Here is a 72,089-nt window from a genome sequence, read left to right as displayed (position 1 = left end):
TTTCAATGAGATCTCAAGAGTTAAAAATTAGGAGCTACCTGAAGAAACCTTGAATGCTGAGTGAAAGAAGCCCGTCTGAAAAGGCTGCATACTGCATGTTTCCGACTCTGTGACATGCTGGGAAAGAAGAGAGAGGGTGGAAAGATCAGTGGGGCCAGGAGAGCACAGGAGTGTGCGGCCAAACCCACCCCAGGATTAGGTACGAGCTGAAACCCGAGCCGAGTCCTGCAGAGCAAGTGGGTGCCTGACTGCAGTTGGACATCCAGGCCCAGGGCTCAGGTGTGAAAGTACAGGGAGTGTTGGGGGCGGGGAGGGGCTCAGGAGGGCTGGTCCACTGCCAGGCCCAGACAGAGAGTCATTTTCCAGCTGAGAAAGAGCGAGCTTCTACAGCTGCAGAGTCTGCAGGCGTGAGGGAGGCTGAGGGAAGCTGAAACCTAATCCGCTTATCCGCTCTGCGTCCTGGGTTCCTGCTTCCACCCCTGGCCCCTCTGTCCTTCTGGAGTTTGTCGGCAGGTCACCATCCGGGGCGTGTGAACCACACCTGCCGTTTGTTCCGTGCTGGTGTAGGCTGGTGGGAGCGAGGTCACATGGGTGCAGACGTCTGCTGACCGCCTGTTCCTGCTCCACGATTTATTAGGGGAGGCGGTCCAGCCCGTGCTCCCGCACACGTCCGCCTGGTCATCCCTGCCAGGCTCGGAGCTGCAGGGCTTTCACTCTTCATCCGGGGCCAGCGCACGGGGGGACTTACCAACACCTCGCCATCACAGGCAACGTTTTGCCGGGAAAGTTTCCCAAGGTTTGCTCAGGGCCTGAAAGGTTCTCAGGCCCTTGCATTGGCTGACGTCCAACCAAAGCTCCCCAGGGGCACGGGCTCTTTTCACCAAGAGCAGGGACACACTGAGGGGCAGCCTGGGACCAGCGCTGAAGTCAGACCGTGGGGGTAGCTGATCCTGGGGTCGCTCGAGTGATGACTCACTCAACTATTCAGTGTATCCACTGTCTTCTCGGTTGTAAATGGCTTTTTCTTACGCATTTGTGTGCCTTCATGCTTTGCTCCCTTTTCACCTACCAGTGGCTTTTCTCTGACACACCAACCTGTAAATGAAACCCCAGGAAGTCACCAGACCCGAGGGAGTGGGGTTTTGCGTGTTTCTTCGTTATAAAATAAACCATTCCCTTGAGAGGCCTCCGGTGGAGATTAAATGCATAGGATGAGCTTACCCTTGATTCCAACAGGTTAACTCGGGGTTTTTTCACTGCTTCCAGGATTATGCAAAATAAAACACAAGTCGGGATTCATGAGATGTCAAAACAACAACAAAAATAATGTCGGCTGTTACTGAGTGCCACTGTCGGCCCCTCACTGACACAGGGACCGCATGGCGATTTCAGGAGGCAGGCGGGACGCGGGCTTCAAGGAGGTGAGCAGGCAGGTCCTAGCTGTGCCCGGGTCTCAGAGGACCCTCCAAGCAGGCTGGACAGGCTCCCAACTTGCACTGTGAAGTGAGAGACATTGGAAGTGAAGTCCATTAGCTGGGTGATGGGTGAAGCGCACAGCCAGGTCCCCGGTTATTAAAATGGTAGTGCCCTAAGCAGGGAGCGGAGAAGGGATGGAGGCTGAGAAGGAATTCAGCGACCACACCACCTGCTGCGGCGGCCTTGCTTGTTTACTCTTCTCACGCTGGCAGGTTCTTTCCTGGTGGGCAGCTGCCCGCTGACCCCCATGACCACTGGCCATGCACGAGCAGGCCTGTGGGACTGTGAACACACAGCTCAGGTAGACGCGGTGGCCCTGCTGCCTCCTGGAATCGAGTGATCACTGGAGAAGGGCTGGGCTCCAGCGTGGCCAGTTCTGTCCTCGCTGGCCACTGTAGGAGGCTCCCTGCGAGATTTCATTTGAAGAAAAGGTACTGCTGCTGGAAGATTTTTTTAAATGTTCACTTACAGTTCTATTGTACTTTCCAGAACTGTTGTTTTATGGAAATAAGTGCAGGGGGCAATGACGGCTACGGCATGAGTAATAAGCTGGGGAGAAGCACTGGATGAGTTTGTTAGAGTTCTCCAGACATGAAGTCGGGGCTCTGTGTGTTCGATCAGAGTTAAACAAAAAGCTGTGTACAGGTTAGGGGATAAAGCCCCCTTTCGAACATTGGATTTTTAGGATCTATCTTTACGGTTCTAGTATCACATGTGGGAGCTGGGACTGCCCAGCTCCGTCAGGGGTTAAGCTGAGGGGAACGGTGAGGAGCTGAGGCTGAAGGGCTCATTAAACTTCGAGTCAAATCAAGTCAAGGACAGGGCAGGCGATGCGCCCAGAGTGGCGGGCGGTGGATATAAGGAGGGTCTGACTCTGCCACTCCTCGAACCCCTGTCTCTTAACTCCTGTCCTCGCCATTGTCTTCAGGATTGGGGGCTTCCAATCAAATATTCGAGCAAAGGACCGAATTTCCTCAAGATAGAGACAGGGCTTACTTGAGTGCCAGGAGGTCGCTGTGTGTGTGGTTCCACCCCGTTCTCGTCGTGGTTATTGTGAGCACGTGGGCCCCACTTCACTCACTCACAGGGCACCCGGACGGTGAGAACACCCTCTTATCGTTATCTCCACCCCGAGTCTGACGTGGCTTCTGCCTTGGTTTCCCATCAACGTGGAAAAGGAAGTCATTTTATGAGCACAAAGAAAACAAGCGTTGGATGACCCCACCCCACCCAGCCTCCTGCCCCCAAGTCCCTGAGCTCAGGTGGCACTCTGACATAGTATGGCAGTCCTGCCCCCGAGGGCTGACCCAGCTTGCTTGGCCAGGGGGCTGGATGCACAGAGACCACGCCCTGAGGCTACAGCTGGGCCAGTGGTCCAGTGAGAAGAGGGGAGAGCTAAGTAGGGGAGGTGGCTTTGAACCTTCCTACTTTCTCCATGACTGATAATGACACGGAATCACGACTTTCTTTTGCCTGATTTGGTTAGTAAAAGTGCCATATATGCCTCGACTTTATGTAAGCATCCAACACAGGCAGATGTAATTTCTAGGCAAAGGAGATTTTATCAGAGGATGAAAAGCGGAAGTTTCCTCCCTTGCTTCCTTGAAGGCTGATCTAAGACCCCACAGAAGGAATTCCCTCAGGGGTTGCCAATAATAGTATCGCTTTGTTCAATCACCAAAAAAGAAAACCTGGTGGGAATATTATATTACCATTATTATCCCTGTTTTATAAATAAGGTACTGGAAGCCCAGAGAGGTTAGGTAACTTGCTGAAAGCCACAGAGCTCTGAGGTCTAGAGAGCGGGATTGGTTGCACGTCTGGCTCCAAAGCCTTGGCTGGTGACCGTGCGTGAACCGTGGTGTTCCCTTCCCGCCGCAGCCGCTTTCCCTGTGAACTTGTTGTCTGGAGTTCCGTTGCCTACTACTTTACATGAAGCCCTGTCAGGTTTCGTTGCCCTGACTGTGCAAATCCTTGAATCTGAAATCTACCATTCTGCGAAGTTAATCTTAATTCTACCCTTTGCAGCACACTGGACAAGCAACCAAGCAGCCAGTCAGAGAAAGGAAATCCTCCTTCTGATAGCCACTCTGATGTTCCAGACCGCTCTCGTGTTCCCTCTAAGTCTAAACCCTCCCAGATCTGCTCACTCGGCTTGATTTCCAGACCATTCAAAACCCCACTGCCCCTCTGGTTAATCCTTGCTGTACACGTCCCTCTCATGACGGGACACCCCAAAGTGATGAGCATTCCCGCTAAGCCCGGCACGTCTAGAGCACGTGAGACCGTCATCCCCTTGGTATGGGCACTGCACTTGCACCGATGCACCCTCGAGTCCGCTCGCTTTGTAAACAGCCGCGCCGCATCATTGGCTCGTATTTCGATGGCACTTGGCTGAACTTGGTGTCTCTTTCAATTATACTGACGTCACACTAGACCCTCTCAGTCCTGCACGAGTGTAGCTGAACTCTGATGAACCAGCTCTTTTGCATCTTGTTTCAGCCTCTTTTGGAACTTGCTCAGACCCTCTTGTGTGTGAGTCTGCAAGGCAACGGAGAAGCCTTTCTCCCAGTTCTGGGCCATCCGTGCATTTGCTAAGGAGGTACTCCACCTCTTCATTCGGGTATCAGTAAGGAGTTTCAACAGACAGGGAAGAACCAGGTTCTTTGAGGTTGGCAACATAATTTCTTTAACACGACAGTGTTTTTTTTTTTAATCCTCACCCGAGGATATGTTTATTGATTAGAGAGAGAGAGGAAGGGAGAGGGAGAGAGAAACATCAATGTGAGAGAGAAATATCAATCAGTTGCCTCCTATATGTACCTTGACTGGGGACTGAACCCACAACTTGGGTATATACCCTGACCAGGGATTGAACCCGCAAACTGTTGGTGTATGAGAGGGTGCTCTGACTAACTGAGCCACCTGGCCAGGGCGTACCCTGACAGTTCTAGAAGAATTATCAATGTCTTGATCGAATGAGCACCCAGGCCTGGTGAAAACTGAGACAGGGTTTGTCTGCGATATTCTTCTTACCCGAGAACCTGGTAATTCTCTTAAAAATGGAAATGAGATTAATGAGAAATAATCTTCCCTTGGAAAAACCATGCCGATCTTAGTCATTACTAATAATCACTAACCATCTGCCAAAAATGATGGCCTCCTGCTTTCTGAGGATTGATGCTGTTATAATTTATTCCTGGAATAGACCGTCTTCCTTTTCTAGAATCTTTAGAGTGTTTGGAAACCTGTTTAAGCATACTTTCTGAAATCTCATTTATATAAATAATTGACTTATATGAATATTTTTCCTACTACATTTTCTAAAAAATTCAACACCTCTTCAACGCACGAAATCAGCAAGGTTCTTGCAGTGTGTCTAACCACTGCTATTTATAATTCACATACTTGGAAGAGACAGCTAAATATACCAAGCTTGTGAAATACAGTTATGGGACTTGTAACTGTGAAGACCAAATTCAGGTAAGTCTCGACCTTGAGATCTACAGGAATCTAGCCCACTTGTTTTTCTGGGTTCTTATGTTGAGATAATCTTTGCCTCAACTTTGACTGAGGCCCTGGAATTTTGTGTTTCTAATTTCCCCTTCTTATCACACGAAGTCATTGTCTTTTATTCAGGTCTGATTAGACCGAAGGGGATGGAAATGAACCTGAAGCATCTCTGGTCCCTGGTGCCGTTTGAAAGCAGCCTGGGGTTTGTTCCTGAGGAAGTCCAGAATAAGTGAAACGTGGCTAAGAAGCACCAAAGCCCACTCCCCACACTAAACACACAGAGCAGGTTGGCTGGTTACATCTGTGCGTATCACTGTAATATCAGATATCCATGGCAGCTCAGAAACATCAGGGGACTTGGGCTGTTTTTTCCAAAGCATTTTTTAACTTAAAATATAGTAAGTAGACAAGCGCGTTAAACACATATGCGCAGTCTGTTTAACAGATGGCTGCGAAGAGAGCACCCACACAACCCCCCACCCCACCCCCCGGGGCCCAAGAGACAGCAAGCAGCCCCTCAAAGCCCCTCCGTGTTCTTTATCAGCACCAACCCCTGCTCTCTGGGGATGACCACTGTCCTTCTATGGGAATAATTTGCTTGTTTGCCTTCGTAGATGCATCCCCACACCACACACATTAGTTCTGCCTGTTTCTGAACTGCTGAAAAATGGAGCTGCAGTGTATTATTCTTTGCGACTTGCTTTTTTGGCTCAACATGGCAAGATGCATTGCATTGTGGGCATACATCTAAAACATCTATTTTCTTGCTGCAGAGCAGTGTGTTGTATGAAATATACCATATGCATCGCCCCATCCTACCTGTATTTCCCTACAAGGCCACACACAGGGTCTTTAGAAAGCCTCCTCCCACCAGTGACCACTGTCCTGCCTGTCTCTTCCTCCGCACAGACCATCATTCTGCAAGGACAGCAGACAGCCACGCTCTCCCTTCCCCAACCTTCCCGCACCTCGTGACCTGCTGAGAAAGGTGTCTTGCCTGTTCACTGAAAGGGCCCTCACCGTAAGCAAAACCAGACTAAACTTGGGGCGCACAGCACCCATCAAATCCTCCCCACTTAGCCACGCCCCACCCCGCCGGGCCCTGGTTCCCGGCTCCCGTGCTTGGCTCGTATACTTGTTATTTCCAGCTGCCCTTTCCCACCGAATCTTCTGAGTGTGAGGCCAACAGAGCTCTCTTGCAGTGATGTGTAGAGTTTCGAGATAATTTTGGATTCTTCATACAAAGTTTCGGAAGTTCCTTCTCCCTCCCCACCTCACTTAGCCCTCAAATTAAAAAAAAAAAAAGCCACAGAAGTCACGCTGCTCGTCTGCTCTGCTTTCCTGGGTCGGAATCTATGGCAGATGAACTTGATGGAGAATCGATGTAGGTAGTAGGGCCTGGGGAGGGCAGCACAGGAGGCCTCTACGTCGCCGTGGCCATGGTGAGAGAGGTTCCCCAGGTTACAAGATCAAGTGGGAAGTGACGGCAGGAAGTTCACTGAGACGCAGGGTTCTGAGCGCGGTGCAAGTCTGACTCCCACAGAGGCACCAGGGCGCAAGGAAGAGACAGATGGCCCTGCCGCCACCAACGGCGTATCGCTGACGAGTTTCTTGTATCCCGTATGCCTCCGTCCCCATGGCTATAAAATCTAAATAGCACTCCTTCGCCCAGGAGGTTTTTGGGGGAATCCACACGAAAACAGGCCGGCAGTGGCAGAGAGGTGGTGGTACGAGGGGTCCCAGCTGCTGCTCTAAGGAGGGTCCACCTGTGGTCCCGGGGTCCCAGCCTCTGCACTGGGCTGGGCCAGGAGAGCAGCAGAAGTGCAGGACGCTACACTGGCTCATGTCTCGGGCTGGGGCTTGTTGCCAGGGAAAAAGGGACTGAAGCAGCAGGTGAAGTGAGCGGGGAAGAAAGACAAAGCTGAAAGACAAAGCTGACTGAACGTGTTTGAGGGGGAAGTTTGGGGAGTTTGTCCAGCCTAGTCCTCCCGCCACACTGTGGTCGGAACGCACTTGAACCTGTTAATCTGACCTCGTCGCTCCTCTGCTGAAACTTCCCACATAGCAGCCTGTCTTGGCCAGACGCCAAGCTCCTGGGCCTGGCAGGCAAGTCCCGTCACGCTCTGGCCCCCTTCCGTCCCAGGTCCTCTCATTGAGTTACTTCCCTCACACACCACCCCTTCCCTCACCCTTAAGCCTTCTTGAACCATGTGCAGGTCCCCAGACGTCCCGGTTGAGCTTCATTTCCATAAAATGGGTATGTTTGGTGGGCTGTCATGACCAGTGAATACAGTAAGATGTGGAAATAGAATCAATTCTAAACCATGTATTTAGATATCAATTTAATCCTCTGTGAGCATTACAAATGTTGAGATTGATGGGCCCTGAGTGTGTCATCTGCCTGGGCCGCCATGAAAAACACCATAACCGGGCAGCTTAAACATTGGACCTGTGTTCCTCACAGTTCTGGAGGCTGGGAGTCCAAGATCAAGGTGCCAGCCACTTGGCTTCCTGACTCGCAGATGGCTACCTGCTTGCCATGTCCTCAAGGGCAGAGAGACAGGCAAAGCTCTCTGCTCTCTTCTCCTAAGGACGCTAGCCCTGTCGGTAGGACCCCACCATCATGGCCTCACTGAAGTCACCCCCTCCCACAGGGTCCACGTCCAGGTCCCTGCACCCTGGGGGCTAGGGTTTCAACATGTGAATTGGGCGGGGGGCACAGTTCAACCCACAGCACAAGAGTAAAGAGGGGAGTGGTTGACCATGGCCATGGGAGGGGCTGTATTCACCAAGAAGCAGAGTTTACAAGGAGCTTGAGAAAACAGATTCTAGGATGCATTCACACGTGGTTGGTGATTAGCTTGAAGAGCTATAAAAATGCTCATCCTAATAACCCCACTTTGGGGAATTAATCCTAAGAAAGTAATCCGAAAGATCAAGAGAGGTGTGTGCACAACGATATTTATTACATTATTTACAGTAATGAAAACGGAGAAACTCACAGAGGAATGCTTAAGTAGTTATCAAATAAATGTTTGCTGCACAAACTAGCAAATGCTCGCTGAATATAAAGTGGCAGCTAAAACAGTGAAGTCCATGAAAAAAAACCTAAGAAGTAAAATAAACAAAATATAAAATTGCAAGGAGACAGTACTACCGCGGTATAAACGCAGCGACAGCCCAGAGACAAAACAACAAGTAAATACCGATAAAAATGACCGTGGACCATTTGTGAGGTCGCTGCAGTCACTGCCACCAACGTACATTTACAAAAGACACTGCGCTTTTCCCACCACAAAGCCCCTGGCCCAGGGACAGGTCGTCTGGCCTGTCAGTTGGCAGTGGGGGCCCTGGGCAGTCATCCTTGTTTGTAGCCGGCCCGAGTACACGCCTGGCCTTCAGGACCACTGGTGAAATGTCTGGGGTCAGTACAGCGGGAAGAGGCATGTGGTTTATAGTGAAGCACTGAACAGTGGTGCCGGGACATGCAGGGTTAAGGAGGAAGAAGACTTGAACTACTGAAGGAACCACCCGCTCAGGCCAGAGCGTCCATGGTCTCCCGTGGGTGGGAGGAGAAACAGGGCCCCTGTGCACCCCTGAGCTGCAGGGGAGCTAAACGGCGTGATGAAGGCTGAGCAGAACTGCTCTTGTCCTCACTTGCCACAGATACTAGAAAGAGAGAGAACCAGACACTTGGCAGTACTTACGCCATGGCTGGGCTTTGCGTATGGATCTTCTGGTAATGTTTCCTCAAGGTAGAGCTGTGGATGGCCACAGCTCAATGAAGGGCTAAGGTTAAAAGGGAGTAGGTGACTCGGCCAAGGCCACGCAGTTGGTCTATAGTATCGGAATAGAAACACGAGCTTCAGAGTCAGACAGACTGAGTTTCCAACTCTAGAACTGCTACTTTCTAACTAGGTCTCCCCGCTGTGCCTTCCCTCCAACAACCAGCAAGAGAGTGTGTGTCCCCGGGCAGGCCGGCCTCGCCAGCACCGATTCCCCCGCCTGTGCAAAGGACTGAAGGCCCCTGAGGTGGTCCTCCACTTGGTCCCCCACGACAGCAGCCCACGTAACTGCACCCCCCTGTGGAACTCTGCTCCCCGGTTCTCAGGCCTTGTGCTCTGGATGTGGGTGGTGGGTAGGCGAGCATGTGTGCTCAAGGCCAGGCGTGGACAGTGAGACAAGGGTGAGACAGGTCCTCGTCCCCAGTGGCTCTGACGCTGGCCAGGAAAGGCCGGCGCTGCTGCCACCTCGGTGGACACGGAGGCCCCGAGGGCCCTGCCGGTGCGGTGGGAGGCAGAGCTGGGAGAGTGAAGACGGAAACCGCACCCTGGGGACACCACTGAAGTCCAGGCATGGAGTTGTTCTCGAAGCCGGCCCTTCCCGCGGCCCGTAGAGCCCACACATGTCTTCTGTTTCTGTTTGCTTTGCTGATTGACTAGCTTGAGTTCGGTTTTACTCAGGGTAGTTTGACTTGGATTTTCTTTCACTTGCAACCCGAAGTCTCCAAACAGAACAGCCGCTCTTGCAGAGAGAGAATATAGGCTTGAAGCCAAGCGTAGCACCGGCTCTGGGCACTGGTTTAACAAACGCTGGCTTCTCTCCTCTTTTTCCCTCGTGACATTCCACCTTCCTTTCTTCTCCTCCTCTCCTTTCTTCACTGAGTGTCTCCCTTCTTGTGGGCCCTGTCTCTACAAGCCCTTGTTTGCCGGGAGCACAGGGTCAGGCGCGCTGCCCCCTCCTTGTAAAGCTCAGCCACTTAAAACTCTGGCATAACCTCAGTCAGCTCCGCCCGAGAGCTCGCCGGCCCTGCTGCGCGCTCCTTTGAAGTCAGACCACATTCACAACGACCCCTTGCGCTTGTGCGGCATTTCCGTCCCCAGCCACATGCAGATTCCCGTGCAACATCAGCGGTGCGCAGTGGTGGGGCGAGGGGGGTCCTAGGTCACATCCACCTCTCACATGAGGAATCAGACGTTCAGCCACGTGGTGGCTAAGTACAGGAACCAGAGGTGCACAGACAGACCCCAGTTCCAGACCCCCATCCCTCCCACTCCCCAAGGAAAATGGCCACGCGTGTGGATCCTGTGTGGCTCCACCCAGAGCTCCTCAGGGCCTGCACACCACGCCTTTGGACGCTGGCTCCTTGGCTGCAGATTTGCATGGCCATGTCCCTCGCTGGGAACTGTTCTCAGCAGCAGGGACTGCCGCTGCCACTCAAGGCCACTGACCAGCCTCCTTGCTTCAGTGGGCAACAAGTGAAAGGCCACCACACCCCCAGAGCTCCCCGCGGGATCCTGGAAAGCTGCAGGCTTGAGAGGGACAGAGTGAGGCCTCCGCTCCAATCCTACTTATTTATTTGTATTATGACTGTAAACCTACTTTTGCCAACTCCTGCATTTAGCCACTTGACTATAAATTTACTGGAAGGCAGGCTCTACAGGTGTAGGGATTTAGAAACACTCACTACGATACGCCTGAGCCTACCACAGTGCCTGGCACGCAGAAGATGCCTCTGTAAATTATCTGTTGAGTACAGGAAGAGATGTGTGAATTAATTATCTTTGCAGCAGCTAGAAGTCATGGGAACCACCTTTTGTGACTGAAGAAATGGAAGCCCAGCATGTCCTGCCGCAGGGCCAAGCTTTACAGCTAGAGAACGACCCCGTGGCCTTCTAAAGGGTGCCTCGTCCGTCCCATTCTATTAAACCGCACCTGGCCTAAGAGTTACTTAGAAAGCCGGGCTCTCTGTCCTGGCTATGTGGGCAATCCTGTGACCCTGGGCGAACTAGAAAACTTGACTTTTCTCAGCCATGTGGTTCTAATCATGTACATAGAGGCAAGGGCTCTTCTAAAGTCTCCGAGGCCCCTACCAGCTTTAAATGCACACTTGTGATTAATCATCGCCGTGGTCTTTTTTCCTGCCCTAGAACCCAGCACACAGGGGACCTTGCATCGCCTCAAGATGCAGACGTGTACCTTGGGGGCCTCACCCCCCCCAAAGTCCAGGTGGCCCTTCCTTTTCCCTGGCAGGGTGCCAGGTAACTCTTGGGTTTGCTGGGCGGCCTCTGCCCTTGTCCTTGCTAGTTCTCTTGCCTTGGACAAAACAGCTGACTTCTCTAAGCTTCAAATCCCTTTTGTGGAGATGAAGTGGGACAATATACTTAAGACCGAGTTGAAACTGTGGTTGCTCTGGAACTGTAGCGGATACTGCCGACGCAGACCAACTGGCTGGGAAGGTTCACAGACAGTGGTTTGAAGATCGCCACAGGTAGCTCCTATATTGAAAATACTGCTGAACTATGGGACAGAGTGAATGCATTTTTTTCTGGGAAATAAGTAATTTAAACGTGCAGTCTTGCACAAATCATTAAAGGCAGTAAGAATACAACCTTGAATGTGGCTCATAAAATCAGCATGGCTTTCGCTGGCCAGAGGTGAGGGAGAAGACCATGTGGCGAGAACCACGTTAGAAACTTACAGACACGCCATCCTATGTAGGGCTGGCCATGCCATGTCGGCACAGGGAACCCCACCCTCCGGGGCAGCCATCCACATCTATCTGGTGTGCATTTTCTTATTTTTATGTTCTTGAAAAGAATCTATTGTTTTGTATACATTTAAATGAAAATACTGTGCTCTATAGCTCCCTCTGCTTTTACTTGTAGTCACTAAGCACGGTGTGGGTGAGACCCCCCGTCCACGTGCCCTGGTAGGTGCCCAGCACAGCACCTCAGTGCCTGTGTTCCAGTCCTCCCCGGGTGACGCCCCGTCCGGGGGCACTGCTGGTGGGAGGGCAGGCCCGCACGGCCACTCTGGAGAGAAGCCTGGCTGAACACCTGGCCTTGGTCACATTCCACTCATACCTGTGATGCTGCGGCTGTGCACCAGGGGAAATCCGTTACAGAGGTGTTTGCGAAATCCGGGAGCTGGGGCCAGGCGGCTGAGTCTCGGAAATGGGTGTGTAGAGTGTGTGAAGGGCAATTGTTAAAATGTCAGGCTTTTGATGAGCTGGTTTCTGTATTTGTCCATCACGGACAATTGGATTGTCTATGTTAGTGTATCGTATATATTATATACAAATATTACATTAAGGGTAAAAGTAATACGTACTTTGAGCCCACTGCTTCCTAACCCTCTCACTGTGCTGTCCTGTGGTCCAGGCCCTGGAGGTCCCCACTCTACTGCCCGGTGGAAATAGTACCTACGGTTGTTCTACTGCGCAGGGTCTGGGCCCCATCTGTGTCCGGGACATCACGCTGCGAGCCCGAAATGTGCCCGGATGGGAAGAATTACATCATGGAAGTCAGCAAGCCCTACAGAACCAGGTGGGATTTTTTTGTTTTCCCCGAGAACCAACTGTGAAGCATTTACCAGTTGCTGGAGACCGAGAGTAATCCTCCTTCATAAATGAGGAAAATGAGGCTCAGTTATGAAACTTACCCCAAACCCTACCACTTTCAAGAAAAAAAACTGGACTCAGGCCCAGGTTTATCTCGACCTGTACTTTGATGAAATTCAGGGGCTGTGCCATTTAGACTATAAAGTGCTGCTTACCTTACCACCACCGATGTACTTTTTTTTTTTTTTTAAAGAAAATTCATTGGCTGCCAGCACCAGGGGACGGTGTGGAGCCCAGCAAAGCAGCTTTTTGCAAACAGCCACTTCCCATCTGAGCTTCACTAACTCCTCTGGGCAGCTCCGTCCGCAGTGTGACAAAGGAACGGGCCCCACTCTCCGGGCGGGGGGGGGGGGCGCTCGCGACACAAACCAGCCATCAGCACGCGGGCTCCGTGTTCCCACCACTCTCTGCCTCACGGCATTTGTTAACGAACGATGCTGTCCACACGCTGGGGGTCTGGACAAGGTCTCTGCCATGTCGCTGGCCTGGTGTTCATTCACACAGAAGCACTTCCTGCATTTTCCTTGGAGGGCGACTTAGAATTTAGCCATATTTTCTTCGTATTTTTGCATGTGTGTTTTCTCACTCATTCAGTAACTCAGTCATCACAGAACACAGACAAAGCCCCTGTTATGTACATGACACGGGGGAATGAGAATAAAGTATCTCCCTGAACTTCAGGAGTTAATAGTCCAGTATGAGAAACACATTTAAAATTTTTTATTGACTGATTTGAGAGAGAGACAGACAGACATAGATTTGTTATTCCACTTATGGATGAATTCATTGGTTGCTTCTTGTATGTGCCCTGACTGGGGATTGAACCCGCAGCCTTGGCGTATCAGGGCGACGCTCCCATTGAGCTACTTGTCCAGGGCTCAGAAACATACATTCCAAACGTGCAGTTCTGGCCAAGGCCCACAGTGAAGGCAGAGGCCGTGGGGTTGTCTTAGTCCATTCGGTCTATCGTAACGAATCACCAGCGACTGCACATCAACAACAGAGGTGCGCTTCTCAGTTCTGGAGGCTGCAAGTCCGAAAGCACGGTTGGTTGGGTGCCGGTGCAGGCCCTCCTCGGGGCCGCGGCCGGCCGGCTTCTCGCCGTGCCCCTTCCTGGTGCAGGGGGCAAGCCACCTTCCTGGGCCTTTTTTATCCAGGCACTAGTCCCATTCACGAGGACCCTGCCCACACGATCTCATCATCCGACAAAGGCACTACCATCTAATACGATCGCCGTGGAGGTTTGGATTTCAACCTAAAAATTTCAGTGGGGATTGCGGGGAACACAAACATTCAGACCGAAGCACGGGATAACTGATTTCATAGCTTAACCCGAACTTCAGGACAGTGATAATAAGTCCCTTTGGCCAAAGAAATGGTAACTTGGGCCCTTTATCAAAAGAAACAAGTGTAGAAAGATCAAGCCCAAATGAGATCACTCTGGCACAGACCACACTGTTTATCAACTACGCGAGGGGAGGAATACAACGTAATGGACACCAAAAAACACTGGTAGAGTTCTGTGTTGCTTACCTTAGCGGGAAGTAATTTCCCCAACCTGGAATGTACTGGTTAGAGTAAGGGCTTGGCTGCCATAACAAAGAAACACCAAAAGCTTTCCTACCAGAAGGCAGGCTCGAGAAAATGGAAGTTGATTTCTCTCTCCAACAGTAGCCTAACTGACCTAGTTAGGGGAGTAAGTCTGCTCCAGGAGGTCGTTCAGGGACACAGATCCTTCTGCCTTGCTGTTCTGACATTCCCTGGGGTGTTGCCTTGTTGGCCTGGTTGAAGCTGGGCCGCAGCACGCCCAGGCTCAGGCCACGGAAGAGGCACGGTCCCTTCTGCTCACATTCGATGGATTACATGGCCGTCCCTGGTGGCAAGGGAACTAGTCTTCCCTGGGGTGTTCCAGGCCTAAGAAGAAGGGAAGAAAGGACTTGGACGGGAGAACCAACATCCAGCCACAGCTTGAGACCAGTGAGTTGGGCAAAAGTACTAGTTCGATGACTTAGCTCAAATATTTTATAAATCCGTGCTCTCTAAAAACGTGAAGAGGAGGTGAACATTGCTGTGTGTAATTACATCAGTTCTCGACCTTCCAGACCGTTACATGGTCAAGTACAGAGGTGAACTAAAGTGACGGCATGTAGGCATGAAAGTACTGGATTTCCCAGTCTGACATTTGAGAAGAGCATTTTAATTAGGAAAATTTGAATGCACACAGAAGGGGGAACAGTGTAACAAATCTCCCTGTACCCACTACTAAGCTTCCACCCTTCTCAACGCCCAGCCGCTGTTTCACACGTCCCCCCAGACGCCAGGGCATCTCAGGTACTCAGTTTACATCCAGACCCCATGTGCTGCACACGCAATTCCACAGGGCAAGCAGGAGCTCTGGTGTGAGGTGACCGCTGTGTGATGTCCGCCACGATGCTTCTTCGATGTTAAGACATTAATAATTGCTGCAGAATCTGAAGCACCAAGCTTGAGTAACTTGTCCAACACCACCCAGGCAAAGGAACACCAGGCTGGAATTCGCACCCAGACCCTCCGGGTGCAGAGGCTACGTACGTCTTCGGTCACCATGTCACTTACGGTGCAGCCACCCAGGAGTTCACATCGCCGGGCTCAACGCTGACCCGCTTCTGTGTGGGGACTGGTCGCTGACGACTGCTTCCGAAGCCTGGTGAATACTTCCCTTAAACGACAACTCAGGGGGTCCGCCCTCTCCCAGACAAAAGAATGACTGTTCAAAGCCACATTCTAATGTGTTTGTAATTCAGAACGTCAGGCTCCTTTCCTCCTTCTGGCCTTTTAACTATTACACGTCACTATGTCACAGGTCTTCGAACTGAGTTTTCCTAGGGCACGCTACTAAAATAATCTTAAATGTTCTAAACTAGACTGTACCTTTTAGAAGTTTACACTTATCCAGTTTGATCCTAATTCCTTTAGGTCAAGTGTCCACTACAGAGCCTCACGGTGAGCTCACTAGGAATATTAATTTCCTTTACTCCAATAACCACAGGAAGTGGGGTGGGAGGCACTGTCCATCAGTCCTGTGCCTTCCACAGAGGACCAAACAAGCGGAGGTCGCATTTCCTCAGCTGTCCTTCACGTCCACCCCCATGTGGGTCTCCTGGTTCAGTTCAGTGCAGATCAGCCAAATCCTGCAATTCTTTGGATGTATACAGTATTTCTTCCTGGTGAAGGGCTTTGATTGGCCAGTGTGGGCTGGGTTTGACCTGACTCTTCTGGTCTGGAGGAAATAAGGGAGGTTGAGGCAGATCTTAGGACCAGTGTCATTCTGTGGGGCTCCTGCTTCTGGTGGTGTCTGGGGTCAAAGATGGCTCTCCTCTGGCAGGGGGGTGGGGGTAGGGTATTGCTCCTCCAGGTGTTCAGAGCAATCTGGGGTCCAAGGTTCGCAGGTTCACCTGGTCAAATATCCCTCTCCCGTGTCTCAAGGTCTCCTCATTCCTTTTCCGAGCCCTGCCAATGACATCCAAGGCAGTCGAGATGGTACTTGCTCTCCATGAAAACTGCTCCACTCCCAGTTGGCCCTGGGACAGAATCTCAGCTGCCCTCCCACAGCAGTGGAAGTGGGGGGGTCTCTGTGTTACTGGGGGAGCATTCTGACTACCACAGCACTGCTCGAGGTTGGTGGTTGGCTCGCCGAACCTGCCATCTTCTTTTCCTCTTCGGAGGCTTCTGAAGACCAGGAACCGATGTCAACGAGTCCGACATTCCTGTATTGGCACTGACCCCACCACGTTTTTGATGCTACCCGGAGCACACGGCCCAGTGCCACCCCTCCCACCTCCCTCATTCCCACTCACCACTGGTGGAAACCTCAGGGGGGCAATGCTGCCCCATCCCTTCCCAACATCAGTGGGGGCCTGCTCACTCCTGATTGGTTCAACAGTATTTGTGACACCAAATGTCTCAGCCTGGGTTCCAGAGTAGTAGGCTGAGGAAAATAGCATACACGTTTATTTGGGGATCTTAGCTCAAGGAAAAGCGATGGGGCCCAGAGAGAACAAAGCCGGGAAGAGACATAATCCGTCCAAGGGTGCTTCACTGAGCCGGTCACTGCTGAAAGGACCCAGGGCATCATTTTGCTGGGGGGAGTCACTTCTATAAAGTGATCACTTGGGGGTGGGCGAGTATTTCTCGACTGGCTTTCATCCCCTGGTGAGTAAGGTTGCCCATGGGACTGTAGCCTCTCATTGTAATTGTGGATTTATACAGTTCTCCTGGTAGATGTCAGTTTGTGCTTCATGAGTCTTGAAGTTATATTATGAGCAGATAAAAACCTAGGATTAGTTCACTCTGCTGGTGGTTTGTTATCGTTACAAAGTGATCTTTATTCTTAGTGACACTTCGTGCCTTAACTTCTATTTTATGTGATAATACTATACTGTAACTTAACTCCATTACTTTCAAATTACTGGTGTTCAGATGCTTTAGGTGAGTTTTATAAATAGCATACAATTGGACTTTAAAAAAAAATCAGTTTCACAATCCTCATCTTCTAACTGGAGTATTTATTCCATTTACATTTGACATTAATGATATATTTAGATTTAACTCTAATTTTTAGATGTTTTTTATTTGTCCCACTTTGTCACGCTTTTATCCTTTTGGTAGACACATGAGTTAAACCGCACATCACTGACTTGTCAGAGTCTGCTGTGAAATTGGTACCTTTACATTCTTCCCACACACTGTGAGGACCTTAGAACTTCAACGGCACTTTCCTGCTTCCTGGTTTATGTCCGAGTGTCGTGTGTTTTAGTTGTAAATACTTTTACTTCCCCAGATACTATCACGTTCTTGGTTCATCATTCACGTTGGCGTTGCGAACCTCCTGTCAGCTTGAAGATTGCCGTCAGAATTCCCCTCGTGCCCGTCTGTTGGTGCTGAAGTCCCTGACTTGGTCATCCGGAAATAGCTTTCTCCTTTTAGGATATTTGAAGTATTTGGTTCTAGTTTGACAATTTCTTTTACTCATTTCATTACTGTCTTTTGACTTCTCTTAATGCTACTGAGTTTGTGTCTCACTTTTCCCCCTATTTTATATGTTATTAAGATTTTCTAATTATCTTTAGTTTTCTATAATTTCACTATGTTGTGGATTCCTTTTTCTCTTCCTTGACATTTGTAGTCTCTTGAATCTGTGGACCGATGCCTCTCGCCATTTCTAGAAAACACAAACTGGACTCCAGTTCTTGCCTCCTTGGGACTTCAAACGTCTAGACCTTCACACTGAATTCTTTAAAACCCCCACTCTTCTGTTCATTCCTCACCTCCCGTATTTTCCTTTGCAGTCTTCATTCTGTATAATCTCTTCTAAGCTTCTTGTTCATCCTCTTTGTGCCTAACCGGCTGCTAAGTAATTACCACAGATTCTAGAAGTCTGCTTCAATCACAATTTGGCTGTTTTTCCGTGCGTGGTACTACGAACATATCAGATTGAGCACCTATACTTTCTCTATGCTCTGAGTGAGGACCGCCCTCTCATCCCTGGGAACACAAAGGGTTAACTGTCTGCCTGCATCCCCTGCATCTGTTTGGGGAACGTTTGTTCTTCAGTGCAGAGTGGTGCCTGCGCCTCTAGGAGAGGCTTGTGGAAGAGTAAACTTCATGCCTTGGAGGGATAAGCTTTTTATTTTTAAGATAAGAGAAGAAACATTTGAAGCCCTGGAGAGTAAAATCCTCATCATCTGTAGAGAAACATCACACATTCTCACTTGAGAATGTAGTGGAGAGTATCTGAAATCAGGAATTCCGGATTTAGTTCAAATTCCCCCGCTATTAATTAGCTGTGTGACTCTCTGGAGTAAGTCACAAAGCTATCTGGCTTTTAATTTTTCTTCTTTGTAAATGAGGATGAAACAGGGTGTCACAAACCATTCAATTACTATTCAAATGTAAATTACCATCTTTTCATAACATCATTCTGGGTACGGAATAGGACAGTGAAAGGGGGAGCGGGGCACCAGGTCGTTCTTCTCCAAAGGGGAAAGGATGAAGGAGCTTGGAAACCCACACCTTGGGGACATTCCTCCTTGCCGCCTACATTTACCTCTGACAACGAGGTTTCCTACTGCACAGTCATGGGACCACAGAGTGGGAAACACAGACCTCAGTCAGGTGGACCTGGTATAACCCCACCCGAGACATGCTGCCCGAGTGGGAAAACTGTCTAGCCTCTCCAAGGCTTTAGATCTTTACCTATAAGGTAGGAATTGCCTTTTTGTAGGAAGTCCAGACCAAGGGTAATTGTGAAGATTTCTTGAGCCACCTCATGAAAAAGCGCCTAATAGTGTTCCGGGCTTGTAGGTGCTCAATAACTGTGAGTTCTGTTTTCTCTTTCATAGAGAGGAACTGCCGCATTTATGAATTTAACTTTGTTAACCATTTATTAACAGCTCATTGAAACCCATTAATGGAATTACATATGGAAAAGAAAAATGCAAGTTAACACTTCCGCAGAACTTTCTGCTGTGTGATAACCGTCTGGGAAAAGTAGTATGGCAAGTAGAGCACAGAATAAAAGAAGGTAAAACACTATCGAAGAATGAGTTTGAAAACTGCTGTACAATAAAATGTGTATTAAGTCATACAGCCTCTGATTCACTCCGCTCCATGTTTTATTGACTCTCACTAACTTGTAGCTCTTAAATGTAAAGAAAAAAAAAATCTTCCTTTCATGGACATGGTTTGCTAAGAAAGAAAATACAAGCAAATACAGTATCACTGGTCTTCTTCCATCCAGTTTTTAAATTACCCCCATTGAACTCCAGTCCAACCCAAAGAGCAGCGTCCTTTAGCTGAAATCTCAGCGTAAATGTTTCTATAGCTTCTCAGCTGAACTGTCATTTGTAAGCTTTTTAAAAATTAATTATTAAAACCACTTCCATTAGTCTTTTGTTTGGCCGTCATACAACCACCTTCCTTGTGCTGTTTAACGAGCGAAATGCCACCAGCATCAGCTATAAATACCGGGCACCAGCTACGCGGAGAAGGCATATGACTCACGCTGGCCGGCTCCCCAGGGCTGGCTCAGAGATGACTGCATCCTGGGGGAGGGGACTGGGCCCACTCCCGGCCCACGGCACGTTCCAGACTCCAGACCAGCCCGTCACAGGAAGAGCGTCCCTTCGTCAGTCCCTTGGTTCAAAGTATCGGGACACTTCATTCACACAGTCCATTGGTTGGTACCTTCTTTCTGCCCCTTGTTCTGCTGTCTGTCCATCCAGCCATCAAACGTTATTTGTATTGCCCTGACCGGTGTGGCTCAGTGGGGTGGGCACCATTCTGCAAGGCAAAGGGTCACTGGCTCAGTCCCTGGGCAGGGCACACCCCTGGGTTGCAGGTTTGGTCCTGTTCGGGGCGCATGTGAGACCATTGATCGATGTTGCTCCCTCACATCAACGTTTCTGCTCCCTTCTTCTCACTCCCTTCCCCTAAAAAAATATATTTTACAACACATTTTATTACCAACTATGTGCCTCAAACTGGAGGAAAATTATTAACTGTGTTCGCGGTTTGGAAGGGCTGGACAAATACTTATTATAATGTAGCAACTTCCACATCAAAGGAATGAAACGAAAGCCCTGGAAGTCCAGCGCAGGGGTGGCGGGAAGATTTCTAGGAAAAGCCCACATGGAGGGAAACGCGATGCCCCTGAAATAAAGGATCAGGATGGGAGAACATTCCCAAGGGGAGGCCGGCCAAGGCACAGGATCACAAACACAACTTTCTGGAGAACTAAACGCAGTTAGGAATGACCAGATTGGAGGCTTCTTTGAGGCCAGTGGTCCAAGAGGACCGTCCAGAAGGCAGGCTCGCGTCGCTGGCCTCACGTGCTACCAGGGGAGACTGGGGACGCAGCTCAGAGGGTGGGCTCCCGTGGGCCTTCAACACTGGGCTTTAGTGGACGACTCCTCTTTAAAGAGTGAGTTCCACTATAAATAATATGCTAAAACCACCGATCTAGATAACGAAGTGTCTGGGCTACGAGGAGGAATCTGAGCCTTATCCTCAGATGGAGTTTGAACAGCACTAACTGTAAGATACGGAATCTGACGAAGGCGGCTGGTGCGACGTGGGTTATGATGTTGCCCAGTGCCCTGCGGCTCCACGCACGTGCGTGGGACACACTGAGGGTGCGGGGACACGCTCACCTGGTGGCTCACGCGCCCTCCGGGCTCCGGAAGCCGGCACAGAACGCGCCAGGAGGGGAGTTCACCGTCAGTACTTTCTATCTGGTTATTAAACACGTGGACATTAAACAGTTACAATGCTCACAATGACTCAGGTCCGAGGCCAGGCCACCCTTGGCTCTGGTTACCACCTCCATCAGGGAAGTCTGGCTACAGTGACGTGATTTAGTCCTCTTTAAAAATCATTGCCAATAGAAATAAAAACACGTGTAAATACCTACTTTATAAGCCTTTTAAAGTTGGGGAAAGCCTTTAAAACCATATTAGAGCATGTAAGGACGAAATCCCTACCACAATCATTTCTGTAGTAAGTGTCACCACTGCTTTCGAATGACACTTGTCATTGACACCGATCCCGATCTTTTCCAAAGTACTTTTGTATCGATTACTTTGTACTCACGGCCCCTGAGGTAGGACGGCTGTGGTGACTGAGGCCTGACACATTTACATCAGTGCAGACAATCAGTGAATCGGGCAAAGGACAAGGCAGAACCCGGGTGTACTGAACCCCATCCCAGGGTTTCCAGCCACCAGCCCCTGCCGCTCCACCTTAATGCCTACTTTAAAAAGGTTCCTAAAAAATCAGTCGCCATCCACAAAACATTTAAATAGTCCTCTGGTATGGTGTGTTTACAAAAAAGTACGGATATGATGTCACAGCCTTCATCCCAACCTTGGGGTTGGCCTTGTTCCCGAGTTCTGAAATGCGCCGACTTTCTCATCACCCCCAGGTGTCTCTGACGCCCACACGATCTCAGGACCACCCCCACGCACCCACCTGGCCCCGGGACCCAAGGACTGCCGGAGGCGGCTCCGTCAGTGGGGGTGTTCTCCTCCCCAAGCTGCAGGCTCGGTGCCACGAGGCAGCGAAGCCAGGAGAGGGGAGCCACAGGTGCTGCTTCCTCTTGCCAATGATGCTCGTCTCCACCTGCCGAGTGCTAGCTCTCCCCGGAGTCCTCCCTGTTTCAGGAAGCCTCTCCCAGCTGGATCTTCCCACACCAGTGTCTTCTTTCACTTGCCTCAGATCTATTATTTCTCTTTGCCAGTCCTTTTAACACTCGGACCCTAGCTTTCCTGTATTGTCAGTTGTTTTGTGAAGTGTATGTTTTGAAGTGAGAAATAGTAGGTTCAAATGCTAGCGCTGCGTCTATCAGATTTTAAGTTACTTGACTTATCTGAGCCTCATTTTCCATAGAGAAACAAGGATAATATCTTGTCAGGCAAACGTGAGCACGATTCACAAAGCATTTAGCTTCCCACCACCTAACACATAGTAGGTGCTCAATAAGTGTTTCATATAACCCGATATAGACTACAAAGAAAAAACTAGATGAACGGTGGTTACTTCTCTTTATTTATAGCTGACACAACTCACCACCGGCCTCAGGAAACCAGAGAGTGTGTGATTTCCCCTCCTGTTACCTTTAGCCACGTGAACGTCATCACGGGCAGGTGACAGTGATACTTTGAATAACTCATTTACATGGTACTTTAACATTTATAAAGAGCGTTTGGGGGTTAAGTTTATTGTTTCATTTGATTGTTCCAGTGACTCCTGGAATGTAGGTGGGCAACTTGTCATTAAGTTTTGTATCCTAGGAATCTTATTCAGTGTGGTTAATACTAATAGTAGCACTTTCATCCTAATTAGCAGTTTACAAATCATTAGAAAATTCCTCAAATTCCTACTAGTAGGGTTTCAATGTGTAAGACCACACAGGTGGCTGACTCACTACCTTCCTGCACTAGCTGACAAATGTCTTCTGTACGGGTCAGAGAGCAATTTGGGCTCTGCAGGACCCTCAATGGACCCCATTGCATGCTGAAAAATAATCCTCTACACGAGTTGTGTGGGGTCCCCAAGACCGCCCTGTAGTTCAGGGACCCACGGAACTCAGAAAAATGGCTATGCCAAGTCACAATTTATTGTAGCAAAAACAAACACAGTGTAAACTCCACAGATGTGAAAGGCACACAGGAAGGACAGACAGAGTCTGGGAGAGCAGAGAGAAGTTTCCGGCCGTCCTCTCCACGAGGACGTGTCATTTAACTCTTCCCCAGACCACGTGTGGGGACACGCACGGAGTGCTGCCAGCCGGGGAGGCTCACCTGAGACTGCACGCCCGAGAGTTTTACTGGGGCCGCGGGCCCGGGCACCCAGAGGGCCCACCTCACTCGGTGCTCGGCTCTTCCAGGACCAGCTGGCCCCGCGCGGCACCACACCCCACAGTCAGCACACCTGTCCGGTGTTGCTCAAGGCCCCAGGTGAGCGAGCATTTGGTCGAGGGCCAGACCGCTCTTTGGAATGCACAGGATGCGGAGAGCTGGCCTACTGAGTCGGTCCTTCACTGCACGTGCACCGAGGCCGTTCTCGGTTCCAGGCCAGGGACGGATCGGTGCCGGAGACTCCAGTGCCAGGGGTGTGGAGGTCGCGCCGCCCTCTGCGAGCTCAGACACGTCCCGTGCAGATGCTCACACTGCATCGTGGGGACGACGACACGCGTCCGCCCTTCAGGAATGAGAATGTGAAATCAGACGTGTATAAAACGTGTCACTCTTTCTACAAGAAAATCAATCTCTAATGCGAATCACTGGGACTTACACATGATTTAAATATAAGAATATAAAATGTCCGCCTTTCTTAATAAGGAAACTGCATTTACAAACTAGTGAACTAAATATAAAACCTGTTAGACACTAGATTAAAGCAGAGGTCTCAAGACACACTAAAGCTCTGTGTTACATACATTTTATCACAAGCAACACACAGCTCTGCTGTTTCTCTGCTAGGACACACGCAGAGAAGGGAACGTTCAGTCAGACTGCTTCATTACACATACTTTCTCCTAATATGGCCCGTGACCTTTGTGTGCGTGAATGTCAAGGTTATGAAATAAGCCTCAGATAACTGCGGAAAGTCAAACTATGACCAGTGTAGGAGCCAGCATCGCTCACAAACATGTTTTACTGTCTTCAGAGGCCGCTGAATTTAAAACGAGCACTGACCTATTTTGTATCTAGAGTTAAGACTGTTTCTAGCTTATTCCTAAACAGTCTTCGGGTGTGTCTGAAACGTGTGAGTAAAGCTGCCCCGAACGGGGCTGAAGGGCAGCAACCTCCGAGCTGCTCCCAGCTCCCTGAGGGCATCCGGTGCCAGCACAGTCAGGCGGTGTCACAGCAACGTCCACGGTGGGCACGGACATTGTGAGGGACCGCAGTGTCCCCTCGGCTCTTTCTCAGGGGCTGCGTCTTGTGCTGGCACATGAGGGGGTGCTCGCGATAATTTTTTTAACTCCTTACCCAAGGATATGTTTATTGATTTCAGAAAGGAAGGGGGAGAAACGTCGATGTGAAAGAGAAACACTGATCGCTGGCCTCCTGCGCACAACCCGACCTGGATCAAACCCGAGACTTTCTGTGTGCGGGACAGCACCCAGGCAGCCAAGCCCCGGGCCAGGGCAGCTCGCGGTGGTGTTAGCACAGCACAGACGCCGCGGTGAGAAAGGCTGCAGGGTGCACTCTGCTCCTTCTCGCGGGGGCCCGGCCCCTCCCTCCTGGCACCGAGCTCTGCTGCCCTCCTCCCGGAGGCCAAGTGGCCAGCCAGGGCCTCGAGTCACTGGTGCAGAGGTCTCAGCAGGGCTTCCCCGTGCTCCATCAGCCACAGCTCTTACTCTTGAAGTCCCACTGTCCCCAGTGAGGCTCTGCACCGAGAACACCATCCCCCGCTCTGAGTGGCCTACAGCTCACACCCACAGAGCACTGGAACTGAGCTCTGAAGAATGGGGCATTTCTGGAGTGCTCAGTATGTGCCAGGCAGCGTGCTAAGTGCCATCTGGACTATCTAATTACAGTGGAGGAGCTAGGAAGCCCATTTTACAGATGAGTCCAGGTAGTTTAGCCCGAACTCGCGTCGCTAAATATCGTGCTCTACTGCTGCACACAAACAAGCACAAGCACACAAAAAACTACCAGGTCACTGGAGGGAGTCACAGAGGTACAGGGACTTTTAAGACTACAATGTTCTCATTTACAGACAAGAAATGTGAGGTCAGCAGGCTTCAGGAATGAGCCAAAGGTCACCTACAAAGACAGAGCTGTCCTTTCTTCTCTCCAGGGCCTGTCTGCGGTGCGCCCGCCTTCTCCCCAAACGCGACTCTCTCCCTGCTTTCCCCCTCCGCCCCTCCCGGCACGCCGCTAGCCCTGAGAGAACCTCGGGTCGCGTGCCAACTCGCCGGTGCCAACTCACCGGACGGGAGTCACTGGCGGAGGGCAGTGCAAGGACACTGGACTCCACAGGGCCAGCCTGTGTTTAAAACAAGGTGTTTACTGTAAACGTCAGTGTTTTGTAAACAACGATCTGCAAGACCGAGAAACAAGTAACACAGATTGGCCAGCATCTGGGGACACTGCCGCTCACATGCCGAACCAACTGCACAGATGTATGTTCAGGGCATGTGCCCCGGCCCCAGGCCCTCCGACACGACTGCAGGGGAGGCCTGTGCCCCCCCCCCCCCGAGCCTACACGGAGCACCCACTCTAGCCCTTCGTTACACTCCCTGAATGGCATGGCCACATTCCCTTTCCGAACGCTCTGATTCGCCGTTCTGAAGTCAGCCTCTGGTCGTCCTCCGTCTGCCCTGCCTGGCATACAGCCAGTCATTTTTTACACATGAGCAAAGAGTGCAAACTGTTTATCTCGTTTGCTCAGTTTGAAGCTAAATGTTTCAATGTTTATGTGAAAATCAGTTTGACTTCCTTAGGGCCACACTAAAAAGCTAATCATTCTCATGGTGCGTGCAGTTTTCCAGACTCTGAAGGTTCAAGGCAGGCAACTACTCACGCAGACTAGGGTTCTACCGTCGATGACTGTGCTCAAGGCTGGTGTGGTGCAACTATAGCCTCTCCTTCTGGTTCAGGTTTAACACACAGATGGGGAGAGTGATATGCACTTTCTTTGGAATCACTATTTATTTCCCACCTTATGGTGAAGACCCATTAAAAATCTTACTGATTCTAAAGCTCTCAATATGAAAGTTGACAGGAGATAAAAAATATCAAACTTAGAAGTAAACATTTAATTGGAAGCAAAGCATATGCTGGTTCTGAGAAGATATGAAAACCAGAACCGCACGTTTAATCACACACTTTTAGAAAGTTATAGGTGGTCCATTCCAGAATGACTACACAAGGGCAGACTTCCTGCATGTATTAACTCTTTTAACCTCCATGCATGACCCAGACCCAGACCCTGGTCCTGAACCATGGGCGGTGCCTGGGCACGGCCTCTGGAGTCAGGGGTCTCCGACACTTGAAGTGCTCCGTGATTACGAGCAGCCTCACTTCTCTGAGGCGCAGACCCCTCAACTGTAAAATGTACGAACAGCGTCACCCGGGGGCTGCTGCAAGGGCTGCACGAGGACGTGCGTGAAGGTGCCCAGGTGATACCTGCACCGTAACAGGTGCTGCACATACACCGTAGCACTCGCGAGTGTTCAGAGCCTAATAACGAAAGATGTGCTCAGATGAGTGACAAATTCAGAGGAATACCCAGAGAGCAAGGATTATGAATGCAAAGATTTGGATGTGATGAAATGCTTTTCCTTGTATATGTTTTATGATTTAAAAAACTGGTCTGAATAAATGTCTAATACATTTCTTGAAGTAAATAAAATCTGAAATGGTTAGAAAGCACTGTTTCTCAAGTTTATGCTTTCTTCTTAAGTGTATAAAATACTGGCGTATAATTAGTGGCATTTCTGAGCACTGAACTACTGTTTTTAAAACATTGAAAGATAATGTATTTAGGATCATGTATTTATAATATTGAGGGTAGAAAAGGCATTCCTACAAAAGATTACAGAAGTCACAAAAGATTACATAACAGTTTTAAATCAAGTTAAAAAACACGTAACAGATTAGGAGGAAATATTGGTAACACATATAAGAAAAGAAATATCCAAAATACGTAGAGTTATTAGAAAGCAGTAAGAGCAAACTGACAAGCTTAGAGAAATATGGGCGAAGGGTATGCATGTGCAATAAAAAAAATGAGAGGAAGAAGCCAATAAATACATGGAAATGTATTTATTTCTCCACAAGGGAATGCAATAAACAAGATACACCACTTAAAAGCTTCGGTGAGCAAACGTGAACAGGCTGAGCGCACCCTGGCAGGGATGTGAGGACATGGACTCTCCTGTACTGCCAATTGGAGTACGAACTGGCGCTGACCCTCCGAGATTAGTTTAGCAGTATCTACCCATGTTTTAAATAGACGTGTTCCTTGACACAGCAGTCATGCCTTTATAAACTGTGCTGTAAAAATAGTCATGCCTATAACAGTGAAAGACTGGAGCCACCTCCAAACCTACCAATAGGGAAGGAAATAGGTCATGGTCCATTTAAACAAAGATTTTTTAAAATCTGATACACAAATATGGAAAGTTCTCCAAAATGCATGAAAGAGGACAAGATACACAGAGTATGCCTTTGTGACGATATTAAAACCACCACCCGTCAGCCAGGTGGGGACCTGTGTGCAAACACACGGGTGTGGAAGGTGTATCGCTATCGATTCCCTGTAACAGAGGGAGGGCTGTGGGACGCGAATGTGAAAAGGGGCACCTGCATGTTTTACTCTAAACAGACAGAACAAGTGCCCAAACTTCTAGAACGCTACCTGAAAACGAAGGGCTTGCCGGTCCCCAGCCCCCAAACTCTAGTTCTCATTCACACTCATACCTTTACTGAAAAGTAACTCCGTGCCCTGATGATGGACACGTCTGTCTGTGCTGCTGACCATACACAGAAGAGTTTTAAGCAAGTGATCGTCCAATATACACAGGACACCCACACAAGTGTTTCCACAGACAACCCACAGAATAAGGAAAACTTACAAGGTCAACCTTAAGGCAGCTGCGTACCTTTAGGGCCTCTGACACTTTTTCCAATCAAAGAAACCCTGCGAAAGTCTTTTCTTCTGGGGAACTTGAGCTCTTATAAACTGGCGTGGAGAACAAGCAGCAAAGGAACCTTCTCAAACCAACAGTCCAAATCCTGTTTTTAAATCTCTTTAGGCAGAAGGACAAACAGTGAACACATAGCTGGAGTCTTTAAAGAGCCACCCTGAGTAGGTGAGGAAGGGTCAGCATGTTTGATACACCAGCTCTGGCCGCACCCGGTCAGTCCCGGGACAGCTGAGTGGCAGAGCAGGTTCTGCTGCTGAGAACTGGACTCGTGAGAGCGTTTGACTCAGCCCCAGAGGAACGACGTGTATTAAATCATAAAACTGCCTGGGGGACTGCTCCTTTTCCATAAAATTACAGGAAGTTCAGGCTAATAAGAAAAGTAACCCCAGTCCACACACAAAAAGTGCTAAATGGGAAACTGCTATTGGTTTCATAACGTGCTGCCTGGCGGCTAGACGAAGAGGGAAAGTGAGGAAAAGTCCCTTTTCATTTTAGTTATGAAACCACCCCTTCGTTTTCATCCAGAATCGGATACCAGCATATTTCTACTTTTTAAACATCTTCACATCAGGCAGTTGACGATAGAAGAAGATCACGTAGTTGCTCATGGCGACTGCCCCGAATACCACTGTGACTTCGTGAAGCAGCAGAATCCCCGACATGAACAGAACCACAAGGCGAGTTCTTGTGGACCACACACCCCCCGTTTTAACCGACACTTTTAATTACTGACGTCCGTAGGAAGCATGCATTTGGAATCATAAAATTCTACTACTGGGAATGAATGAGGTGAGCGACATAATCAAACTGGGACAAGTTAAATAACGTACGCCGAGTGCCGACAAAATTATGATGAGAAAACACAGTAAACCTTCAAATGACAGAAAATAGTTTAATTTCAGCACATACCCAAATACTAAAGAAATCCAACTCGATATTGGTCTCTATCAATCAAATAACGAATGGCAATTGGGAGAAATAGGAACATTTTAACATTTACCCAAATTTTGTAACATTTATTCTGGGAGAAGGTTAGTGTAGCTTCTACTTACTCCTCCACTATCTTAGTAAAATTCTGTAACATTTAAAACTGATAAGCACATATTCATCAGAAAATAAGTTTCCTTTATATTTCTAATAAATGTACAGTTTTTAAAGATATCAAGATATGTATTTTCCTATAAAGATGGAAAAAGCTCAGTATACCTTAGAATGTTTCACTGTATTAATTAAAACAAGATAAACGCTTCAATTTTTCACTTAACTACAACTCGACTTTAATGTAGAGCTTTTTCTAAGTGACAAAGGGGGACAAGGCTGATGACCCACATTATCAAAGCCCCCACTATGTCATCAGGAAAGTATGAAGTATAAAGACATAAACACCAGACCGTTAAACAAAACAGTGATGAAGTAAAAAGCACTAGAATTAGGCCTATAGGACATTTGATAGCCTAAACCACACAATATGCAAATATTTTTCATACTGGAGAATATTAAAGAAAATTTGTTGTCTTATTCACTGAGGTTCTAAGGTAAGATGATAGGAACTCCCAAATATGCTTAATTTGAAAAGTACATTTCATAAGACCACCTTTTGATTTTATGATGCTTCCCTAATGCATTGATACTTTTCTTGAAGTATTATAAATTATAATTTAAATTCTTAACAAGTTTCAGATGAACATGTGGAACTCACTGAAATATATGTTTTGCATCCAAGAACATAACAGAACAGCTCCCGTTTAATGACAAAGAAAATAATGAAAAATTAGTTCACTGAACAAAATAATTAGAGAGACAGCACTCACCTTTCCCAGAACAAGTCTCCAGGCCTTCATTTCACGTGGTTATTTATGTGAATTTCTCATACCGCGTATGCATCTTCCATAGGGGAAGCATCAAATGTAAGTTCCAGTTCTGGATTTGGCACAAATAAGCATTGAGAGTCCCCTTCCAAGCTGCTAGAATAATGTGTGCTTAAGTGATTTTGGTTTTGTGGTAGTTGTTTTGTTTTTTAACCTACCCAGAATATGGTTATGTTACTAAAAAATGAAAAGCTGATTTCATGGAGTCGAAAAACAAAGCTAAAGAAAATTTTAAGTATCTTCAGTAAGAGCACAAAATATGAAAATGTCATTTAAACCAACCAATACATATCTAGAACTAATTATCAGATATTATCTTTAAATTATTTAGAAATATAATACAACTTTACTCTGGGAAAACATAACAGATGACAAACGTGTTGAAATAATAGTAACAACAGCCACCATTTATCAAGACCTTAGTATGTACAGGAATTATTCCAACACACTACTGTTATTAACTAACTTCATTTCATAATAATCCTATTAGGCAGGTGGTGTTACCATCCCAATTTAGCAGACTGCGGAAACCGACACATGGAGAGGTTGATAACATCCCCAAAGAAACACAGCTAGTAAGTGGCAGAACTGGAATATGAGTTGAAGAAGCTGGGCTTCAAAACTCTTTGTCACTAAGTGAATCCCTGGTATCCAGGATTCAGAACATTTCCATTGAATCAGAAAGTTGACATCCTCTTTATTGCTACGATGAAAACAGCTACGTCTCCTGGAGACGTACCAGTGACGACTGTGCACCTGAACTTCGTTCTGCACTGGGCTGGGCCCCGCAGCGAGCGCCAGCCCCAGCTAGGTCTTCCTGAGCCCTCAGCGGGCCACGCTGCCTAATGAGCCACTTTCCCGTCGTCACGTAGGCTCGTCCTCACAGCTGAAGTAGGCACTATACCTGTTTTGTAAGTGAGAACAGCACCGAAGTGTGAAACAGCAGCCCTGTTTCCTCCTCCAAATCATGCAGCAATCTCACTGAGCATGCCCAGATGGCCGTGACTTCAAAGCCAGGCTTGCTGAAGCGCACCGGGACACCCACAAATCTGACACTCAAATGACACTGTCCTCTCAGGACGCGCAATCGGGTCACGTTAGGGAGAGGAAAACACAATGAAAAGACAGGACGGCAGTTTAAAGTTAGAGTAATCACATTAAAAAACCCGGCCTCTGCACACTCGCCTTGCCGCATGCAGCTCTGGTGTTAAGGGCTGATATTCCAAGACAGCTGAAGTAAACATCCGCCTCCCAGCCAGTCGTGCACCACAGCTGAGTGTAGGATGTTTACATGAACTGGGCTTGGGTTGCAGCACGGCTGCCGGAACGCTTTGCTACACTGGTCTTCCACCTGAGACACACATGCACATTGAGGTACACACGACGGATTATTCTATTTTAAAAAGATAACTTTTCTGAATCTGTTGAAAAAAAAAAAAAAAAAAAGGCAGTTACCGTGACTCACTTCGATGAGGCACAAGTCAAGGTGAAAGACAAACTGGGAATCCGAGGAAAAGGCAGAAGTGACATTCCTTCCACTGCAGTCATTTATGGCAACACACGCAGACATTCTGTAAATGTTCTGGTCTGAATGCGGCTGCCTTCACAGCCTTCCATCTGCCGACACCCCTCTCTTCAAAACCTCTGAACTTAAAGGAACTTGTCTGATGGCGAGTATGGGGCCCCGATCAGCCATTCTTCCTCATTAAGAAGCTTCTTGTTTCGGGTGAAAGACAAAGTTAATAAAACACCATAGAGGAGCTCCAGGCTTAGCTGTGGCCTTTTCCTTATTTCTCTTCTCCTCCAGCTGCCTCTCCGCACATCCTCCCCCACACGCTTAATTCGGATAATTGCACCTCAGGAACAACCTCCTCGCATGGGCCCCCCCCCAATGCCCTCAGCTGCCAGCAGCAACCCCACTCCCCCGATTCAAACACAGTGACACAGCACCGCTGCTAAGCATCGAAGGTGGCCCTATCCAGACGCTTGCATGAAGAAGGACATCCTCAAACTTGGAGGTAAGATTAAATGTAGGCGCCACTGCCAGAAAACTCTAAAAACCTTTGGAATGTCATGGGCATCCTGCCCCTCGGGAAACTGGCCTCTCACCCCCCTCTGGCTTCTCTTCCTGGAGCATCAGCTCTCAGGGCCTCCTCCACCCTCAACGAGGATATTGTTTTTCTGTTTCCACTACTGCTATCACAGCAGTATTTTTCTTCTGCTTTTCTTTGCAAATTTATTCAAAAAGGTTTTTAGGTACTAAACAAAGCGATACTTTCCCTGGGAGAAAAACAGGTTTCAGGCTTCCAACAAATCTTTTTAAAAATCAATCTTTTAAAAAAAAATATTCAAATACAGTTGTCTCCATTTTCCCGCCGCCACCCCCCCTTCGGCTTCCTCCATGGGTCCTTTATACGCGATCCTTGACAACCCTTTCCCTTCTTTCCTGTTCTTTCTCTCTCCCCTTCCCTCTGGTTACTGTCAGTTTGTTCTTTATTTCAATGTCTCTGGTTCTATTTTGGTCACTTGTTTGTTTTGTTGATAAAGTTCCACTTTTAGGTGAGATCATATTGTATTTACCTTTCACTGCCTGGCTTATTTTCACTTAGCATAATACTCTCCAGTTCCATCCATGCTGTTGCAAAGGGTAGGAGCTCCTTCTTTCTCTCTGCTGTGCAGTATCCCATTGTGTAAATGTACCAGTTTTTTTGGATCCACCCATTTCATTTACTGCCGGGCACCTAGCTTGCTTCCAGCACTTGGCTATTGTAAACTGTGGTACTATGAACACTGGGGTGCATAGATTCTTTTGGATTGGTGTTTCAGAATTCTTATGGTATAATCCCAGCAGTGGAATTGCCAGATTAAAAAGCAGTCCCATCTTTAGTTTTGAGGAAATTCCATACTGTTTTCCACAGTGGCTGCACTAGTCTGCATTCCCACCAACAGTGCACTAGGGTTCCCTTTTCTCCACAACCTCACTAGCACTTGTTGTTTCTTGCTTTATAATGGCCATTCTGACGGGGCTGAAGTGGTATCTCATTGTGGTTTTAATTTGCATCTCTCTGATGGCTAGTGATGCTGAGCCTCCTTTCAAAATGTCTCTGGGCCCCCTGAATGTCCTCCTTGGAGAAGTGTCTGTTCAGGTCCTTTACCTGTTTTTTAAAAATTGGATTGCTTGACTTCCTGGAGTGGAGTCATGTGAGTTTTTATGTATTTTGGAGATCAAATCTTTGTTCGAGATATGATTGGCACATCACCATAAAACTCCAACTTCTGCATTCCTATGTTCTTGAAGTTGGGGTTTTGTGTATTTTTCTTTAGTCGCTGACTGGACATAATATGGGACAGGGGGAAACTCTGAGACGAGTTCCGGGGTCTGGACGGCACCGGTTCAGAACGGCCACCCGCGGGGCATGGGAACTGGGTGGGGGGGGGGGGGGGAACATGCCCATTCTCAAGCCTGGCCCCAGACCTATGGCAGAGTCAGACACTCCCTCGAGGCCCAGCCACCTGTGTTTGGATGAAGAAGCCCTCCGACGAACTGTGACACACACTAACATTTGAAAACCAGTGCGCTGTTTCACCAAATGCGTTGAAAGCCAAAGCAAAGGTAGCAACAAACCTCCAGTTGCCGGGAGCCTGCCGTGCACTGCAGGTTTTCTGAAAGGGCGACGTCGGAACATGCACCGCGCGCCCACCTCCAGGTGCCGGGCTGGGGAAGCCGCGGCAGCGGCGGTCCGAAACAGCAAAACCGTAAAAAGTAAGCAAGCTCCGACTGGTATTTACACTTCAAACTTTTTTTCCCCTGAATATGCACAGAAAATAAAGACACAGTCACTCTCTCAGTGAAGAAAGTTTTAACCAGAGGAGTAGAAGGGAGTCAGGATGTGCCACACGCGATGAGCACGGCAGGCACCCAGAGGCCTCACTGTGCGGAAACGCCGCCGCAGGAGTGAGGCCAGTGCGGACCAACAAGGCGGCTTTAACCCAGAACATCTGCACACAGCATTTCTAACTGGAAAGGAACTCGAAGACACAATTTTATAGTGGTTTTCTCAAAAAGTTATCCCTAAGTAATCTCAAAGCCAATACTAAGAAAAATAGTCATTTTCAGAATGGTGTTCAGTAACTAAAAATAATTTAACATTAGATTTAAAATATCTCCTTAAATAGTAAAGAATTTCTAGGCTTTCTGTGACCTGTCAATAAAGACCACACGCTTCTCCCTAAATACCAACAGAGGACGGGAAACAAGTTGTCACAGGTCACCGGTGAGTACTGGTGACCTGAGATTTTGAGGGATCAGTTCTCAACAGTCAACTGCTAAATCTCCAAGCCAACGGGAAGTCTGTGATGCTTCAAAATTAAAACACATAGAAGTCATCTGCAAATGACTAAAAAGCTGTACTCCAGTGCAGCAAAGCAAAGGCGCCACCGGGGTTAAAGCTGACGTGGTCCCCGACCTACCTTATTGGGGCAGAAGGACACGGTACAAATGTTACATGACACAGATGGCCCCAGAATCCCGCAGCGCCCAGGGACAACTGGACTAGCTGCCTAGCAGCTTTACACAGAATGCTACCCCAGTTTTAGCTTAGATTTGGGCTACCTTTTTAATTTAGCTGTGTAAATTATTGTAGTAGGTGGTTTTTATCCATCTTACTGAACTTTAAAGCTATATAACCAACTTTTTCATAGGAAATAAAAAATGTCACCCAGTCTAACAAAACAATCCTATAACCAGAAAACCCTTTTTTCCTTCGCCAGGATGCATTTCTTGGGCTCTCAGAAACGGCTCTATCCACTCGCCGTCCTGCCTCCAAGGCTTCACAGAACGTACGATAAATCTGCTTCATTGCGAGTTCAGTAGGAAGGGACACCTGGTGCTGCCCGTCAGCAAGCACAGAGACCACACTCCCAGGTCACAAAGTGACCTGTGCCTGGAGCAACTACCCCTCCTTCCGTCGACTCGGCCGAGTCTGTCTTCAAGCTGCCACTTGAGCAAGGCAACACTTAAAAGTCAATGCTGTAGCCCAGATACATTTAGAGTGGCTACATTATGGCTCAAACTGCCATTTGCTCATCCGGATAAAAAACAGAAGGATGCCCTGGGTGGTGTAGCTCAGTGGATTGAGCACGCGGGCCTGTGAACCAGACAATCATGGTTCGATTCCCAGTCAGGGCACATGCCTGGGTTGCAGGCCAGTTCCCAGCAGGGGACGCACGAAGGCAACCATACATTGATGTTTCTCTCCCTCTCTCCTTCCCTTCCCCTCTAAAGATAAACAGATAAAATCTTAAAAAAAAAAATAGAAGGAAACAGCAGACACTGCTACAATAAAATTAAATTGTTACTTGAGCCTTTGCCATGCAAGGTGCTTTATTTACGTCCATGCCCTTAAAAAAGCTTGTGATCTAATCAAAGTAGTGTTTAAAATTAAATTAGCAAAAACTTTACCTTTTCCTTTAATTATGCACTGAACCTAACACAGAATGCTTAGCAATTTAATAATAAGTTATGAAAGCATCAATGCTTTACTCAAGAAAAATTAGAGTAGAATAGAAACGTTTCACAGTGTCCAAAACACAAACAGAAATAAAGCACTGTTAAAACTCAGGAAAGAAAGCTGTTGTAAAATCATATACTGCCCGCTGGCCCGCACTGCACGTCACCGCGGAGAAGCCCCGCGTCACTCGGTCTGAGCAGAAGCACGAGAAGCAGACACAGCGCAGCTGCTTGCCAGGTGCGCACACTCTGCTGAGGAAGGGAAAAGGCAAGGGGCACCCTGAGAACACTTGGGAAAGTACACTGAGTAAACACCGTCAAATGGAACCAGTGACAAATGTCGTGAGCAGGCTCGGTGGTCTGCAGTCATGCAGTTGGTGGGCAGAGCTCTGATGAGGAGCTGTGACCTCCGCCAGGGCGCTGAGAGGAGGGAGACGGGGCCGCGCGCGCCTCTTCTCTCCGGAGGCGACTGGAACCCTCGGCTGCGCGCTGCCGGGCGGCGGTGGGGAGCGGACCCTCCACGACGTCCACGCATCCCCAAGGAAGAGGCGGTCTCCAGAACTGCCGGGAGTTAAGACTGCAGCTACTAGGAAAGGCAATGGCATTAAAATTCCACTGATACGGCAAAAACAGAAATGAGAACCCACGGTGGGGGAAAAAGTAAAATCTCTAAGTCCCAGAGCAGCACCTGAAGTCTGGGCAGCTGGAGGGCATCCGCGACAGGATGTCCTGTGGCCGGACGGCTCCCGCACTCGGCCCACTCAGGGAGGTCAGGGAAGGGCTCTAAAGGCCTCTAGGGGCCCCACGCACTGCGCGCCTCCCGACCCCCACTTCCAGACAGGAGTGTGCCCCAGTGAGGTCTGTGAAGAGCCGGGAGCAGCAAACATCTGACTGAAAGCTCGGCTGTGTCTTACAGCTTCCAGTCGGGGATGTTTACAGCCACAGACTTTCTGAACGGTACTCGGGAGGCGAAGGCCGGACGCTGCCAGTCCCCGCCTCTGTCTGGTGATGCACAGGCTCTTCGTGCCGAACGACTCCTGCGACATCTTGGAACAAAAACAGTGAGTCAACGCTGTTCTCGATAGTAAGTGGTTCATCAACCGTAATTTTTCCTCTATGTTTTAATTTAAAAACTTGCATTATAAATTCATTAAAGTATTACACCCCGTTGTCCTACATGAAGATACATTTTTCTATTTGCTACATGCAACAATGAGTCCTTTTCTCCCTAAATCTTGAGATTCAAATTAATAAACACACTAGAATGATGACCGTAATGATCGGTGACCACACGTCTGCTCCCGAAGTCCGGCTTTATTCACGTTGTTCTACTATTATTAACAGCAACTCTTTCCATTAAACAGTGTCCCGGCCCAGCCCCCCCTACAGGGGCTGTGCTGACGGTGGAGCTGGACTGAGCAGGAGCCGAAGGTTCCCCCCTCGGTCTCAGCCGAGTTCGGTTAGGGATACAGAGTGCACGGAAAAGAACAAAGCAAAGTAAATAATGAAAGGAATAAGCTCGTGACCTTGGGTTTGTTTATAAAGTGATACACCGAAACCATTTTGTTTCTCACACCATTTTCCTGAGAGAGAGGACTAGGCAACACAGTAAATCTGCTTTCGATCAAAACCAACATTTGCTTTAATCTAAAACATGTAAAAGTGTTGTTTCTTAAACGAATCAGACACTTCCTAGAAATGAACATACAGACATACATTCATAAGCATGCGCACTATGTACACATGCCTTACCAGATAACTACCAAAACCACCAATATGCACAATTTTGAAAGGCTCCTAATTTTCTATTATCAATTTTTTTTTTTTTTTAGAAACTACAAAGTAAGGAATTTCAGTCACTGCCCTTTACCCTGTGATAATATTTCAGGGATACTTTCTAAAAAATTTTTTTGTTTAAATGTTGTACTTAACTTTACCCATTATAGAAATACTGCTGGAAATAACCAAAAAAGTGCATGCGGTCTCTATGGACACACAATGGCCTTCATTGTTTCTGAAGACAAACACTTTAAAAGTCCAGTGGCTGTTTACAGCAAAGGCTATTCAAGCTGTTCTACAACTGAAAATTTCTGATTTAAATTAGAAAAAAAATAGCTATTTCATGCCTAGGTGGGTACATGATGCTTAACTAATTAGGATGTGGAATATTAAGTTGCAATGAACCAGTAATTACAATTCTCTCCTTCAATTTCCCTCTGTTCTCAGTTTAATTTTTTAAAGGGTTGATGAAAAATGAAATTTTTATCAGTTACTATGGTTACTGACACATACAATATGTAGACTCTTTTCAAGGTTATTAGGGAATTTTATCAAATGCTGTATGTTTGTATATAATGTATTCTTAAAGATAGTTGAAAATGTACAGAAGCTGAATAATTATGTTACAAAAATCAATGATAAAATACCTATGATTACACATATCTTTTAAACATAATTTTAATTATAACATATTCTATTTTTCATAAATGTTTTTTAATTTTGTTCATCATAATCAAATGCACAGTGAAACAGGTCACATCTAATGAGGTTGTAGCTGAGGCTAAAGATGCTCCATTTTTGGCACAGTTGATGATTCTATCTTTGTCACAATGTAACATATTTGAGTTACCCTTCTTACTACTAGATTGGTACCTTTGTGTTTAGATTTTTGTAAAAATGGACAAACTATACATGACATACACGTAATCTTCTGTCCAGACAGAACTGGACTATGACCGAGCTGGGGCTGCACCAGCGCTACTGTGCGGAACTGCACCTGTCTGTCCACTGCACCCGGCAGGCAACAAACTCACTTGGTGTGAGACACCTGGAACATGGCGGATGCTTGTAATGATGGCCATGCCGCCTGTTCTTTGAGGCTCATTTACTCCCTACCACTGGCTGCTCTCTGTCACAGAGGCTTCCCCGTGCTCTCACATGGCCTCCCGCCTCAGCTTTACAGTGCATGTCGAGAGCCACAGCAGAGGAGGGTGCGTTCCACTGCACCAGTGAGGAGGGAGGCACACCCTGAGCAGTGATCTGGCCAAGCTCGGGCTGTGGCCTCAGACTCCCCGGGTCAGGAACGAGGGGACAGACCCAGCCACGTGCCTAACAAGCCTTGCAGGTGATTCTGACGCACAGGAGAGTCTCCTAACCACTGATCTATCTAGGCTTTAGCCTCAGTTCCAGTAATGTGCCCTTAGAGTTAAAAAAAAGTGTGAAGTAGTGAGAAAATGGAAGGAATAAACAGTCACAGGACTGAGAACGTTCTAATCACGCACCACAGAAAGCTCACAGACCACACCAGATGCCCAGGGTCGGCAGGCGGAGGTACAGCCCCCCGGCCCCCACCCCAGGGAGGGGCTGAGAAGGCGCACCGGGAGTGGTCAGCCCTAGGCCGCCAAGGTGTGAGGGCAGCTGGCGGCCACACCAGTCAGCCAGGATGCTGCTGGGGAGAAGTGTGCAATTTCCACTAAAAAATAATAAAAACTTCAACCACCGAAACGCTGTCCTTCTCCGCTGAGAGCAGCCCACACGGCCAGGACGGCAGGGGCGATGGCACCGACACACTCAGCGGCACGCGCCTGTCTCTCGACAGCCTCCAAAATGACCGTGCGGTGTCCAGGGCCCCGCATGCGCTCTCCGCACCGTGATGCTGCCAGCGTGCAGGACTCTACCCGCGGGGCGGTCGCCCTTTGCAGGACTTCTGGGAATCAGCGTCCGAGAGTCAGCTGTATTATTGCTGAAGACGCTGAGCTTTACGGTGAGACAGAAGGAGGCCAACATGCGTGCAACTCCATGACTTTGGGAAAGTGATTTACGTTGCTGTGGCTCCTTCTGTAACAAGAGAAGACGCTCATCTTGTCGGGTTACTGTGAGGTGTGAGCAAGAATGTAATGCTCACCAATCGCTGAGCTCGGCGGCAGGCACCCCGACAGTGTGATGAATGACAGGAGAAAGGAGGGAAGATGGTTCTTCGCTTCCTCTTTCCAAGTGTTCACATAGCTTTTCCTATTTTCTTTTTTTTTAAATAAAGATATTTATTTTATTTTTAGACTCAGAGGGAGGGAGAAAGAGAGGGAGAGAAACATCAATGTGTGGTTGCCTCTCATGCGCCCCCTACTGGGGACCTAGTGGGCAACAAGTATGTGCCTTGACTGGGAATTGAACCAACAACAACCCTTTGGTTTGCAGGCTGGTGCTCAATCCACTGAGTCACACCAGCCAGGGCGCTTTTCCTATTTTCAATTTGATTTTTATAAATCCTGCTTATACTTCAAGTTCAAATGCCAAATTCTCTATGAAAATTTCACCAGTGAATCCAGCCACTAAAAACGTTTTACAGACACACATCAATACTACGATCAACCCGTGCCTGGTGCTCACTGTGTTTGAGGCAGGTGTTCTACGTGTGTCCAGTGTGTAACTCATCTACTCGTAACAGCCCCGCGAGGTGGGTACCAGCACTACCCTTTTTTTGTAATGAAGAGCACGAGGCAGAAAGCAGTCTGGCCAGAGCCACACAGGAGCCGGCAGACGGGGCCCTGGACCCCATGGCCGGACTCCCACGCCTGCTCTCACCTGTGCCACACGCCTCCACTGTCAACTGAGAAAGGTGCGCGCTCACCACAGAGACCTTCCGAGAGATGATGGCGTCACACTTAGCAATGCCGATGGTGTGTTCTGTGCACGCTAAAATTGTTCACTATGGATCCCTTATTCACTCTCCATAGAAAATACTTCTCAGCTTCCAATTCCTTTCCCACCAGGCCTGGGAGATGGACCATCTTACCCTCATGTAACCCAGGAGAGGGAGAACGCCTGGTGTCCCACTGCCTTAGGTTGGGGAGCGTGTCGCCCTCCAGCGCCCTGTGCAAACACAGCAGTCACCGGGGCCGTCTGGTACTCCAGACGAGGTGTGCCGTACTGGTGGGGTTTGATTTCATACACGGAAACAATGTCAGGGGTTCACCTTGTAGAAAAAGACACTATTTGTTAAACAAAGGCAGGATTAGGAGTATCGAACTAAACCTTACCAAAAAAAAAAAAGCAGAAATGTAAACATACTATGTGCGGAAGACAGCAAGTTAGTAGTTCACTTTTGAACCAAACCTTGTAACACAGAACCAAGAGCAAGAATGAAGCCTGCCTGCCCCAGGGGTGATGCCTGGGCTACATATAAAATTACAAGCTCTTGAAAGAGGAAGGCTTAACAAGTAACTACTGTTTCCCATAACTGCAGTCATGCTACTTTGTCTACCTGTGCTCCAAATGCATTTTTGGTACCTTACTTTAAGATTCAGAACATGTTAGCACATCAACAACGAACTTCGTGTACTAGTCTTCTGGAATGGCTACGTGTGTGTGTGCACGTGCGCGCACAGCAAATGAGCCACAATAAAGAAAAAACATCATTTCTCAGTTTAAGAATTTTTCAAACATGAAGCATTAATAAAATCTGCATCAACTATTCTTAAAAGTCTCTAAATGCAATTCAATTTAAAATAAGAGGATGCTGATATCAAGGTGGCTTCTCACTGGCCCTGGGTACCTGTTGAGGCCTCAGGGCTCTGAAGCAGCAGGAACAGAGAGGGCTATCGAGACAAGTTCTACTGGTCAGAGGCAGCCTGATGAAGGGACTTCCAATTTGCTCGTGGTTGGCCCAGGGCTACGGCTGGGAGGCAAAAGGTGCAGGAAAGACCAAAGAGCCGAGGCAACTCGACAGACTGCCTGAAATGAAGGGCCAAGCACTTCTGACTCTGGGGTGAGCAGACTCTGCACCTGCACCTGCGGGCCACGGGAGTTCGCCTTCACCAAGCCATTTACCCTTCGTGGCAACTGTTTGTTTACCTGTCTGTCTCTGCACTAAGGGGGGGCGTCTGACTCATCCCAACACCCCAGCTGAGTGCACTTCCAGGACCGAGTGCAGGACATTACAGGCGTCACAGGAATGAGAAACAAAGGCGGCAGCAAACATGAGGCAAACTGATGCCGCTGTCTTTCCCTGGTTCCGAATTTTGCCTTAAGAGGTTTCATCCTACAACTGGGAGCATAATGAAAACCAGGCTTACTTTATTTTTTATGTTTATATCATGTGAGCCCCTTAACCTCTTTGGATCTAAGTCAGTTCTTCTGTAAAAGAAAAAAATGAAGACAATGATTCTGAAAGTCCATTCAGCTCAGTAATCCCAGATCCTGCAAAAGGCACTGTATACCAGTAATGAAGATCTGTTGATACTCAGTGAGGGCGTCTCTGTGCTCACTCATTATGCTCGTAACTGAAACCAAAGCTGTGTTCCTTACTGCTATGCTAGTCAACCGCCACAAAGGGAAAAATAACACAAAAAACTATTTTTGAAAATATACAAGTGTATAACATACGTGCCTGTAAGAAATCATTTTAAAAATACGTGTAAGTGCACGAGTGTTAGTAAAATGTAAGAGATATAAAACAAAGCAGTATTTGCTTTCGATAACCCAGACCTCTCCAGCACTGGCCGCCAGCCTCCAGGCTTCTCTGCCAGACTCGTCGTCACACGGTCTTCCTGTGCCTGGCTCCTGCCAGCCCGGGGCCCACCCCAGGGCACCCCTCGAAAAGCTCTCCTCTGCCGGCCCAGGGAGGGGCTCCCGGCCCTGCAACTCCTTCTCACCACTCCCTCCCCGAGACTTGTCACAGGTCTCATGGTGACCTGAAGTCACGCAGCTTGTTAATTCCGTCCACTCCTTGTTGTCTGCCCCCCTCCCGTGTCACACCGCCAGGACAGAAGCCTTAGGGGGCAGGAACCTCGCCCGCCCTCCTCACTTCACTTCGTGATGGCTCCACTTCACACGCTGAGAACAGAACGAGACTCACAGCGACTTGATCAAAGAAAGAAAACGGCCGAAAGGGGAGGCCTAACACAGGGACTTGCATCTTCACTCCCAAACCTCCTGTTTCCTTTTCAGGTGCCAGCACCTCCACTCTGCCAATTATCTAGGTTCTACACTCTAAGTCTGTCCACACTTTTAACTTCTAAAATATTTAAGAATTGTTATAAGCCTACGACAACAAAAAAAAAACTAAGACGCCGCTGGCCCCGCAAGCTTGCCGAGGACGAGTCCCCATCTTCGGGGAGCGTCTTCGGTGTGGTCAGGACACACACTGTCTGGGTCACATTGTGTCACGGTGACCAATGGCCCCCAAACCACAGGGCCACAGCACACGCGTTCATTGCTCACTCACAGGAAGCATCTGCCACGTGGGAGCTTCCGTGGGGCTCCACTGTCCTGAGACCAGCCCCAGACGCAGCAGCGGGTTTCATGAGAGGCAGAACCGTGAATTGGAATTTAAAACATCTGCCCAAACATAGGACGTGTCACTTCCTCTAACACTGTTACTGATCAAGGAAAGCCAAGTGTCCAAACCCGATGTCAACAGAATGGGAAATGTAATTCCCCTACAGAGAGGAGCCTGGTAGAGAGATGCAACAAGTACTTTGAACAATACTACGATTTACCACAGCGCCCAAGTGCTAACTGGAGGCAATTATTTATATACCAGGCCGCAAACACCACAGGGCTGGGCCTGTCATCGGCCTTGCTCACTGGATGCACCAGCCATGTGGCGCTGGCCACACAGTAAAGGACAGGCTAAGGGCTCACAGTGATAAGATGAGCATGGGATCTGGAATCAGAAACCTGCAACGAAAGTATTTCGTCTGCCAATTCCTGACTTAGTGGAAAGTGCTTTTTCTCTCTTGACTCTCGGATGGTTGTTGCAAAGATTAAATTAAAATATTTGTGAAAGCTACATGAAAACTCTACCATATTATGCAAATGTTAGCTGAGACCTCTGGATAGTCCAATGGGATGAAATTTGATAAAGATAAATTCATTTACACTTTTATAGTAATGCAACACATAACATCCTGCATTTACTTTCAAAGCATCAAGTGGCAAGTAAAGAATAGCAAAGCTCAGACAAAGCGGTTCACATGAAAGAGACAAGGTTTTAGCTGACCACAGGCTCAGTGTGATCAAAGGGTAATGTGGCTGTCAAAACACGTAATGCAAATTTCAGGCAGCATCAGAGGAAGTACAGTATCCGGATAATAGCTTCATTGTATCCAGCAATCACCCGTCCACGTCGGACGGAGGCAGTTGAGTCCCGGCCACCATATTTTCAGAGGCATACTGACAAACAGACTTTGTTGTGAATTGATCGATGTGGACGGAGAAAGGCCTGTGAAGCACGTCCTGTGTGTACGGACTGAGAATTAGGGCTTTTTCCCTGTAGCGCGGCAGAGAGACTTGAGTGGGACTTGACAGTCACTCTCCAGCACTTTAGCAGAGTTGCTGTGTGTGAGAAGACGTTTCTCATACCAGTAAGTGGAAGTTGGGGAAACAGATCCAGCTCCGAGAGAAGTCATTTCTGACAACTGGAACCCTTCCAAGACAACCAGGGTGGACGGCGGACAACGTGGTGGGGACGCTGTTGAGGAGCCCGAACCGGCTGCGGGCTGGACAAGCCTCCCTTGCTCCTCCGTAAAACGAAACATTTTGGAGGCACCTGAAAAAGCCCCAATGGCATCTCTCTTTTTTGATTAAATAATATTAATACCAACAACAACAACAAGAAGAAACAAGAACTGAAGTAAGAAGTAAAACGAGAAGTTGCTTGGCCTGACACAGAGAGGCACGCCGCTGAAGGGAAATGAGATTTCGCGCTGGATAACATTAAACCAGGGCACGGACATGGCGTCTTGACTTGTACAGAGGAAACAGGCTTAGTCAAAACTGTATTTAGTCTAGAAGTTGTTTTTCCTGGTATGACTTAACTCCTACAAATTCCAAGGACGTGCAAAAAAATATTTTATGAGTTCCTACAATGGCAATCAAGCCAAAATTTGCTCACGTTAAACAATGTTGTAATTACAAGACAATACCAGTACATCGATCGCCTTGATAAGAATTCAGATTTCCCATGGCAGCTTATTACACATGTGCCACCGGCGTGTAAACACGGCTCCTTGCTAATGTCTCATCTGGTTCCCTGACCCTTTTCGACACCCAGCACCTTCCCATTCTTGTTTCCGGCTTTCCGTCCCCCTGCGTTCTCTGCGCACGGTGGGCTCCCCAGCAGGTGGCTCGGAGTGTAAATGCCCGACACCTTTACGTCCAAGGCCGCATCTTCAACTCACTCAACTAGCACAGAAAACTCAAAACGGTTTTTTAAAATCCTTCCTTTAATGGAGTGTTTTTTAGAGTTACCCACTAATTTCTCACTGTATTTTAATTGCTACACAAGAGAAGAGTCAAAGCAGGCTACGAACACGCATGGGGTATTATGTATTATTCATTTGTAATTATAACCAATCTGCAAAATGTCTTGGGATACAAATTTCTTTTTCCCTTAAATGTTTCTCTGCATCCTAAATGGTGACATTTAACAGGACTTCACTGTACTGACATAAATCACTAATGCCCTACCTACCTACTGCCCTCACTGCAGGTATTTAGATAAAATATGAGCTTAAAGAGCAGGTTCGCTGACTTATTTAAGAAAATGTGTATGTGCCTTTCCGGAATGAACATTCATTCAGATTTTTAAAAATCTACTCTTTGAGCCAAAGAGGTAGAGGAAAAGGTGAAAAGCAAAAAAGTTGAACACCTGTCTCTACTAAGGAGCATGGAAATTCAGGACTTACTTGGAACAGGTGAAAGCTTGTTCAATTTGTCATTGGATTCCGCCCCCCTTCTCTTGGGGGCACAACTGGGAACCCCAAAGGCCGCAGAACGGTCTGCAGCAGAGTCAGGAGACCCAGCTTCAAACCCCGCACATCCACCCTCAGACAGAACAGTCCGCACTCCGCCGCGGGTGGGGAGCGAGCCAGCGAGGAGACAGAACAGTCACCAGTTTTACAATGTAGTAGCCAGATACAAATGTTAACTTTCTTTTAAATTAGATACTTGTGCACTAAAGCAATTGTTTGATGGCAATGACGTACAATAAACATTTGTTTAAATAAGAAGCCACTAGAAATTAATTATAGCTAACATGCATTGAGTGTTTTCTATGTGTTGGACATTTTTAAGTGCTCAACGTACATCGACTCATGTATATCCTTCATTGTAGCCATTTAAAGTAGTACTATCAGTATCCTTATTTTACAGATAAGAAAAGGAGGCACTGAATAATAAGTAACTTGCACAGGGTGGCGTGGCTAGGGACAGGTGGAGGAAGAATGTGAATCCACGCAGGACGGCTCCAGGAGCCACTCTCTCACCTTCGTGGGTGGGCGTCACTACATACACATGCTGCCATTTGAAGGTCTCTCTGAGCCTGTGACCTTTGACCACATATGAAGAGACTGTTCACAGGCAGTCAAGACTATAGGATTATTATTAAATGCTTTCACAACAGCTTTTAAGATCAGATGACTGAATCGGATCCATCATGTCAGTTAAGCCAACAGCACCTACTGCAATCTAATCTAATCCTTCCACGTACTACACAGTCTGGCTGTGTTACACTTCATGGTAAGTGTGACTGAGTGCCTTTCGCACACTTAGCATAATGCCTGCCACCATGTCACTGAAAATATTCTGCACAGGCTAGATCTGGGATGTTTTATTCAAAAGAGTGTGCATTAAGGCAATTCTACTACTTCTCAAGTTCTAAATGCAATATTCCACAGCCATTTGACTACTTAATGAACACCAAGTGGTGTGGACACAAAGGTCAGTTAGATGGTCTCTGCTCTCAAGGGGTCGCAGCTACAAAACAATGAAATGCTTTTATGGAGCTATGACCGGGGTCCCGAGGGAAGAGAGTTCCACCTAACACGGCACGAGTGATGGCCGTTCCACGTGTGAAGGCGCGGCGCAGTGCCATTTCCCTCCTAGGGAAGACCAAGCAGTTTAAGGAGAACTAGAATGCAGGGGGCCTGGAGAGCTGGGGAAACAGCGATGAGAGGTGAAGAATGGAGCTGGAGCTAGATACAGAGAGTCCGAGGGCCATAACGAAAACGCCCGACCATTGCAAGGATTTAAGCAGGACAGTGATGAGGTCAAATATGCTAACAACAGTGGCTACCACACTTTCTATTTTCAACAACGAAACCCTGCACTTGAATGAAATCTAATGCAAACTTCCACACTTAAAGGTGACCACAGTAAAACTGTACTGGCTGAAATTGGAACGAACCTGCTTGACTTCCTCCAGAAGACTTTATGAAACAATTTCAAAACCACCTCTTTAGGCCCTGGCTGGGTTGATCAGTTGTTAAATGTCAAGCTTGCGGGATCGATTCCTGGTCAGGGCACATACAAGAAGCAAGCAATGAATGCGTAAGTAAGTGGAACACATCGGGGTCTGTCTGTCTCTCTCACACCAATAAATAAAGATTCTTTTACAAAACCCCACTGCTTTAGAAAGAAACACTATGTTCTGTACATACTTCACACCTCTCCTGATGTGACCCTTACTCAGGTGTAAGGATTCACTCTGGTAGTTTCTCTTCAATTATAGAACTAGGCACATACAGAACTAAGCAGACAGTATTAGGCCTTCGAAATTAATGACAAAAAAGTTGTAATAAAGAAAAAGGAAGGTAAAGATTAATGATCAGCTTTTGTGCTCTTGAGTTAAACTACAACTTAAGTGACCACATCTTCTAACTGAAACTTAGAATTTATGATTAGACACAAATGGCCTCAGAATATTCAAAACATAGACTATGACTGTAATTGGTGTGATGTAATTTTTTTCAAGATTGGTGCACTTGAGTTTTCTTAACAACGGCTTTGTCTGTGAAAATCCTTCCCCACCTATCACTTCAGTACCTGCTCTCCCATCTTATAATACTGGGGGTTCTAAACGTGCTCACTGGAAATGACCACCACCGTGAAACTGCCCATCCCTCTCACAGCTACCTAACCTGTTCCCAGCAGTAACGTGTAAAACTAATTAAAGATACGCATTTGCCATTCCTGACGATTTGACACTCCTGACTCCAGCACAGTGAGAAGTGCTACTGAAACAGCAAGGTTACAATCCTACAGAAAAGCTATTTAGTCCTTTAATGTTGGGTAGCGAACAATCACATTTACTGTATACGATCTAGTCTAACCCTACCATCCTCTCTGCTCCTCACTCTGGTATTTTGGGGGGAACATAACCACTTCAATAGTTTCAAGAATTTTTAAAGTGTCATCCCTTTATAAATAAATTAAAAACAGATTCTCAAAACAATGCTTAGCACACAGTAAGAGTTACAGAACAGTCTCACTTTTCCACATCAGATAGTACACACTTTGAAAAAAACAGCCAACAGTCACCCGCGCCACCCTGTCAGGCATTAAAGCTCTCTCACAGTGAGTGAGGACCAACTACTGAAACGGAGGAAGAGGGAAGAGAAGCAGAGGATCTAAATTTAATCCTTCAATACATCATGTGACCAACATGTACAAGTCTTCACTTACAGGCATGTTCAAGAAATGGTACTTAAACAGAAACAATGTAAATGTCATTATAAGAAAAATACTATCCCAAATAATATCGTAAACTCAGTTTGACACTTAGCATTTAATGGATCGTTTCTGGGCATATGCTACACTCCTAAATTTGCCAAAATAGCCAACTATTCTGCTATAAATTTGGGGGAGATAAAAATAACTGTACACTATAGAAAAATAAATTGTATCACATGTTCTGACCAAATTAGCACATTTTGGGGACAGCAGCTTAATAAATTATTCATTTCTATTTACTTCAAATACAAAAGTCTGAGCACTGTCAAATAATCGTTAAACACAAATGACTTTCTGTAGAGGAATGCTTCTGTTTATCAATACATACTTGAAAGTAACCCTATAAAAACAGAAGAAAATCCTCATATATAAAAATGCCAATCAACACCATCCCCAACATCAAACATTAACCATATGCATTTAACTCTATGATCAGTTAGAAGGTTTCAGAGTAAAATTTCTATCTCTTGCCCATTTAAGGGCACGTTTTGTGAAAAATATTCCATAAATATATATTTTTTAAGAGAATATGCAATTATGATGTTGATTTTAACAATACACCAAATAAAGTTAATTTAAATGCTAATAACAGAAAATCTGAATTATACACACCATGTTTAATTGTCCATACAGTATACAAAAATGTTCAAAACTATCTCAAGATATATTTATATTTTCTTCTAGTTTGTGAAAACTGCAGTAACCTTTCTATTTAGAGTAACTTCTGATTAAACCACATTCAATATCTGAAATTCAAAGGCTCTCCCAGAGGGAACAGTTGGGGGGGGGGATATACAGAGAATAGTTTCGTAATTCTGAACTTTCTGTTGATGCTACAGATAAGATGACCCAACACTAAGCACCAGCACAGCGGGAGTGTGGAAAGCACAAATATGTAATAGCGAGAGAAAGTCCCTTCAGGAGAACGAGGAGAATGCAATGTACAACCACCTGTGACTACAATTCTGAATTCAGCCTTTCTTATTTTTAAAACTTTTGCCCAAATTTCTGCACATTATGCAAGGTCTAAGCATTTTTAAATCCCACTTAGTGGACTTACACATACATATCAGTACTAGGTAGTATTTTAGGCTTAAGGTGTCCAGCAAATATTATTTCAAAATCCAGTTTACATAAAGTTGCTTGCACTACTGACCATGTTTTACAGAAAAGAAAACTGGGGAAGGAAACGTTAAGTGACATTTAAAAAGAGACAGTGGGTTAGGTAATGACATGAAGAACATAAATCAGCCTTCCAATTAAAATTTCTGATCACGACCTCTTTTCTCCCACATCTAGGTACAAATATCTTTTAAATGCAGTATTATTATTATTGTTTGCACATACTTGAAAACTTTTCAATTACACATCCTCATTAATGATAAATCTGAGTAATGAACTTACTACCTCACCAGGTTCTACATTAGCAATCCTTTGGGGACAGTCCCTCAGGGTTTAAAAAAAAAAACTCAATTCTTCTCTAACATCACATCTTCAATCCTCATTTGTTCAACACAGAAACTAAGAGCCTGTTCTAAAAACTCAGGGGCACCATTCGAGCCGCTCCTTACGTTTTCGTAATAGTCAGTGATGCATGGACAGGACAGTGCCCATCACCCCAGAGTGGGGCTCAGCCCACAGTCAGCAGGGAAATTTCCTTCTTTCTAACGCATAAAACAAAACAAAAAGCAATTTAACTTCTCAAAAGAAGTTTAATTAGCTGAATGCTAATACACCTGTATGTTTAGCTCTAGTCTTTCCGATCCCTTCTTTAAGAATAAGGCTCCTCTAACAGTGAGAAGGATGGGTGTCACTCTAAGGAAGCCAGGCATGAGCAGCACCAAGCAGGGTGAATCCCTTGAACTATCCCCAATAAAGTTTGCGTCTAGTTCCTCTTTCCCTCCCTTATCCCAACAAAATCTGAGCTACCCCACTAGCAGGCTCTCATGTTAACTCACACTCACCAAGGCGAAATGATTTCAGAAGGAAAACTCCCCAGGTATTTCATTCAACATCATCTCTTCTGATTCCAAATAAGCCCAAATGCACTAACAAAAAGAAGAAAAAACACTCCCCTGAAGGTTTAAAGAGTATGCAGTTGTTCTTTTATCGAAATAGAATTTTCCACGAGTGACCCAAATAGAACTGCACCTTAGGAAAATCAAGCCTTTAATTCTGGAGAATAATTTGCACCTAGAGAAAAAATTCAAGGTCATGGTTTTCATTACATGTGGACTTTGGACCAAATCTATTTATTTTAAATTGGCTGCAGTCTGGGTACAACCACTGGCTGGCCTACGCCGTGGGACCACCATCCTAGCGAGAGTGTCTGGTAACAAGGTGCTTTTGATACCTCAGTAACTATGTGACCTTGGATGGGTTTCCAGACAAACGTGGCCATAAATTTCTGGCATTTTAATTAGGGTTCAATGTACTCCTTCAATGGTAAAGCACAAATCACATGACAATTTTCCCATTCAGTGAAAACATTAATAGGTGCATGCGAGTAACAGAACTTTGCATTTAAGAAGTCCATTAATACTATAATTTTGCCCCCAAATGTTGTTGGGAAAGAGACAATTCAAGAAACACATTGATAAACTGTGCAATATGCCAAAAACATGTTCCTAAATTGCTGTGTGCCAACTGCTTTTTCGTTAAGTCAAATCATGTTTTACAAGTATCATAAAAAAGCATTAATTATTTGAAGGAAACTTTTAGTGAGCCCTCTTTGTAAAATATGGAATTCTCACATAATAATGGAACTAGCCACTATTTAATTTCTTGTGTAATCTTACACTTGTACATACCAAATTTCTTCAGGGGAGCACCGGGGCCCTCACAGGTTAACTCTGTCCCAGCACTGCTGCCCTTCTCCCTGGTTCCCAAATTCTAAAAATGTCACCCCAAAACCAGTTGTTCATCTGTGGTAGAATATACGAGCAACACTAGAAAAGCTGAAAAAAGGAATTGAGTGATTGTTTTTAATGTGAAACAGAAATGTAAAAGTAGTCCCAAGAGGGAGTCAGTACATTATTTTGGTAATAATCACAATGCCCAATGAAAATTATTTTTTAATCAAAATATACATATCTTAGATCACTTTCCTATGTATCTCTATCACTTGGCAGAAAGCAAGAACTTTTTATCTTCGTGAACACTGACCTCCATGATGCCACCAAGGTCAAGGAGACCTACAGGAGGGGGATGTGCTGAGTAAGAGCTGGTGTGCCCAATTCTAGGGTTTCCTTTACAAAGAGAAGGAAAAAAACATAAATAAATATATATTAACATATCACAGGAAATGATGTTTTAGGTTGTAACATTCGAGTACCCCAGGACAGGACTCCATATAGAACGTGTGTAGCCAACAGCCAATAGGAGCCACACGTGAAAGGGGCACCACAGCACAGAACTGGGTACAAAAACCCCAGCACAGAAAGGATTAAACAGGGCCCCGAACTGCGTAATCCTCCCATACATCTTGTTCCGAGAGCCTTGGGTATCCTGGCTACGTGCCATGATGACTCAATTTCAAAAGGAGGGTTCTCTGTTGACACAACTTTTTGAAAAAGACAAATAACCAAAGATCCTTCACCAACAGAAGTCCCCACATGTCTGACAGGCTTAGGTGAGGAACAAATTTGTATGTGCTGAACTACCAGTTAACACTGAACTCTCCAGGAAGGGTGTCCTGGCTGTTCTCTGATCCCTCACCAAAGACCTCTTCAGACCTGTCCTCGGCTGTCACAACCCGGAACCTTCCACTAACCAGACATGTTCTTGGCTGAGATTTAAATTTTAAACACGTGACCCACTTGGTATAATCTGTTTGAGCTAAATTCAAAAAACCTTATCGATTTGAAACTACTCTATTTGAATTTCCAAGTAACTTTCACTATGAAGACAGGCCTGGGAGAACTTGTGCTTGATCATTTAAAAGAGACTCAAAGGAGAGCAGTTTAACTATGGATAATTCCTTCCAACGTTTGGTAAATAGGTAGCATGCGTTACAACAGTGGAAAACTAAAGAGGAAAAACAATCAGCAGAAGCACCGGTTTTTCACCATCACCAGGGTGCTGGGCTGGAAGCAGTCTTCCCAGTTACTTCCAGGGAAGCTCCTGATTGGTGGGTGGCGCTGGGTCAATGTGATTACTTAACCCTGGCTGTTAGAGCTCAACTCTGCTTTGATAGGCTCCAAAGCTTATTACAAAAAGGCGACTGCTATAGCATATCAAGTACTTCGCTGTCCTCCTGTTTTTCTGCCAGGGAACACGAAGCCAGACACCTGAAACTCATCACACAAACATTACCTTGTTTGGGGCTTCAGAGTTTGTATTTAAGTATTTTTAAAGTCCCTGGGTACAGATTCAATGGGGGGGGGGGCGTGTGTGTGAAAGATTAACCCATTTCCTGCATAAACAAGGAAGGACTTCTGACCATTCAAGCAGTTCTCTCTCTCCCAAGTAACTTTTTTTACCCTTTAGTCCTAAAATAACCATGAGCAGCAGACATCAAACACTGGCATGGCAACGTCCACACATCATGCCCTAGTCGGATTCGTTCATATTTGGTTCACATCCAGACGGCTCTTCCCGGCCCCTTTCCCTTCCATCCTGCCCTGCCTGCTTCCCCCGAGTTTTGCTGAAATCTGCCACTTTCGCTGGCTGGGGCAGAAGCAAGGCACTTTGTCCCAAGGGCAGAGTTTCTCCCAACTGCCCAACAAACATTTCTTTAAAGCTTCCTGCGGGCTCCTGCGCGCACCTGGCCTGGCCCGGCCCCTCGGCCCCTCGCCCCCTCCCTGCTCTTCACCAAGCCCCAGAGAGGGGCCCACCTGCCTCCCGTCGCCCGTCCCCACGCCCGGGTGGCTCTGCCAACTCCTGGCCAGTGGCTGCACGCCCCTCGTCCCAAACCCCCACCACTCCGGGGCCCGACCCCTAAGGGGCAGAGGCGCCAAAAAAAGAACCCGCGACAGGCTGACCCCGCGACGCCCCCAAGAGGCCGGGTCCCGAGCGCCTGTCAGCGCCCCCGGAAGGGGTAGGGCAGGGGGCTGAACTCGCCCGGCGCCTCGTCCTCTGACGTCCTTTCCCCCACCAACCACACTCACCTGGCGGGCCCTCGCCGAGGACGTCGGGGGTCGCGCGGGGAGGCCGCCCGATCGTCCGCCGCAACCCCTACCCTGTGACGCCCGCTCCCGCTCAGCGCCAGCGCGCGCCCCAGGCCCGACGCGCGCCTGGAGCGACGGGGGGAGGGGACGCGTGGACGCGCGAGAGCCGGGGGTAGGGGACAGGGGGAGAACGGACATGGGGGCGGGGGCAGGGGGCGCGACGAGAGCAACGGCTCGGCGGCGTCGGCGGAAAGAAAGCAGCCTCGGCCACGTCCGTCATGGCGCGCGGCAGTGGCAGCTCCTCAGGCCTCCCCGCTCCCTCGCCTTTAGTTTGACCTTTCCCTCCAGTGTGTCGGAGGGAGAGCAGCGGTGCGCGCGCGTGTGCATGTCTGTGTGTGCGCGCGCGCGTGGGGAATGGGCCGGGTTCGCTCCCCGACGCCTGACGTCACTGTCATGGCAACAGCAGCCCCGCCCCTCGCCTCCCTTTTCCTGCCTTCTCCCCCTGTGCAAGTTCCGGGGCCTCACGTGCTCATTCGCACGCACGCACGCACGCACGCTCGGAGCGCCTGCGCCCAAAGCGCTGGGAGAGATCAGGGGCGTGGCAGGTCATCAGGGCCTAAGAGGCAACTGAGAGTTGCCTCCCTGAATTCTACCAATCCAGTGAGGAGGAGCCGTGGGCGGGACAGGCTCCGTTGGCCGAGCGGCGTGAAAAATTTCTTGAGTCTGAGCTACAGTCTTTGCAAAGCACACTATGCGTGAAAGGGGTGCGTTGCCCGGGAGTTTCGGGAGTAGGAGGGGGTGCCGGCGGGTAGTTGAGGAATGGGAGCCCGGGGCACTCGTTTAGGGAGGTTAACCCGTATCAAACGGGGACCGCGAGTCATCCTCAAATTGCAGTGTCGCCCTGCCACTAATGCAGGGTGACCTTGGACGTGTTGCTTCAATGCTCTGAATTGAATGCCTTGAGTAAAATCCACCATGATGCTTGTGAGGGTTAACAGAGAAGGTGGGAAACGTCTCACTTGGCACGTGGTAGACCCTAAATACTTACCGTGGGCTCCACTATTCTACAAATGGGGACGCAGGACACAGATTTGAAAGATTGAATGACTCGTTCACTGTCAGATGGTGGCAGAGACCCAGGCTCCAAGTTCCATACTCTGCCCTACCTGACCATTCCTCGCGGAGGGAAAACATTCTGGGGGTACCTTAATGAGCGGGCTCCCTTTGCTGCCTGTGGATCTTTTCTTCGTCCTCCCCCACCCCTCTCTTGTTCCTGCAAAAGCTGAGTTAGAACTCGGGGCTGCACAGACTTGGTGCAATTTTTGGAGGGCAGTTGTCTGGCTTCTTCATTGGCTTCTGAGCAAGGGACAGGATGGTGCTTTCCTAAGTTCCTTTGAGGCTCCTAAATTTCCACTGCAGTTTATTGGTTAAAGGTTAAACACTAGAACAGGGAGCTCCAGGTCCTCTACCATTTCTAGCTAGCTGGGGAAAGATTAGCACAGTGAACCAACGTCCAGCGTCCGCTGAGTAGCCAAGAATGCCTTGCCAGGTCAAAAGGAGCCTGTGGCCTCAAGGCTGTAGGCATCTTAGGATTCAGTTGCACAGGTGACTGCATCATTCCTCTGACTTGTGCATGCAGCTCTTGCCCCTAACTTAGCTCTTAATCACTTGCTGCCTCCTGGTATTTCTTGAATGTTGCGGTACGATTTAACTCTAGATTTGCTGTTAACTTTTACAAAGTATTGCATGTCTGTCTCCCTCCCTGTCTTGTAGCCCTAAACCTAAACCTGATCCTGGGAAAGCCTGTTACCCAGTTCTTCAAACATGCCCTTAGGTTTCCCACTTTCTTTTCAGGAATTTGTCCATTTGACCTTTTAAGTTCCAGCTAAAATGTAGTCTCTTCCAAAAAGTCTTGCTGGACCTACTCATTTGGAGTAAGATAGTAGTCCTTTTTCCAGAGCACTTGGTATGTACCTTGCTTGGGACACTGCTCCTAGTAGACTTTGTGTTCTGTGGTTTATACACATGTCACCTATGGAAAGCCACTGTGAACATCCACGAGTAGGTTGGCTGTTCACTTTCCTTGCTCCCTTAGCATTTATTGTGTGGTGTAACAGCAGCCCTTTAAGGCTTGATTTGCCTTCTCCATCAGATTGTAAACTCTAATGGCAGGAATCCTGCTTGTTCCACTTTGCATTTCCAGCACCTTCCTCAGTACCACAACCCTTCTAAACAATAGGCTCCCTGCCTATTTCATAAACTTGTTTGCAACAGACTTTACCTTGTTCATACAGTATCTGAACCAAAGATTTTTGGCGAAGTTAGGAGTTCTCCATGAACTTAAACTATTCTAAAATGCTCCAGCAGTTACATGATCATACTCCTGCTGTGAAAGAAGCCATTGGCCATAGCACAAGATACTGAGCAGAGCAAGAAGTATGAGGTGCAGGGGAGAAGAGGCAGTCATTTCTTAACTGCTGTTGGGGACCTGGAATGAGTGATTTTCAGATCTCAAGGCATTTGATAGTAGGCATATTACTCCAAGATGTAGCAGTGATATTGCTCCCAGAAAAGGGGGAAAATTATATAAAGAGGAGTCTTGAAAAAGACCAAGCCGTGTTGGCTTTCTCTGGAGCGATAGCGTTTGCTCCTTTGTCTGATTTGGCACAGTAATCCAAAGCCCGGGGGTGTACTGGTTTGTCGTATTGCTCTTCTGATGGGCTAAGTAACTCACTGTGTGTGTGTGTCTGTCCTTCCCAAAACTAGTCCTCTTGTGCCTGATCCTGTTAAGGGTGCTGCCAAGCACCCAGTGGCATGAGTCAAACTCAGCTTCTCCCCATCTCCATTCTGTCAATCACTGAGGCCCATAAAGTCTTCCTCGTAAATGATGGTGGTAGCCATAACCGTTCCCCACAGTCTCCGCCACTACTGCCTTAGTGTGAGCCTTCCTTATCTCTCATCTGAACAAAAACCCAATTGGTCTTTTTACCTCCTCTCAGGCCAGTCCAGCCCAACTTCCATCATACCCCAGCCTCCACAGGGACTTCTTGACCGAAAATTGACCAGTCCCCAAACAGCTTAAAAGTCTTCATGGCCCCTTGCCTTCTAGGAAAGAGACCAAACCTCTTCAGTGGCTTCTCAACTAATTTCTCTGGCCATGTCGTCTGTGACTTTTCTAAGAAACATTTTGCTCCACGGATGTTCAAAACTTGCAGAAACCTCATGCATATCATGTTTTCTATGTACACCGACTTAGAATTCTCTGCTCAGGGTCTGTCTCCCAGGTTAATCCAATTTATGCTTTTTTAGGTCTGAGAGAACACCCATGCCACACACCTGTGGTGTGGCTCTTCTTACTGTGTTGTAAATATACTGTATGTGATCACACGTCTGATCTTGCCCACCGGAATGTGAGCTACTCGAAGGCTGTGGCCTTGGCTTATTTTATTCATGTTTGTAACTAACACCTACCAGGGTGTCTGGCACAAAATGGACACTCCATAATTGATTATTGAATGAATGAATGTATTATAAGATTCATGAAGAAAAAAAGCTATTGCGTTTCTTTGATTCTCACAAGGCCACACCCAATATTATGCCAGTAAAAGGTGGACACTGGAAATAACAGTAAATGAATGAAAGGGTAGTAATGATGTATGAAAAACCTACCACGTATCAGGAACTTAATACTTTCCATTCATTACCTCAGTTAATCAATCCCCTGTCAACCCTATACTGTTGGCATTGGTGCAGAGAAGGAAACCAAAGCTTAAGAAGGGGACCTGACTGGGCCAAGGTCACACTGTTAGTTGTTGGCCAAGTCTGGTCTGATTACAAGGCCCCCTAATTTGGAAATGGACTATCGGGGCAAGCATTCCACTGCCACTCCTGACTTGCCCATTTCCTCACGTCTCCCTCGTTTTGACAGGAACGGAGGCTTCTGCTTTATGTCAGAGAAATGGCAGGGCCCCCTGTGCTTCAACAGGGTGATACGATTGTGTCACATGTAATGAGTGTGCACACATCAGGCTGCGTGAGCGGTTGTGTTTTTCTTTTCTTTTTTAACAATTATTTTTCTGTAACAAATAATGATTGCTTAGTTTTAGAATACAAAGGTTGTCCATGTAAGGCTAGGATATTTAGAGTGGCTTGTGGAACCTGAAGGACCCAGCGGATAGCCTTTTTGGAGGCTGGGAAATGAAAACGTTTTTGAATTGGTGACATTGTCAGTTGAGCCCAGGTGGATCTTGGCATTTAAAAGGCAAACCTTAAGAAGTGGGGTTAAGAGAGAGCCACGTGTGAGTGTTTGCAAGAGTGCCTCATTAGGAAGAGGGGAAGAACGTTCAGTTCTCTGTGGAGAGGAGGGACTTTTTGCTCCAGGATCACTGAGAGGCCCCTGGAGTTCGAGTGGGGGCTCCAGGAGACTTACAAGCACACCCTTGACTGGAGGGCACTTGCCTCTATCTGTGAAGGTCAACATCTTTCACCAGAACGTAAACTGGTAGGGGGAGGTGGTGAATGAGGAAGAAGTGGGCAAGAGAGAGCCCACATTTACCCAGTTGACCAGACCCACTCAGTCAGTCCTGGGGATGAACAAGGTGAATCAACTGTTCCACCTTCATAGCCTGTTAAGACGGACGTATGGAAGTTAGCAACCTGTGTGCAGGCTGTGCTCTGCACAGCCTCTGGGGGCGCTGTTTCCAAGGGCATCTGTAAGAGTGGTGTCCTCTGGGGTTGTGCAGTACCCAGTCTGCGGAGACATGTAGCAGCGCTCAGCGACACATCCAAGGCACATCTCTGTCTCCCGCAGCAACTTAGATGATCCTGATTATACGTCCGATAATACAAATTGATATAGAGAATGCCACCAGTGACCATGTGAAAATCTCATTGAATTCTGTTGTGTGCAATTTTATCTAAAGATTTGTGCATGTTTCAAAGTGCTTACTTAGACTGATATCACTACCATTCTTGGGCTTATTATTCCAGTAAACAACAATTGAGCATCTAAGTTCCAAGCATGATTCAAAAGATCTAAGTTCCAAGCATGATTCAAAAGGGTGGATTCAACAAATGTGTTAAATACTAACTACAAATCTCAGAAAAACTATTCACTGATTTCTTAAACAGTGAAAGCGTATGCTTTTTTCAGTTTAGTTGTGCCATTTTTTGTATGAAGCTGTTCTCCAAATCCTCTTTATCTGATAGACACTCACCCACTAAAACCTGGACGTGGCAGCTGGTGCATCCATTTCAAACAATCCCACATACTAGGATGCTCCTGAATGTAAGGCTTTTTGTATTCCATTCCATTTTTCCTTGTTTTTTCCATCCTGGCTCTGTTAGGAAAGGTGCCAGGAAGTTCAGTGGGCTGCTTTCAGGGTCTCCCAGGGGTGCTGGGGAAACCGCCTTTAGCAGAGCAAGCCCACAGCTCCATTGTCCGGGAAAGGGTGTGAGCAGGCTTGGATCCCGGGGTCACTCTTGGGGGTGGGGGGAGCTGACCTCCATGTGCAAACATTTGATTTGGACTGCTATCTGAGCAAGAAAGAAATGAACATTTAGCAGGTTATTCACTCCAGAGGTGAGCTGCTTCAGTGGATTAACTGGAAGAGGAAATAGTATGACCATATTTATACCCTCAAATTTGTGAAGTTGCTCATACAAGTAGGGTGAAAGTCTCAATTTTGGAAAACCCCAAAAAGTAGTTTTATTCCAAGTCTTTGTTGGCCTTACCACATAGTAGTCACTGTCGCTGCTGGAAAATTATGTGCAGTTCCAGAAGTGGAGAGTTTTTTTCAAAGCCTCCAGAAGGAACCAATACACACATAATACGTAGAGTCACACATGTGTACAAACACACAGACGTGTGTGCCCGGTACAGAAGAGTAAGAGTCAGAGTCTCAAGCAGCTCTCACCATTTTTGCCAGTATCGTGATCAAATTAGGACCTTCCTCACCATCATGTTTTAAGTGAAAAAGCTGAAAGGAGTGTGGGATGCTAATCTCCACTACGTCCGGACCTCAGGAAGGAGAAGTGTGTGCCCTGAGGAAGGGGCGGGCTGTTTCTCTTAGGAATCATCGTGATCTCTCCGTGAGGTTTGTCCTGTGACCTTACGTGGCATGCAGAGTCAGGCCAGGCATTTGTGTCTGAAGGGCCCTCCAGTTCCTCCAGAATTACTGGAGATGGAATTTCCTGTTGATATTTTAAGTGAGAATCAGTATGAAAAACTGCAGCGTGGCTGAGTGAGATTTCCATTCTCCCTGAGGATGAAGTTCAGAACGCAGCCCTTGAGGCCAAGATTTTGCCCTGGGGCAAACCATCCAGTCTTTTCTGTTGGGCTGACAGTTTGAACCAAACTAGAGACCAAGAGACATAATGCAGTAACAACAAGAGGTCAGTTTTGTTAAATTACGGTAACAACCTGTGCTTCCAGGGGAGCTGCAAAAGGCATTCTTACCAGATGTACCTAGAATCAACAGCTGTATTGCTCCTGCCAAATCCTTGGGGAGTACCAAATAAAGCCTTATGCTATTATTGATGGTTCTAGATAGGGGGTTGTGGGGAGGGGTAAACATTGATTTGTTGTTCCACTTATTTATGCCTTCATTGGTTGTTTCTTGTATGCATGTGTCCTGTCCTGGGATCGATCCTGCAGCCTTGGTATATTGGGACCATGCTCTAATCAACTGAGCTACCTGGCCAGGGCTGCCCTGTACTGTTTTAGATAGTCAGAAACCCTCCAGCTCCAAGCCTCAGTAATAATCATGAAGGTTCTTTATCAGCTTTCTCAGTAATGCATGGTAATGATTATTTATTGAGTAACCACCATGTGCGAGTTGCTTCTATAATCCTGCTATTTAAGCCTCATAACAGCTTTGGTGCTTTCTACATGCCAGATATTTAAGCCTCATAACAGTCTTGCAAGGTTATAAGGAGTAGAAATGCATAAGGAATCGTTATCTTAATGATGAGGAAGCAAATTCAGGGCATGTAAGCATCTTGTTCAATGTCACTACAGTGGTGACGTCACTGTGCTTAAAGAGTGCTCTGAAAAAATAAGACTTATGTATGTAAGAGCTAATTTCAAGATCATGGCTATTTAAAGTAAATTTGTACTAAAAAAAGTTCATGTGAAATAGGTACATTCACCAATAACTTCCATCATTTGGAATTAAAGGGTTTTGAATGATCTCTACTTTATTTTTCTTGGAGGAGAGCCAAGTTCTTAATAAGAATTTCTGCAAAGGAGGAACCTGGGGCTGAATCTTATTTATAGAGACAAAAATGATTTTTATTTCAATCTCACATTCTTCCTCTCCACTTGAATTTGCCAGTTAATACAGGAATAGCAAATAATGTGAAGGCTTAATTTTGGGTTGTCTAAGTCTTCCTCATCCCTACTGCAAATCCTAGTTTAGGCTTAAGGTAGGTTGATGCTAAGTAAAACCTAATAGTATTACCTTCCCTTGCCTCTATTCTCCATCCATAGCGAGATTTCATGTGCATGCGGTGGAACGGCTTGTGTGCGGTTTGTGTTCAGTAATCGGCTGCGTTGAAACGGGCTGGGTTCAGTGCCGTGCTGTAGCCTGCCCACACCACTCACAGAGCTGACCACACACATCTCTCCTAATTCTGCATTCCGTGACAGAGCACTGGTAGCTTGAAATTGGCCATTGCAGGAGTGTTTACACCATGGAAATTGGCAAATGCTACAAACCAGGGCTTTTATTCCCCAAGAGGCAGATGTTAAACATTTACCAGCATACTGATGCATAGATTGTATTATTTGCTCAAAAATACCTGCTGTCTTTACTGTGTGTCTCTATGCTGCCCTTCTCTGTGAGGAGAGGATATTGAAGTTATGCTTGACCACATGACTTGCTGGGTCAATGGAAGATGCCATTTGCCATAAATGTGCCATTTATGTGCCATTTCTAAGCAGGGGCACACGTGCCCAGTTTTTTTCCCCACAAGCTGGTATGTTTCAGATAGGGGCTGTGTCTTCGGTCTGAGTCCTTGAATGAGGAGGACAGGAAGCAAAACCTTAGCCAGACTGCAAAGGCCATGGACATAAGCAAGGAATACATCTTTCCTTTTATAAAGATGTAGGGTTTGTTTGTTGTTACTCCAGCATTAATTAGGTTGGGCAGATGCTACAATAATTGGCACCTGTGATTGAAGTGCTACCATAACAGAAAACCTTACAGGACAGGAAGCAAAAAAAAAAGCTATTGCAAAATAAAGAAATGGCAACCCATGTTACCTAGTGGTGATGCATTTGATAAAACGGTCACATACGATCACTGGGAAGATAGCTATATGCTGAATGAGCTTGTGGTTTTGGGCAAAGAGTTCATAAACAGGATGTTACTTACATGCCCGAGGTGCTAAGGTTTATATGTAATGAAGGACTTACTGTAAGAGAAAGTTGAGTTTAGCAAAGAATCGTCCATTTTGGAGAGATGGTAGAGAGTAGAAATGTCCAGAAAATGGAGGACTGAAAGGACTAGAGGGTGTAATTGATTCTGATTTCCAGACAATAAAAGATAAAACAGATCTTTCAGGGACAAAGGCTGGTTAAAATTCAGCCTTGTGGCAAGGCTCACTAGAAGGTATGATTCTTCTTTTAAAACTTCTGAATTGATTAAGGTGGCATCAGTTAAGTCTTTTAAGTTGTACAAAGTGCCTGCAGAAAAAGAGATTCTAAGTGTGGTCTTCCCATTGAAGCCAGATAAATTCAAGATACCTGAAGTTAAGTCTAGATGGTCACAACTAGAAAGCAGTTGTGGATGTGACCCATGGCACATGGTTGACTTGGGGCTCTGTCACTAGCTACTAAAGCATTCTGCATAATAAACTGTATCACAGGATTATCAGCAGGACAAACTGTGATTGTACACATAAAGTTCTTGGCACAAAGCAAGTGTTTAATAAATAGACTTCTATAAAGTCTCTTATAAATTGAGAGTAGTTCTCTCCATTAACGTGGGCCAGAGCAGAGAAGAACTAGCCAGGAAATCTCAGCTGAAAGGTTCAATAATAATTTCAGCAAATGAAAGTGATCCTGGGCTGGGTCGGTGTGGTCTGCTGGACAGAACTTGGGTGGAATTAGACAGACGGGTCTGAACTCACCTCACCATTTGACAAGCCAAATGATGGTGAGCAAATCGCACAGCAGTGCTGGGCTTGGCTCTGTCACGTAGAAAATGCACATAGTGTTATCTCCTTATAGTGATTAAAATGAATAAATAGTGAAGCATGCCACATCATTCTCACCACCTAGACCTCCGATAAATGCAGGGCCCCTGCCTCCTCCTGAAGCACCTGCTACCACCAGCACGTGCTGGCCTCTCCTTACGGAACGCAGTTCTCCCTGTCAAAGGGTGTGTGGAGGTTCCTACCCAGAAGCATCCTCTGCTGGGGCTGCTGAAGGTTAGGAAGGCTGTTGAAGAGTTGGAGAGAGGGATTTGTTGTTTTATACCCCAGGTATTCCTAATAAATACTTATGATTTTCTCAGTATTTATTATTTTGCTAGGAATCAAACAAATGAGGAAACTTGATTTGCTTTAGAGCGGGAGCGTCGAACTCATTTTCACCAGGGGCCACGTCAGCCTCATGGTGGCCTTCAAAGGGCCGAATGTAATTTCAGGACTGTGTAAATGTAACTCCTCCTTAAGCAGGGGCAAGGAGCTGGGCGCTGCCGCCGGGTAGAAACAAGGTGCCAGGTGGGATAAAACAAGGTGGAGGGCCGGACTCGGCCATGGGCCTTGTGTTTGCCACCTGTGCTTTAGAGGGAAAAAGAATCACAGCAACTAGTAGTGGAGCCTGTTGGTCTTAGGTGCCCCCAAACCCTGATTTAGTGATCCCGTCCCTGAGTTCAGCGTTCGGTCCTGGGTAATCTATCACAGTTAACTCATGGCATTCCCATCGATGACCCCGGCGGTCTAAGAATTGTCATTTGTGTAAATTGGTATGATAAAACTGAGGTCAAAACTATACTTTCCAGTGTATTTCACATTTGGAGTGAAGACTTGTCTCCCTGGCTGGCCATGAGGAAGGAAGCACAGAGCGTCAGGACCGCTGGCTGCCACCTTGGGACTATGATCAGAGTCAGCCTGAGGATGCAGCCAGATGCTGAGGACAACAGCGCCCAGGAGTGGAAAGAACTTGTATCTCTGATGATGCCTTTGGCTGATGATCCCACTGCACCCAGAACCCACCCTATCTCCGTCTGGACTTACGGTTATATGAGGTAATGGATTTGCTTGTTTTTATGCCAGGCTTCTAAGGAGTAGAAACTGATCAGTCACAGGAGTGGGGTAGCACCACAGGGTACTGGATACTGGGGTGGCCGAGAGTCACAGCCCTGAACTCTAGCCACCCGGGTTCCCATCCTGCTTCCAGCTGTGCTGGCTGTGTGTCCTGGGGAAACTTAGCCTCTCTGTGCCTCAGGTTTTACATCTGAGAAGCCATGATTATAATAGATCTTACCCCAAAATGCTCCCGATAGGATAAATTCACGTAGGCTTACAACACATGGCGTGGCTCCTGGGAGGTTTCAGTGTGACCCGCCGCAGTTACCACGCATGCTGACCTCTGGTTGCAGAGGTCACCTCAGCATCTACTGACGGGCCCTGCACCCGGGCCTCCCTCTCCTTTTCCACCCTTGACTCTAGGCCTCTTTGTTGCCTTGGGTTCTGCTTTCATTCCCTTTCCTGATCCTCTCTCTTTCCTTTGTTCCTTCCACAGGCCACAATTGGCATTGATTTATGGCTTTATTTGCTGTATTTAAAAATATGTAATTTTACATTTCTTTATAATTTAAGGACATAAAAAAAACCCACTTTGATTTGCTTTTTCCACATCCCCACGACATTCATCTGCTTGGTTTTGGTCCAGCGTTCCAGTCTGTCAAAACTGTTTTAGATCCTGACACTGTCAGTTACCGGCTTCACTGCCCCTCCAGGTTTTATATCCCCTGCTGAGTCCTGGACAAAACCTGCAGTTACAGACAGCTCTCTCAGCGGGTTAGGTGGAGACAGTGGGGGTCTCCCAATCAACGCCTTTCAAGCTTCACTGAGTGAAGGATCACCTGGAGAGCTTGTTGAAACCAGAGATTCTGGCTTAGGGGCCTGTAGTGGGGAATTTGCGTTTCTTTCAGGTTCCCAAGTGGTGCTAAATAGGGCTGCCCTGAGTGATGGTGGGTGGCTCAATCAAGTTGAGAGATAATTCTTTTCTTACGTTGTAGAAGTCCATGGGCAGGTAGTCCAGGACTGGTACCGTGATGTCGGAACCTAGACTCCTCTGTCTCCTTGCTGCTGTATGTGGCATTAGAATTTCCTCTCCCAGAATGGTTGCTGGAGCTCCAGTCGTCACATCTGCATTCAAGCCAGTAAGAGTGAGGAAGTGGGGGCCAGAAAAATGTCCTCTCTCTTTTTATTTCATTTTATTTTTAGAGAGAGGGGAAGGGAGGGAGAAAGAGAAAGGGAGAAACATTGATGAATTGCCTCTCATATTAACCCCAACCAGGGATTGAACCCTCAACCCAGGCATGTGCCCTGACTGGGAATTGAAGCAGTGACCTTTTACCTTGCAGAATGATGCCCAGTTCACTGAGCCACACTAGTCAGGACAATGTGTCTCTTTTCAAGGACATGTCCCAGAAGTTGTATATGGCACTTCTCATTTAATCTTTTTGGGTATGACTTTGTCACATAGCCTATTTGAACTAGCTGCAAAAAAATCTAGGAGGTATCGTTTTTATTTTGGGTGCCTTTTGTCCAGCTAGAAATCAGGGTTTTATGACCACATTAGAGAAGAATGTATTCTAACATTACTGATTTTCAAGTGGCAATGACCTACTTTTTCCTGCACTCTCTAGCCAGAGATTTTCGATCTCAATCCCATTGTGTGCTGGGCAATTAGCACGAAATTCTGAATTTCTCTGTATTAGTCTGCTCAGGCTTCTGTAACCTGACACGGAAGATCAGGTGGCTTAAGCAATAGAAATTTATTCCTTACAATTCTAGAGGCCGTGAAATCTAAGATCAGCAGTTGCAGGCAATTACCTTCTTGCTCTGTCCTCACACTGTGGATCGGGGGCTGGAAGGGAGAGCAGGGAGAGACACTTTGGTATCTCTTAAGCGGGCACTAATCCTATCTGATCAGGACTCCACCCTTATGACCTTATTTAACCTTAATGGCCTCCTCCTTATCAGCTCCATCTCCAAATTCAGGCCCCCTGAGGGGAAGTAGAGCTTCAGTGTATGATTTTGGGGTCCTAATTTAGTCCATAGTATCCCCCTACAGGTAAATATTATTATTTTTATTTAGAGTTCAAAAAATCACATGTCAGAATTTTAATGACTTTCCAGGGATCCCAAAGTAACTAAATGCTCGAACCAAGACTCACATGAGTTCTGTCAAAGCTCGGGCTCCTTCTAGTGCATTATTCTGCATCACTGGGGTTGTCCGTTTGTTTGCAGGCTGAGCCTTGAAACTGCCAACTACTGTTGCTGGTGCAGAAATGGTCACTCTTTCACTCCTGTGTCTGCACCATCTGGGGACCGGCTGGCTGACCTAGGCTGAGCTGCTGGCTGGGCACGGTCTGCTGCACAGGCCTCTCATCTCCCTTGGACCCATGAACTCGTCAGGGTACAGTGCTCATGCCGAAGGCGGAGCATGCCGAACTGTGCAGGCACGTTTCAGCCCCTGCTTGTAGTGGGTTTGCTTTAGTCCACGGCCAAGGGAAGTTTCGTGACCAAAACCCAGGAAAACGGTAGACTTTCCCAGGAGGGAGTACCTGTTTTTTAATGTATTCTAATCCACCGAGAGCCCTGAGGCAGGTGCATTGGAGTGGAAAGCTCACTGGACTGTGAAGAAGAGTCCTGAGTTCTGGTCCCAGGTCTGCTCTTAATGACTGTGTGACCTTGGACACTTTACTAATCCTTTCTGCATCTCTAAGGCCTATTCAGGCTTTGACTTAAGTTGTGGCTTGAAAAACAAATCATTACCTCTCAAGCTTCTGATCTGCTCTGAATGTAGCTTAGCCTGTACTTATCGTGAGCAAAAGTGCACACAGAGCCCCCAAGCCCCTTTGGAACTGTTGGGCTAATGTTCACGACTCTGCTCATGATCCCACAGGAGCACTGTGCAGCTGGGCCTGCTGGTCACAGAAGGCTTGGAAAGCAATGAAGCCGCTGGGAAGCCACGATGTCGTGACCTTCTGCTCCCAGGGCCCGAGTGCAGGCTGTGCCTCTGCTCAGACAGGTGAGCTTTAATTTTGGTGATTTATGATAACATCTCTGGGTGCATGGGTGAACGTGCTATGGTTTATCCTGCAGAGTTAATGAAGTCTGGTTAATCTCCCAGTCCCCGCAGATTCTGTTCTGAGAAATGGAGCAAGACCACTGGGCTGTTATATGAATTATGCAGGGAGGATTCATGGCATGGAATCGTCTGGAATCCTCACAACATGGACTTTCTAATTCCATGGCTCTCTGGGCGGATTCTTTGACATTAGACCAGATGACTAGGGACAGGCCCTTCTTAAAACACAGTGTACAATACAACACAGCAGCCGAAGCTAATGGAGCTGTTACCATGTGTCAGGTGATCTGCTTGGCCCCTCCCATGCTCCGTCCTGATTGGTGGGAAGAGTGCACACTTGTGACTTGGACAGATGCAGTTTACATTCTGGTCTCACAGTCCACAAGCCGTGTGACGGTGGATGTCGAGTGGACACTGCTGGTTTCCCTCACCACAGATCCCACCTCTGACTTTCCTGCCTACCCAGGTTCTGCACCCTGGACAGTTCTGACATGTTGGTAGGAGAGAGAAATGTGTAAGCAATAACTTATATTGAAAATAAAACCCATGCTGGCCTTGAGCTGCAGACTAGAAAACTCAATTTATCCGTATCACTGGGATTAAACCCCTCTTAAAAAGTACCGGAGGTCATGAAGACTCACTCCAGAATGCAGGGTTACTGCTACTGATGCACCTGGAAGGAGAAGAGGTTACGGTGTTGGGAAAGGGCATTGTGATAGCAACCAGGAGACCCGAATTTGAGACCTGACTCTGGTGACTACAAAGGGGTGATCTGGGGCCAAGTCACTGAGCACTTTGAGTCTGTTTCCTCACCTGCAAAGCGGGGGATGCCAATGCCCGCCCGGTGTGTGGCAAAGACTCCTTGCAGAGATCCCAGGAGGGAAAAGCTGTCCCTGACTAGTGACTCCACTTTGCAGGTGGAGAAACTGAGGATGCAAGGGTAAGAGAAGAAACACAGGTCTCCAGCGCTTCTCCGCCCTCAGCTTGTTCCGCCGTTTGCTTCACTTACTCCGAGGTAAGCACAGTGGCATTTGGTCCTTCCCTTGAGTAAGCCAAGCATTGTCCTGCCTCAGGGCCTTTGCCCTGGCTGTTTCCTCTCCCGACAGCGTTCTGGCCCTATATCTTCATGTTCTTCAAGAAGGGATTGGCTCCTTCTTGTCATCGTGGTCTCAGCCCAAACATCGCTTCCTCGAAAGGCACTTCCAGGGACACCCGTCAGAGGTGGTCCCCCACCCCCCTTAGCACGTCTTCATGTAGTACGATCACTTCCCAAGCCTGTCGTATTTCCCTGTTGGCTTTTTCGTCACCTGCCCCCACTCTTTCTTCTCGAAAAGAGACACCCTCCACGTCCCATTTCCTGCCGTGTCTCCAGTGCCGAGAACAGGGTTTGGCACGTGGCAGACTCGAGACAAATGGGTTTTGTGAATGAGTAGATTAGTACTGATAGAAATTTACATAAGATTTAATGTATTAATTGTAGTAGCTTTATAACATGCTGTACAATTGTACCATAATTCACTTATCAGGCCTTAGGAGATGGACACTCAGTTTTTCTCTGTTTCTTCTCTTCTTTGTTTTTAATTGTTTTTGCTATAACAAACAGATGAGCACGACCTGTGTGCTTGTTAGATTCTCTCATAGGGCACATCCTCAGCAGTGCACATGCACGTGGGTCAAAGGCCAGGCGGATTACAAGATGTGATGCGTGCTGACAACTATCTGTATAGAATGTTCCCATCAGTGCGTGGTCCTGTCAGTGGTGTGTGACGACGCCAGATTGGGGTTCCCTATGAGTCCTGGCCAGTGACATGTTCTTGCTGAGACCCCTTGGCTGCCATCCCACATGGGTTCCAAAGGGCTCATCTACTTCCCTCGTGGCCCAAGGAGAGGCTGTGAGCGCTAATGCCGGGCCCCGAGTCTGTGCCGTCTGCCTGCTGCACAAGGGTGTTCTCCCTCTTTATCTGGGTTGGGGTGCACTCTCCAGCCTTGTTCGGCTAAAGAAGGGGCATCTTATTTACTTATTATGGTATTTTATTTTTAGGTATATTTTATTGATCATGCTATTACAGTTGTCCCAATGATTTCTTCCCTTTATCTACCTCTTCCATGTACCACCCCCACCCTCCAGCACCCCCTCCACCCCCTTACTTCACGTCCATGGGTCATACATATAAGTTCTTTGGCTTCTCCATTTTCTATCCTATTCTTAATGTCCCCCTGTTTATTTTGTGCCTCCCAATTATGCTTCTTATTTTCTGTACCTCTTGCCCCTATTCTCCCTACCTCCACCTCCCCATTGATAACCCTCCATGTGATCTCCATGTCTGTGATCCTGTTCTAGTTGGTTGCTTAGTTTGGGGCGTTTTTTTGCTTTTGTTTTTTTTTTAGTTTCGGTTGTTGATAGTTGTCAGTTTGTTGTCATTTTACTCTTCAATGAACATTTTGATCTTCTTTTTCTTAGATAAGTCCTTTTAACATTTCATATAATAAGGGCTTGGTGATGATGAAATCCTTTAACTTGACCTTATCTGGGAAGTACTTTATCTGCCCTTCCATTCTAAATGAAAGCTTTGCTGGATAGAGTCATCTTGGATGTAGGTCCTTGCCTTCCATGACTTTGAATACTTCTTTCCGGACCAGAAGGGGCATTTTTAACTGTGTAGCAGTGTCTGTAGAGATTATTTATGGCTCAGCAAATATTCACTCCCTGTCTTCATCCCTATGAAAGGAAGGTGCTGTCTCTACTCCCTGACTTTGTCCTTGGCCAAATCAGGCTTTGGCTAATGGGAGGTTAGCAGATGTTCCGTGAGCAGAAGCTTAAGAAATGCTTGCATGGTTGCCATCTTAATTTCTATGGCTCTGACTTTTGCCATGAGGATAGCCTGACTTAAGATGCTCCTACCCTACAGAAAATGTATAGATTAGCATGAATAGATTATACTTATAATTTTGATACCTTTATAATATAGAGCATACCTGAATCTAACTTGCACTTGGAATTATTAAACATGAAGGAGCTCAGACTAGCTCAAGGCAACTCCAGCTGTCTTACAGATGTAGCTTATACAATAAGCTAACTGTCACATGACACCAAGACTTTTGTTCTTACCTCGTTACACAGCAAAAACTGACTGATGCAAAGCCTGGCTTGAAAATGGAGCTCTATTTTGCAGCACCTTGGCTCTTCCTATGCCAGATACTAAACATGTCCTATGGCAGTGAAGGCAGAGAAGTATTTAAATTATTCACCTTCACTTTGCATGGGTTTCATTGGTCTTTTTGAAAGCGTAGGGTTGAATGAGTCCTACGTGGGGTGAGAAAACAATACCACTGCTGGAATAGCACGACCAAGGGTATGAAGGAGGAATGTATAAAGCCCATTCTAGGACTACTAACCAGGCTGGAGAGTTGGCCACTTGAAGAGTATGGAGAGGCAAAAACCCAAAAAGTATTTGAGTTAGAAAACAAGGAATTGAGGACGGTAGGACTAGCTTTACTCTTTAGCTACGGACTCTAGCAATGAAATATAAGCAAGAGGGCACCCTGGGTGCCAAGTGTATATCAGTTACAGACGGTAAGCCATTGCCATTCAGAGGTCAGCTAAGAATGAAAGTGGGTAGAGGCGTAGGGTTAGACTGGCTGTGCCAAGTGGAAAGGCTGGAAGGCAGCTTCATTCATAATTTTATTGTTTCCATTTGGAACATCCTTGTTAATTAAGCTGTGTTTTAACATAATGCCAGCTAACATTCTTGCTCCTTAAATGTGGTTCCAGTGTGGCTTTGCCTTCATAGAAAACATCAGTTGTAATACTCAGAAGGCATCTTGAATGTGGCCTTTTACGTATCTGCTTTTTAATAGGATTCGATTTTAAACAATCATTTTGTGACTAGTTTTTGATATCTAAGTGAATCAATTACACTGGCATTCACTCATTCATTTGAAACATTTAGCATGATGAAAGGCCATAGCAGTGGGAGTTTGCATTCACATCTAGCACTTTTTGGCAAGTTATTTTTCCTTGAGGAGACTCAGTTTCTTCATCTGAAAAACAGGGTGAATAAAACCCATCCCTCGGGTTGCTGTGCTGCTTACGGGAGGTGACACAGGTGACACGTAGAGCCCTTAGCGTTGTTTCGGGCCCAGGGCAGGGCTCAGAGAGCCCCTCCTACCATCCAGTTAAGTGTTTATTGGGAAGCAGGAGGAAACCGTGAGGCAGGTGCTTTGCAGGTCATAGCGGAGGACACGGCTCCATCCTCGAACATCAGGAAGAGCAGGGACAAGCAAGCTCAGACTGGCTGACCGGTGTGAGCAGTGAAATGAGACCCCCCCCTGTGGTGTCGCGGACCCCTGCCTTTCCGTCCGCCTGGAGCAGTGGGACGTCTGTGAGCAGCAGTCCGGCTCCGACCCCGCAGCCCCTCCTTTGGCTGCCGTCTCTCATAACCTCTGCCGAGGGACCCGAGGGTGGGCACCCGACGCTAGCTGGCTCAGTCAGTCCTTCACTGGGGTGTCACGCTTACTCTGGGTAGCAAGTGGACTTACTCCCGGCTATGGACTCCTCCTTTTTAAAAACTTTACTTTTTGGTTAATAGGAGTCTGATAGGCACACCTTGAAAGCAGAGCAGAGCTTTTGCTCCTGTGTCCCACCTCTCTTTCACCTTGAGGGGGCGATGTGCCTGCAGCACAGGCGAGGCTGGGCTCCATCACTGGGGGCTTCACTATGTGTTGAAGTGTGTAGACTGGTTTTTATGTCTCTCTTTCCTGCTTCCCCTTTCCTGCCATGGGCTGGCTGAGCACGCTGAACCCTGCCTGACCCTCTGGGACAAACCACTGGTCTCTCTGTCCTCTTGCTTCCTCCGTGGTCAGCATCATGCAGTGGCACTTTCTGCAGTGATGGAAATGGTCTGCACCCACTCGGGCCAGTACGGCAGCCACCAGCGGAATGAGGAGGGACGGGGGTGTGGTGGGGCTGTGTGTGGAGGGTCATGAAAAGAAATCTATTGAAAGTTGGAGGTGTCTTTAGAAAAATATAGGGGTAAACTTACCTATAGACTGTGTTCATGAAAGGGAATTAAACAATGAAGACAATTTTTCAGCATTATTGAGGGAGACCGATACCTAACATTGTATAAGGTATGTGTACACAGTATGTTGATTGGATGCATGTGTGTGTTATATCGACTTGGTGTATTGAGTCCTTTACCATTGTCCACTGACCTCTTTGTCTCTCGTTCCTGTGTGTAGCCTCACGTCTGCTCTGCATGATGTAAATGTCACTGTCCGTGCTCTCTTTTGACTTCCACTTGTGCGCCACACCTTTTTCCGTCCCCTCGCCGTGAATCGCCGACATGTGTTCCTAACGCTGACGTGAGTCTCCTGTCGGCAGCATGTGTTGGGGTCTTGTTTTTCATTTTTTAATCCATCCAGCCTTCCGTGTCCTCTGATTGGAAAATTCAACTTATTCATGTTTAGAGCAATTATTGGTAGGTGAGGACTTCCTGATGCTATCTTGTTCATTGTTCTCTATTCCTTAGTATTTCCCTGCTCTTGTGCTCTGCCTGCCTTCCTTTGTGAATCGGCGACTTCCCAGCGGCCTGCTCTGGTTCCCTCCTCACTCCCATCACCCTTTGTGAGTGGGATGGAGGGTTTGTGACCAACGTGGGGCTGACAGAAAGCGTCTTACTCATACAGCAGTCTGTTTTTATGCCGACAGCAATTTAACTTCAGTTGCACAAAAACTCCACCCTGGAAGAGTTTTTTGTAAATATACTCAAATACCACACGTTCCCTAAGTGGGGCTGTTTCAAACAGAGGCAGACACTTGACTGTATTTTCTTAAGGAACTGTTTACTTAATTTGAGAGACCAAGAGAGTTAGGTGGCTGAGAATTTGAAGACAGGGCTGCCAAGAATTCTATTCTTCTGCGGATTGAGAATGGCCCATTTTTTTGGTGGATGGTTCTCACTTTCCTTTACACAAGAGATGAAGGGTTTTGCATGTCTTTTTTCCAATTTTTGCACCTCAACCCCTTACACAAAGTGCCTGGGAAGAGTAAGACACTCAATTTTATGTTAGTAAGGTATTTATTTAATGTTTATGAATCAATATTGGACTGTTGGGTGTTTCCTCATCATTGTTCGCATGTTGTAAGGTGGATGCACTCATCCTAACTACACATGA

General features: G+C 47.1%; 1 long non-coding RNA gene across 2 annotated transcripts; it reads right to left on the bottom strand.

The window, feature by feature from the left end:
• Positions 1–22,526: 22,526 nt before the first annotated feature.
• LOC119064641 (uncharacterized) lies at positions 22,527–52,982 on the bottom strand. Of its 2 annotated transcripts, XR_008390774.1 has the most exons (4): positions 52,583–52,982; positions 50,640–50,722; positions 49,439–49,522; positions 22,527–23,128 (listed from the first exon to the last, which is right to left on the bottom strand). It is a non-coding gene; the product is annotated as an uncharacterized LOC119064641 (long non-coding RNA). The 2 variants fall into 2 exon arrangements; XR_008390773.1 differs by lacking the exon at positions 49,439–49,522.
• Between the last annotated feature and the right edge of the window lie 19,107 nt (positions 52,983–72,089).

This window comes from Artibeus jamaicensis, unplaced genomic scaffold, assembly GCF_021234435.1.
Source record: "Artibeus jamaicensis isolate MK-2021 breed Jamaican fruit bat unplaced genomic scaffold, CSHL_Jam_final scaffold_916, whole genome shotgun sequence".
NCBI lineage: Eukaryota > Metazoa > Chordata > Mammalia > Chiroptera > Phyllostomidae > Artibeus > Artibeus jamaicensis.
This window is presented reverse-complemented; position numbering and strand designations above follow the sequence as displayed.